The 72,089-nt window shown below is 38.9% G+C and overlaps 2 protein-coding genes across 2 annotated transcripts; both read left to right on the plus strand.

The window, feature by feature from the left end:
* Positions 1 to 2,883: 2,883 nt before the first annotated feature.
* Positions 2,884 to 32,058, plus strand: LOC135582841 (iron-sulfur protein required for NADH dehydrogenase, mitochondrial-like). Its single transcript, XM_065134808.1, has 8 exons — positions 2,884 to 3,039; positions 3,141 to 3,261; positions 4,202 to 4,324; positions 10,592 to 10,689; positions 13,317 to 13,443; positions 22,366 to 22,451; positions 30,125 to 30,250; positions 31,514 to 32,058. The coding sequence occupies exons 1-8, from the start codon at positions 2,992 to 2,994 to the stop codon at positions 31,682 to 31,684; spliced, it is 900 nt and encodes a 299-aa protein (XP_064990880.1). The 5' UTR covers positions 2,884 to 2,991; the 3' UTR covers positions 31,685 to 32,058.
* Positions 32,059 to 47,524: 15,466 nt separating this feature from the next.
* Positions 47,525 to 52,885, plus strand: LOC135629222 (uncharacterized). The gene is made up of 3 exons (XM_065136416.1): positions 47,525 to 47,673; positions 51,505 to 52,261; positions 52,385 to 52,885. Exons 1-3 carry the CDS (start codon positions 47,525 to 47,527, stop codon positions 52,883 to 52,885), a joined length of 1,407 nt encoding a protein of 468 aa, XP_064992488.1.
* Positions 52,886 to 72,089: the final 19,204 nt, after the last annotated feature.

Below are 72,089 nucleotides of genomic sequence, written 5' to 3' on the forward strand. Positions count from 1 at the left end.
ATTAAACTCGTTTTTATCTAATGCACAAAATAAGGCATTCATAGCCTTTGCGTTTAAAGCGAAAGTCTTCTTCTCCAATTCATTCTAATCGTTCATTGGAAGAGAAGACTTTTGAAAGTCATTTTCTATAATATTCCATATTTCGAAATCCATTGAAATTAGGAAGATCCTCATTCTAGGCTTCCAATATGTGTAATTCGTCTCATTGAACATGGACGGACATGTAATTGAATGACCCTCTAGGTTGCCGGCAAATGCTATCTCTCTTGGGTATAAAATCAAATGAGAGTGAACCTTACTCTGATACTAATTGTTAGGATCAAGAGCGGCACTAGGGGGGATGAATTAGTATAGTGGAAAACTTTCATGATTTCAAAAGACTTATTTCGATTAAAACTGATTCTAACGAAAATGGTTTCGATTTAATCCGTTTCGGAGAGAATTTGAACTTGAAAGCTTTCGTAAAATTAAAGTCGATCTCGAAAGGTGTTTACTTGAAAGCGTATGTAGGCGTAGTAAAAGCATGGTAAGGAGAAGAGGCAGTTTGCTATAAAAGTAAATTGCTCAAAATAAATACAAACCAAGTTTTAGAGTGGTTCGGTCAATGTGACCAACATCCACTTTCGGATTCCTCCTCCGACAAGGTCACCAACATCCACTAAAGGTCTTCCTTCAATAGGTGAAGACCGAACACCTCTTTACAGCACTTTCTCCTTTTCTCGAGTTTAGGAGATGAACCCTTACAAGCTTCACTCCTCTTTCTTGGATGGTTACAAGACTAAGAGATGAAGGAGGGCAACTCTAACTTTTACAACACTTTAAGACTCAAGAACTCAAGATTATGCCAATATGTTTCGTGCCCTTTCATCTAGAAAAGGGTAAAGTTTTTATAGGCCCCAATGGCTTCAAAAATGAAGCCAAAAAGTGTATAATCTCGAATTTCCGGGGTCTTGGCAGTACCACCGCCTGACACTTGACACTAGGCGGTACTACCGCTCAGTCTGGGCGGTACTACCGCTCAGTCTGGGCGGTACCACTACCTGACAGAGCTCCAAGACCGAGCTTTGGCGGTACCACCGCCTAACAAGGGCGGTACCACCGCTGGCAATAATAACTGCCGGTGGTACCACTGCCTAGACCACCTGGGAGACTAGGTCTTCTAGGCGGTGCCACCGCCGACCCTATTTTTAGGGGCTGATTGGGCTATTCAATTCGGCCCAAATCAGCCCTGTTAGGGGCCCAATTGGCCCTTAATTAGGTTAGTGGGATTACCTCCCAATTCTAACTTAATTTATGCTCTAACTACGATAATTAAGATATGATCACAACTCTTCTTATTCTGGTGCATCAATTGCTCTTCTAGCGAGCTTCCAGCGTACTTCCGGTGAACATCCGACGAACTCTCGGCAATGCTCTGACGGACTCTCGACAAGCTCTTGGACTTTACGATGATCTTCTTGGCAAGTTTCGACGAGCTTCTTTGGCAAGCTCCTGGGCTTCTCGGTTGGTTCCAACAAAACTTTTGACGAACGTCCAGACTTTCAACGAACTCTCGAACTCCCAATATGAACTCGATCTTGACTCTGGCACAACACCTGCTTTATGTTTTACTGCTATCGTAGTTAATCTTGCACATTTTTCTCAACATATAGATTAGATCAAACAAATTATAATTGGCTTCATCATCAAAATCTGAGGTTCGATGCCACTCGTGGTGGGAGCAGGGGGTGGAGGCGATGAGTGGGCGCCACTCGTGGTGGGTAGCTAGTAGAAGACCAAGCGGCATTTTCATCACTTTAGAGAAAAAACAGAATACCGTTATGTAAAACCTAATTAGGGAGAGCCATTAAGTAAAAAAACCTAATAATAAAAGTTTTATTAGGTAAAATATTAATTTTATAAAAATACTTTGAACTAATGGTCAACTTATAGTTATATGAGAGAGAGAGAGAGAGAGTTTCTTTTATAAGAATATGAACTAATATTTATAGAAAATAAGTATAAAAAGATGCTTATTTTGAGGAATATATATAGCATGATTTTTTGAAAGAAATCTCAATTTTTGAGATTTTTTTTTATATATGACGTCCCTCATTTCGAACTATCTAAAGAGAGTCTCTATTTCTTAAAATGATAAAAATACACTGACAGGTTTAATTTTTAAGTTTTCTATCGAAATCTAGCCAGACCGAATTAGTCAAACCAGTTTGATATGGTGTCAAACCAAATCAATTATAAATATTTTGGAATAGAATTATAATATTTTTGATTTAATTGAATAAGTTAAACTATTTCTATATTAATTAATTTAAATTCTCATAAATTTTAATAAATTTTATTATATTTATTAAAATTTTATAAATTATTTTAGGGTTTGAGATATATATTTGTTATTACTTTAAAAATAAAAAAAATTCAACTCGATCGGTTCATCTTATGGATTAATCCAATACAAATTGAACTGGCTGTCCTATCAAGGGTATTTTCGACACTATGGTATCAAAGGAATTTTCGACACCAAGGGAAAAGAGGAGACATTTAAAAAAAAATCTAAAATAAAAAGTATATATATATATATATATATATAATTTTACTTAAATATATAATAGCAACAAAACCGGGCCTTTTATCTTTTTGTTAGATAACGCAAAGTAAACTAGTAGAGAGTGAAATAACCTTGTATAAAAAAATAAAAAAAATGAAAAAAAAAGCCTAGAAAATTCTCTAACAATCTGAAATAGTCAAATTGGTTATCTGTACCCATTTATAACTCACCGACTCCTGCCGATCTTGTAATTGGACGACAAGGGGCCCGCATTACTTACTTTTGTAGGCTCTATATTTCTGGGGTTCGGAGCCAAGCCAAGCCGAGAGTGAGCTGTGCGTTTCCGGCTTCGTTAAATTGCCGGTCCCACGCGTGTCCATAGATGTCGAACAGCTGTTACTTGAGGCGATCAAATTAGGGTTTGAGAAACAAGAAAGCGGCTCTCGATGGGGCTGAACAGATTAGTATCCGCGAATCGCCTGCTTAAACGCACGGTATCCCAACCCGATTTTGAAATTTTGATCTGAGAAAACAATGTAGATGTCATTTCTTATGCCAATTTTTCGTCTTTTTGTCGGTTTTGTTGCTGGATTAGCGATGGCATTGCACCAGAGGGTATAGTGCACATGCTCCGAAAGGCCCATCGCTCGATGGAGTTAAAGATATTATCGCCGTTGCTTCAGGCAAGGGCGGCGTCGGGAAGTCCACGACTGCAGGTCTAGTTCGTTGCTTCTGGTTTGGTTCTTTTTGTGGATTTCACAGGTTGTTCTTTTGTCTCCTACACATTGTCTAGTGTTGGTTTATGATTTCAGGAGCAGGAGTCATATAGGTTCTCGTTGCGCTAAGCATTTTGTATTACAAAACATTTTGTTCAATTTTGCTCTCATATGGCTTTGCTTGCCATGGAAGAGCAAAGATACTTCCATATGCAATTTTGTTGTGGTTGGAAATATTAGCAAAAGGTCTTTTTGGTTCTTTTGACAGTTATTTGCTTCTTCGCTATGATGCGAGTCATTTGGTATGAGAGGTCTGAATTGATTTGTCGGTTTATATATACATACACATTAAAAACCAGGATATTACGATAGAATTTAGAATTATTGATGACCATTTTGATTCCATTTCTGTCCTTTCCAGGTTGTTGTTCCTTTGACTTAGATGAACCATTCAATGATCTTGGCCTTTAAAAGAAAATCACATTACAAAGAACAATACTCAAACGGTGAATTTTTGTCCTTGGATGTTCCGAAAATTTATTTTTATGCTTTGCAACAATTGATATATGATCTGCATATTTCTTGAATGGACTTTCTACAGCTGAAGAACTGAGTTGTTTATCTGATATGGGTTGATGCTTTTTCACCCTTGTTTGATCGAATTGTTATTGAAATGCAAGTTTTTATGTGAGCTGTATACACTGACCGACATATAAATTAAAACAAATCTTTGATAGTATTACTTATAAGGTAGTCATGTTTCTAATTATGTGTATGCACAATTTGTTTATATGCCTTTTTATTTTTTGCTTAGTTTTATGCCTTTATGTTTTGCACTCGCATATATGACTGTGTTATGAAATTGTTATTGTTGATTCTTCTGAAGAAAAGGGCTGTCATGAAAATCACTTACGTTTCTGCTTTTTGTTCATTTTTCCAGTTAATTTGGCAGTTGCACTTGCTAATGCATGTCAACTCAAAGTAGGTCTACTAGATGCTGACATATATGGGCCATCTGTTCCTACAATGATGAATCTCCAGGGAAAGCCAGAAGTGAGTAAAGGTGTTATTCTCTTTTTTCTTGTGGTATTTTACACTTCTACAGCAGTGCCTTATAATTATTAAATTACCATTGTGTCTTTTAGGTGGGAAAATTTGTCCTATCATAGATAGATTAAATAATATTTTGTTGGTTATTAACTGGCTAACATCTTACCATTGTCTCCATTGCAATGCTTGATATTGTAAAAGAGTGTTAGCCATGGTAGGGTGCGCTGCACCATCACATTTGTCTGGTTGCAGTATTAGCCATCATTTTTATTAATTTAATCCCAAGGCAAATTCAGCTCAGAAGTTTTGTTTGTTGTCACAATACTCTGTGCTTTGAAGTTATAGTTCATCTCCTTTTAGAGAGTAATAGATGCTTATATATACATATCCATGAGGTCACTTGTTGTTATGCAAGGTAACCATATAATCACATCCAAGGTTCGCAATATCGTACCGTACCGGAGTTTCGACCTGGGCTCGGTACCGGTACGGTACGGTATACCGCTCGGTACACCCAGGTGTACCGAGCGGTATATTCAGGCGTGCCGAGCATTGTAGCAATGCTACAGTGCTACAGTACTGTTACAGTAACGGACCGGTAACTGTCGGACCGCGTACCGGAAGCCTGTCGGACCGGCACGTACCGCCCGTATCGGGCGGTACGGACCGGTACTGCAAACCATGATCACATCCACATATGCACATAGCATGTTCTTTGTAAAACTGGTTGTCGCCTATATTGTGTCTTTGTGTTTTCTTTATTTTCCTGAGAGAGTTTATTGGGCCACATCTTTTCCCCAAGTTGTACTAGACCATTTCATTAGAACTAATGTTACATCTTTGGAATCAGAATTAACTGACATATAACTGGGATGCATTATTGTTGAACTATCTGCATCACTAATATCAAATTCATAAGGCATAGTGTAATCACCGATAATTTCTCCCTTAACATAAATTAATTACTATAAATGATATATTGCTTTATTATTAACTTCTATATTTCTGTATTATAGTTAAGGAAATAATTAAATTTGGTTTCCTTAATCACTTGGATAAGTTAGGAATTCTACTAATCAATTAAATTATTAATTGATTTATTTCCTAATGAGTGATTTAATATTTAGGAAGTAAATAGTTTACATTCCATTTTTATGTGTGAATTATAAGAAATAAATATTATATTACTTTTTTGTATGTGCAAGCAAATGTAAAATAAATTAAAAATAAAAATTAAATTATTATTTACCTTTCGGGGAGATCTCATCTTCTTCTATATAAAGGGACTACTCATCCCTCATTCTCTACTAAGCCTAATACTAGGAGGATTGAGGAGATGCTACGGGCCCATCATAGTGTGGAGCCACCAATGAACATAGTCTAGTAGATTCACATCAAGTATGGTCTCTCATAATATTTAATCATATTGATTTCTTGATGTATGCGTGAGTGATTGAATGAGTGTAAATAAATGATCATGAATGTTTATGTATCCCTGCCGAGGGTAGGTATGGCGATTCCCTTCGGGGATTAGTTGGCCGTCAGACGTGATGGTTAGACGGTTCCTCCATCCGCTGTTGGGAGGAACGTGTCCCCACTTGGGCGGGTGAGGGATACCACTCCATCCACTGTTGGGAGTGCGATATGGATTATCTCCATTCGCTGTTGGGAGGAATCCATCCCGTGGAATATGCCTCTCTATTCGCTGTTGGGAGAGTTTACCATTGGGTGATGTACACCTTTGTTATTATGTATGTGTTGCATGTGGTTGATGCATGATTTTGTTTGTTATGTAAGAAATTATCATCATTTTTCTGATGCATAAGTTTTATGATGAATAGATATATTTTCATATTAAATTATTGATATTTGTTTATATTTCATGAATATTGAAGATTATTTTTATGATTTTTCTGAGGTTCCTACCAGCATGTGTGGTTGTTGATGTGTTTTTATTTTATATTTATTTTCAGAGTAAATAGATTTGAAGCTTGGGTTGAAGAGACTTGTGACCCTGTGAAGAAGATGTCATTTTTCTAGCTAATAGCTTATTTACTATTGTAAAGGCAATGATTTGAATTCAAAGACGAATGAAAAGAAAAGGAGGAAGTTTATTATGTAAATTATGGATAATAAATTACTGATTTATTATTCTTTTTATAAATTCGGGATGTGACAAATTTAATGGTATCAGAGCAATGATTTTGTGGACCTATTGGAATATGGGATCCTAGGACTGGAATATTAGATGACCCAATTAGTGTTTGGGATTTAGATTTTGAGAATTAGATTAAATACAATATATATTTAAGATATTATGACCATTTTTAGTCAAATATAATTTTCTTTATAAAAATAGTTGATTAAAGATTTTACTTGAATTTCGTTAAATGACTTGAAATAGGATTATAGAAGGTCAAAATTTTAATTTTTCTCTAAATTAAAATAAGTGTCATATTAGTTTATCTTATAAACTCTCATAAGATTTTATATTTTGAATATGATTTTTCCATGATCTTCTTGTCCCCTTTTTGAAAAGTAGATTAGGGATATTAATTTAATTATAGAATATTTATTTTATTTTTGAGATATATATGACTTAGTTATTCATTAAGATTATAGTAAGTTTTAGTTATCCTCTTAATGTAAAAGTTTTGATAATTTTAAGTGCAAAAATTTTATAGGAACTTTATAAATATAAATATAAAGTATTTACCTTTATAATTTTTGTTACTATATATTATTCTTAAAATTGAGATTAAATTTGACATATGCTAGGATGGTTTGTAGAAGTTATTGTTGACATTAATAAAATATGTGACTTTGAAGTTAGAATACATTTGATCGTGCATTGATATTTAAACTTAATTGTATGAGTAATTAATTTAAATATAATTTTGATTTAATGTAAAATTAATTATCAGATATTATTTGTTTAATGAAATGATGAGTTTAATGAGAATTAGATATAATGTTATTTCTTTGACATATATAAAATATAAATCATTCGAAATTATAAAAGAATATACGTTGAATAGTTGGATAAATTTTCATCATTTCAATTGCTTTTGTTGAGTTGTACCTTAACTTATATTTTATGTCAACAATCAATTAATTTTTAAAACTTAAAAATTTTATTGATTTATTAGATATAGAATTTGATATACTTGGGTAATCTAAAACCAAATTTATTCAATAAGTTTCATTAATCTGTCATATATTTTATGTTAAAAATATATAAATATATATTTCTGACTGAAAAGTTTTCGAGTGTTACATTTAATTAAAATATTTTTCAAGCTAATTTAGTTTTGTCCTACTTAGTATTTCAAAAGCTAACTATATTGATTAATGTTATTTTTAATCAAATTTAGAGACCAAATTTCTATTAAGTGGGGGAGAAATGTAATCATCGATAATTTCTCCCTTAACATAAATTAATTACTATAAATGATATATTGCTTTATTATTAACTTCTATATTTGTGTATTATAGTTAAAGAAATAATTAAATTTGATTTCCTTAATCACATGGATAAGTTAGGAATTCTACTAATCAATTAAATTATTAATTGATTTATTTCCTAACGAGTGATTTGATATTTAGGAAGTAAATAGTTTACATTTTATTTTTGTGTGTGAACTATAAGAAATAAATATTATATTACTTTTTTGTGTGTAAAAACAAATGTAAAATAAATTAAATATAAAAATTAAATTATTACTTACATTTCGGGGAGATCTCATCTTCTCCTATATAAAGGGACTACTCATCCCTCATTCTCTACTAAGCCTAACAATAGGAGGATTGAGGAGATGACCTTCCGAGGAGATGATATCAAGGAAGGGATAATCGAAGAGAGGTAGGATCCTTTCTTTTTAATTAGCTTTGATTTGTGTTTTGAAATCTTAACGTTGAGATTGTTATAATTTTATAATGAATGATGATGTTTTAATTTCGAAATTTCATGATTTATAAATAATAATAATTGATTTGTGATGTTAGACTGATTATTTGATTTGTATTGATCTTTTAAGCTTAAGTGAATTTTTAATATTGATTTAATTATTAAAATTCTTATTTAGTATAATAGTTCTAATTTATTTAATTAGTTATATCTATGTTTCAAGAATTATGTGTGAATTTCTGTAATGTAATTAGTTTTAAATTTTAGATCATGAATGTAAAGTTTTAATTAATATATTTGAGTAATTCTTTAATAATTCTAAATATTGAAATCTAATTTGATAAGAGGAGTCTAATTGGCGTCTGACTTGAGTCAAGTTGATCGATCAGATCGAATCGACTCAGACTATGTGGTCATGTATAACCTAGCTTATGTGACTAAGTACAACCTAGCCCATGTAGTCAGGCATGACCCAACCCATGTGGCTAGGTACGATCTAGTCCATATGGCCATGTATGACCCAGCCCATGCGGTAAGATACGACGACCCAATCATGTGGTTAGGTATGGGCCAACTCATGTGACTAGGTACAATCCAGTCTATGTGGCCATGTATAACCCAACTCATATAGTAAGGTACGACCTAACCATGTGGCTAAGCATGTGCCAGCTTATGCGGCTAGGTACAACTCAGTCTAGGTGGTCAGATACGACCCCAACTCATGTGTCTAGGATCAACTCGTGAGCCAAGCATGGCCTAGTTCAATGGTAAGGCCCAGCCCAACTTATAAGTGAGGCTTAGTCTAGTCCATGAAGTTAAGCCTGCCCAGCTACGCGATTGACATTAGACATTTCGTCGCTCCTTTTATATAGCCGGTCGTACCTCAACTCAACCTAGTATTTGGAACAAGTATATGCAATGTATATGACCCGCTCAAGACTTAGGTGGGTTGGTTCGGTTTGGGTTAGCACTATACGACATAGTCCAATCTTCCTCTCTATTGGTTTGAGCTCATTAATTGATGAAATCAAACAGGTTTGATAAGTTAAAGTCGATTTCAAGTGATTCCAAACTAACTTGACTAGTTCAAACCGATTTGACCTAATCGAGATCAATTAAATCTAAATTAGATCGGTTTAGGGTGATTCCAGACCGGTTCTATAAGGATTTGATATTGGTTCCGTTAGATCATAATCAAATTGAATTTGGTTTAAGTCAATTGAGCTATTCCAATTAGGGTTTTGATTGATTGAGGATTATTGAGATATTGATGTTTAATGCTTTTATGATTTGATGAATTTAAAGGTTTTATTTGAAGGTGTCGTTTGAAAATGATTATTGATTTTCTATGTTTATGATATTGATATGATAAGTATCATATAGTAGATGTGACTAGACTAGTAGTTCACATTGGGAGTGCAACCTGTGAAAGGAGCTACGGGCCTATCATAGTGTGGAGCCACCAATGAACATAGTCTAGTAGATTTACATCAAGTATGGTCTCTCATAATATTTAATCATATTGATTTCTTGATGTATGCGTGAGTGATTGAATGAGTATAAATAAATGATCATGAATGTTTATGTATCCTTGCCGAGGTCAGGTATGGCGATTCCCTTCGGGGATTAGCTGGCCGTCAGACGTGATGGTTAGACTGTTCCACCATCCGTTGTTGGGAGGAACGTGTCCCCACTTGGGCGGGTGAGGGATATCACTCCATCCGCTGTTGGGAGTGCGATATGGATTATCTCCATTCGCCATTGGAAGGAATCCATCCCGTGGAATATGCCTCTCCATCCGCTATTGGGAGAGTTTACCATTGGGTGATGTACGTCTTTGTTATTATGTATGTGTTGCTTGTGGCTGATGCATGATTTTGTTTATTATGTAAGAAATTATCATCATTTTTCTGATGCATAAGTTTTATGATGAATAGATATATTTTCATATTAAATTATTGATATTTGTTTATATTTCATGAATATTGAAGATTATTTTTATGATTTTTCCGAGGTTTCTACCAACATGTGTGGTTGCTGATGTGTTTTTATTTTATTTTTATTTTCAGAATAATATACTATTATTTAATAGATTTGAAGCTTGGGTGGAAGAGACTTGTGACCTTGTGAAGAAGATGTCATTTTTCTAGCTAATAGCTTATTTACTATTGTAAAGACAATGATTTGAATTCAAAGACGAATGAAAAGAAAAGGAGGGAGTTTATTATGTAAATTATGGATAATAAATTACTGATTTATTATTCTTTTTATAAATTCGGGATGTGACACATAGTCATTGATGTAGCCTGGTCTTTTTATTGCTTGATCCAGTGTTCCTCTCAATTATATCAATTATCAAATTTGTCTTTGCAGATATGAAGATGATCCCTGTTGAAAACCATGGAGTTCGATGTATGTCCATTGGGTTTCTTGTCGACAAGGATGCACCAATTGTATGGAGAGGTCCTATGGTTTGTTTATGCATCTGTCCTTGTTTTTCCTTATTGTGTTCTTTGAGATTCATCACTTATATTTATTTTATGCTTCTACTAGACATTATTGGAGTTGCTTCATTAGTTTTTGTTTCTGTTTTTTTCATTAAATTTCATAGTAATTGGCCAAGTGCTTCTCATTCTTAAATCAATTATTTTGCGTAGTTACATGATGTCTTGATCGTCAGCTAGTAGTTTGTCTATCTTACTTTAGTTTGTGGTTTTGATACCAAACCAGAAGATAAGCAACATTAAGTATTGTTCGAAGCTAGTAAGAGAGACAGATGTCCAATGGAGCATAGGCAAAATACCTGCATAATAGTTGGTTGGTGGAGACTGTACAAGTGTTTAGGACTGTTTGGCGCACAAGGTAATGGTGCTGCTGCATCTGCTGGCTTAGTTATGTTGAAACAATGTGTCCAGAGCTTACTGGGACCAGAGACCTGGTCCCACCGCATCTCTTACCTACACCAATCCAGCCAAGAGCTGTACCTAGTTGGTCATTGTACGGCTTCATTTGACCTTTTCAAGGCTTGAGAGCTGTTTTGTGAATCTGCTCCTTTCCAACTAGGGCAGCTCATGGTGATGAGTCACATGAGACACTGCATCTTGGCTTGGAAGGTCAACAAGGATTCTGGCACGAACTTGGAGACGAACATCTCCTATTTTCTGCAGGGGATAACCTGTATCAAAAACTTGGAAAGACTAAATTGTGTGTTGATTAAAGGAGCCAACAGACTCTAAGACAATAGTCTTTAGACAGCTAGGGACTTGACTGGAAACTCAAGGAAGCAGCAGGACAGAATTACAAAAGGAGGTAAATGTAGCAGTTACTATATTGTCGTGGTTACTGTCGCAGGTCACAATAGAGCATAGATCCTGTAGCATTTTACCATAGAAGTTGCTATATATGAACATTAATCACTATATAATTTGGAAGATGAATTATTATAGTGAAGAATGAGTTATAATAGGATTGATGTAGTAATCAAGGTCTGCCATACCGAAGTATGCCGCCCGTATCGGTCCGATAGGTTATCGGTACGCGGACCTCCCAGTATCGCTACAGTGTTACAGTGCTACAGGCTAATACTGTAGCACTGCTACAGTATGAAAATAAAAAATTATTCGGTACACCAGGGTGTACCGCTCGATATGCCCTGATGTACCGCTCGGTACACTGGTACCGTACCATACCATACCGAGCCCGGGTCGAAACGCCGGTATGGTATGGTACAGTACAGCGAACCTTGGTAGTAATAGCCATATACATGAGACGCTATAAACTTTAAGGCCATACATAATAAACATAGTTTAGTGTGTTGTTATCTTGGGCACTTTTTAGAATTGGAGAAAAAATTGTTAGAGGTGTGAATTATAATAAATTTTCTATCGGAGAGAAATGATTACTGTGGCTTCTTCAATTATCCTTATCTTCTATGGACAGCATCCTTTACCATCCAAATCTTAAATGGTAGTATGCAGAGGACACTATCTAATGATGCTTCTAGAACATCCTTCCCGTGTCAATTACTAGTTTATGATCATCAGAATATGTTTCTCTGTTTGGATGTGCAGGAAAGTAGCGTATTACAAAGTCTATACTGACATGCATCTATTGATGGCTTCAGAAAGTTTTATCATACATACGTTGCCATAGATAACTGCAACATACCCAGATTATTTATTTTCCCTCAGTCCATACAGGTGTATAAGCATTACAGAAGAAATTTGAGTAGACCACTATAATGACAACACCTTCAGACAATTTTAACATTGAGAGAGCATACCATGTATCCGTATTTCGGAATGAATCATATTCTTAATAGTCTAGACATGGACCGATGTGGTTCCAATACACAAAATTGATTTCCTTGATTAACATTGTGATTTTTGGTATTGTTGGCCTGGTCTCTTCTCACATTATATTGGATATCTTGGTTTACTAAATATGGTACTACAATGACACAAGCTGCTTGTTTAAACCACCATTAAGGATATGTATTTATTGGATAACTAAACTAGATATATGGATTAGTACCTCTCAGTATATTATTTTCTGGTATTATGATGACACAAGCTACTTGTTTAAATCACCATCAAGGATATGTATTTATTTGGAAAAGTTCTTAATTTTTCATTTTAGCATTTGTTGGAACAGCTATTTATATGATATTTTCGTTTTGACTTTTTCAAAACTCCTAATATGTTTATTTATATTGGTTTTGTGACTTTAAGCTATTATTACTCTCATGTCAGTAAGAATCACTATTTACTGAATTCATCACACCTATAGGCTATTTTTAACTTCTAACATCATGTGGTTGACTCAACTTCAAAAATCATTATTATTACTCTTATGTCAGTAAGAATCACTATTTACTGAATTCATCACATCTATAGGCTATTTTTAACTTCTAACATCGTGTGGTTGACTCAACTTCAAAAATCATTGTTATGTTTAAGGGTTGGTTAGTGCAGAAATGGTTCACTGGTATGAATAGACAATATTCGATGTAGACAATGTTCCCATCTTTAAGGAGACTTTATTGTTTCTTGTGTAATGAATTTTATTGTAACTAACATTCAACCAAATACAATTGCAGGTAATGAGTGCTCTTGAGAAAATGACAAGAGGAGTTGCTTGGGGAGACCTTGATATCCTTGTTGTTGACATGCCTCCTGGCACTGGAGATGCTCAGCTGTCAATATCCCAAAGACTGCAGTTATCTGGTACTTAGAATAGATTAAGTGATCTATAGGTTAGATGTTTCTTCATTTAGCATCTGCAAAATTTGTTCACATTCGTTAAAATTCAATAATAATTTTTATATTTTATTTTGCTATTCTTTTATAGATACAGGGCATTCTTTCATTGTGGAAACTAGATCTTCTTTGTGAACTACATGAAACTTTGGTTTATGCTGATTGATCTATACCATTAATATTCATGACGCAAGTTCAAAGATGATCCAAAGGAATTTTATGATTTAGTCAAATTACTTATTAAGTGTTTATCGAACATGTTAAATGCTTCTTGATGGTGTTATATTGAAATGCATAATGGTTTTGTTCAAGGAAGTAACCTAACCTATACAGTACATGGATAAAGATTCATATTCCATAACTCATACAGAAACCAAATAAAGAATTTGAACCAACCAGTCACCAGTAAACAAGCACCAGTTACACATCTTCTTAAGTGTCATTGTCTGATATGGGCAATACTACTTGTTTAATAGCTCAAGTGTGTAAGGATTTTACATTGTGTTAGTGTCTGAATTGGTCATCAATCCACATCACAATGTCGAGCCGACATGATCAGGTGCTGGAAACTATTATTGTGTAAGTCGACTGATCAGCCGACTTGATCAGTTATCGTGCAAGGAAGTTAACTAACCCATACAGTACATGGATAAAGATCCATATTTTGTAACTCATACAGAAACCAATTAAAGAACTTGAACCAACCAGTAGCCACTAAACAAACACCTACAACACGTCTTCTCTAATGTAATTTTCTGATATATGTAAGGTTACTTGTTTAATAACTCAAGTATTTAAGGATGTTAGCTTGGGTGAACTACATGACTCTTTGGTTTAGCTTAGTGTCTGAATTGGTCGTCAATTGGCGTCACAGTGTCAAGCTGACTTGATCAAGTTATTATGTTGAGGGAACTGAATCTTTAGTCCTTTAAAGGTGAATTCCTCCAAGTGGATCCCTCGTGTTGCGAGTGTCACTTGCAAACTAGTGCCAGGAATAGGCCCAACAAGAAAACAAAGAAAACTCAAATTTTTTTTTATTCCTCACGTCCAGGATTACGTCCCGGATCATTAGATAAAAATCCGAAGATGAAGAGAGAAACAAAGAATATCACTACTGTGTAAACAAAGAGTTTGAGAGTACGCATTACACAATCTCCAAGATAAGATCATTTTCGAAAAAGGGAATAGATTACCTATTTTTTCTTTTTACCACATATACTATAACTCCTACGCTCAAGTTAGCAAGAAGTCTGAAGTTCGGGTATTAGATTGGATCAAATTGAATCATATTGATTTGCTCAAGATATCTTTTCACAATCATGCTTGGGGATCGACATGTGTCCCACACATTGAGAAGCAGATTCGAGGGTGGTGTGAGCTCTATAAATGGATCCTCTCCCCATTCAATTTTCATATTTCAATGTTGATGTCGTTGGCTTTCTCTCAAGTTTCATGATTGTGATCGAGTTAGGTTGCTCCATTATGAAGTCGGTCAGTCTCCTTTAGGTCATTCCTCGATGGATTCGTCTTTTGAAAGTTGGTTTGATTCGTCATCACATCCCTCTGATGTCTCTAGCTTGAGGAGCTAGAGCAACATTCGATGGAAGCATACTTGAATGAGGTCTCTTTGTCATTAGAAGAGGCCACAAAAGCTGATAGTGGGGATTTAAGAAGACTTCAAGTCATAAAGTGGGGATTTGAGAAGACTTTAGGTCAAAGTGCTTCTTTTATTTATCATCACATATAAGGTTCTGAATATCGTATCTGATCGATGTACTGATCAGTTGTTGGTATGGTACGTATCGAGCTATACCGAGCATACCAACACATGGTACACTAAGGTGTACCAATGTACTGCCCATACCGGTCCTCTATCGGATCGGTATGTATCGCCTGTATTGAGCAGTACGGTACGGTATTGCAAACCACTTCACATCTCACTTCTAAGATACCTAAGTCATACAAGACTGTCGTTGTTACGTTGACATCTTTTCTGCACACTTGTGATCCTAGACACTTATGTTTTTATATTCTGATGCTTCGGAGGTGAGGTTGCACTTTGGTTTTCACTTCAAACTTTCATTGTGGAGTGTTTCCGTTCATGGTTGATCTCTCCCGCTTAGATGACATCTAAGTTGTGGCATTATCTTATAACATTCATTGGTTTTTTTCTGATGCTAAATCTTTTGCACACTTGCCTTAAGGTGTGCTTGAGGACCAGTTCATGTCACTTATAGCTTGTGAGGGCTTTAAGGCTAGGGGACCGCCATCTTCTAATCAGTGATTGAAAAAGGCGCTTTGGCGCTCGCCTAGGCGCTCGGGCGAGGCGAGGCGAGGCCCGAGCGCCTCGCTAATCTCCCAGGCGGCGCGCTTCAAACAGGCGTCGCTTGGGCGCTCGCCCGAGCCCAGGCGTTGGGCGCTTCGGGCGAGCGCCTGGGTAAACCAAGGCGACCGAACCAGGATTCTAGGTTTGGTTCGGTCCTGGTTCGGTTGGTTATTTGGTTCAATCGAACCAACTAAACCGATATAACCCTTACCCAACCCTAACCTGCTACCGCTGCCACTCCCGATCCCGATCCCGATCTCGCTGCTAGCCGCTGTCGCTGCTCGCAAACGCTGCCTCTGTCGTCGCTCGCCGCTGTTCGTAAACGGTGCCTATGTCGCCGCTCGCGCCTCTCGCTGCTCGCCGCTCCTGCTCCTGCTGCCGTCGCTCGCAAACGCTGCCTCTGTCGTCGCTCGCGCCTCCCGCTGCTCGCCGCTCCTGCTCCCGCTGCCGTTGCACGCCGTTGTTGCTGCTCGCAAACGCTGTCGTTGTCGCCGCTCGCGCCTCCCGCTGCTCGTCGCTCCTGCTCCCTTTCCCGCTGCCGCTACCGTTGCTCGTCGCTGCTTCCTCGTTTCTCAGTCAGCAGGCTCAGTATACAGTATACTGTTAATATTAAGTTTATTTGAAATGATTAATTTTCAATACTATTAATAGATTAATAATATATTATTTTGATTTTAATGTTGTTAATTTTTATTTATTTGAAATTATTGCTAGGTTTTAACATAAATGGCAAAGTGTAGAGAGCAACTCAATAGAGTCTCCAATGATATCAAAAAAAGATCTTGCATGAAAGTATAATTATTTGAAGGATCCGAAAGATCCTAATGCAGTGACTTGCATATTCTGCGATAAGACTACCAGAGGTAGTATTTTTCATGCAAAACAACATCTAGTAGGAAATTTCAAGAATGCAGCAAATGTCCACCTGAGGTAAAAGAAGAGTTGTTGAGTTATATGAATGAAAAGAAAACAAAAGAATGAATCTTACGGGAATTTACCAGAAGACAATGTTGAACATCTCAGGGATGAAGAAGATTATTCTATGAGTATTAACCCAAGTGAAAAAAGAGTATACGACAAAAAAGGAAAAGAAGTTATGAGTACTAAGAAAGGTAAAAAAGGACCGATGGATCTATATATGTTTTAAGGATCCCAGAAACAACAAGGGCAAGCAGGAGGCTCAAAATTTAGACAAACAAATATAAGTGATGCTTGTGATAAAGAAATAAGAGGAAGAACAATTCAGCACATTGCTCGCTTCTTCTATCAGGTTGGTCTTCCCCTTAGTACAACTCGTTTAGACAGTTTTAAGGATATGATTGAAGCTATTGGAAGATATGGTGCAGGATTAAAACCTCCAAGTTATTATGAGATGCGAGTTCTATTGCTGCAAAAAGAGTTGAATTATACAAATGACTTACTAAAGGGCCATAAAGAATCATGGGCTACACATGGTTGCTCTATTATGTCAGATGTTTGGACTGACAGGAGGCGCAGGAGTATAATTAATTTTATGGTTAATTATTCTTTAGGGACTATGTTTGTGAAGTCAATAGATGCTTCATCTTTTGTAAAATCTGGAGACAAGATATATGATTTACTTGACAACTTCGTGAAAGAAATTGGAGAACAAAATATCGTTCAAATCATAACCGACAATGGAAGCAACTATGTTTTAGCTGGTAATATTCATCTTTTGATTTTGTTAATTATTTTATCTTCAATTAAGTGTGTTAAACTCTTAAGTCTTATCATTTTTGTTATCTTTTGTCTCAAGTAAATTGCTTGAATAAAAAAAACAACACTTGTATTGGACTCCATGTGCAGCACATTGTATTGATTTAATGTTGGAGGATGTTGGAAAGATCTTAGAAATCAAGAAAATTTTAGAAAGGGCAATTTTTGTTGTTGGATTTCTTTATAATTACATTAGGGCTTTGAATATGATGAGAGAATTTACAGGGAATAAAGAATTAGTGAGACATGGTGTCACCCGATTTGCTACTTCATTCTTGACATTATAGAGCGTGCATCGTCAAAAACATACTCTGAGAAATATATTTACCTCTGAGAAATGGGTGACAAGCAAATGGGCAAAAGAAGCAAAAGGCAAGAGGGCTGCTGATATCATCTTAATGCCATCCTTTTGAAATTATGTAGTTTATATATTAAAGGTAATGGACCCTCTTGTTCGAGTCCTTCGGTTGGTGGATAATGAAAATAAGCTTGTAATGGGATATATTTATGAGGCTATAGATAGAGCAAAGGAGACGATTAAAAGATTTTTTATTGAAAATGAAGAAAAATATGAGAAAATTTTTACAATCATTTACGAAAGATGGAATTGTCAACTTCATCGTCCCTTACATGCACCAGGATATTATTTGAACCCTGAATTCTTTTATAAGATTATATCTGTTGGATTTGATGCAGAAGTTTTGGGTGGATTATATCAGTGCGTTGCAAGATTAGTTCCCAGCCTTGAGGTTTAAGATAAGATTATTCATGAATTAATTTTATATAAAAATGCCGAAGGTCTTTTTGGAATTCCAATTGTCGTTCGATCCAGGACAACTACGTCTCCAGGTATTAATAATTTGATATAATTAATTTCATATATATTATGTTACTATGTTATTGCTAATAATAACATAAATTTTGCAGCTGAATGGTGGAGTCTATTTGGAAATTCCACCCCGAACATACAGCAATTTGCTATCAAAGTACTTAGTTTGACATGTAGTGCTTCGGGTTGTGAGCGAAACTGGAGTGTCTTTGAGCATGTAAGGATTACTAAATATTTTTGTTTTAATTAATTTATTTATTTAGATATATGTATTAATATATTTTTAAATTATATGACATGATAGATTCACTCGAAGAGAAGAAATCGGTTAGAACATCAACGATTGCACGATCTTGTTTACATAAAGTATAATCAAGCTTTGAAGACTCGTCATGATTTGCAAAATAGATTTGATTCAATCTCATTGCAAGATATTGATGATTCAAATGAGTGGTTAGTAGAAGAAATGGGTGCTAACTTGCAAGATGCTGAAGACGAGCTTGTATTTGAAGATGATAGATTGACATAGAAAGATGTGGCAAGAGCTTCAGGTGCTGGAGAATTACAAACATATACAAGACAGATGTCAAAGAGAAAAATGAGTGCAAAAGCATTAAGCTCGGCTCCTGTTATTGTTGAAGACATAGAGAATAAAACATATCTTGATGAAGAGGAAGGAATCGAAGGACAAGAGGAAGAAGACGAATTCAATGAAGATGATTTGTGTGAAAATGACGATAATATTGATTATGATGAATGACTTTGATGTAAAATTTTATTGTTTTGAATTTTGAAACTTTTTGTTAATGTGACATTATGATTTTGTATCTTAGATTTTCTTAATTTAATAGCATATTTTTATTTAAAATTTTAAATAATTATATTTATTAATTATATTATATATTTTTATATTTTAGCGTCTTGCTTCGCTCGGGCGAGCGCCTGGGCGAGCCCCTAGTGCCTCGGGCGTGTTTGGACCTTGGCGCCTTTTGGCGCCTAGCGCTTTTTAAATCACTGCTTCTAATAAAGGATGGAAGAAGAGGGTTTCTTCGTAGGAGATGGTTAGGTTTGGATTTAGTCTCTTGCGATCAACATATCGTATTGGCAATCTGGTGGCTTCTCTCACTGAAATTGAGAGGAAACAAATGGATTGAATCACATGAGTTTTGGCCATGTCTTCACTCTTCAGCTATCTAGGATGAATGAGAGAGGCTTGTCGAAGGTGAGTTTAGTCTTGCTTCTTTTGTCTTTTATAATGTTTCCATTCTCGTTGACATGAATGCCAGTGATCTCCACGAGAATAATGATCTTGGGAATGGCTCAACCCTTGAGTCAAATCAATCGACCCCTTCCGGGATTCAACTTAGGTCCCTTGGCTCCATCGGTGAGACTAGACGGTAGAAATTCATGTTTGCAAGGAGAAAAAAATTATAGGACAAAAGAAGTATAAGAAATAAAGTCCTACAAAACAACAATCACAAAAAAAATAAAAGATTAAACCCAGATCGACAAGCCATCTCTCATTCATCCTAGGGATAGTTAAAGACATGGGCAAGTCTCTCGTGAGTCAATCCACTTGTTCCATCTCAACTTCGATAAGCTATGTGCGAACCACTCGAGGCTAAAACCCGAACCTCGACCATCTCCCATGAGGAAAAAACTCTCATTCCATCCTTTCTACCTTAAAGCCCTCATGAGCTGTGCAAAGTAATATGAGTTGATTGTCAAGCACACCTTAAAGCAAGCGTGTGAAAGATTTAGTGTATGGGGAAAGCCAAGCTGATGACACCCCCCAATAAACTATAAGATAGGGCCACGAGTTGGATGCTACACAGACGGGGGAAATATGCCACAAACGGAAACATTTTGTGACAAAAGGTTGAAATGGAAATCAAAATCTAGCCTCTAAGGCATTAGAACATTCACACAAAAGTGTCTCTGACAATAAAAGATGTTGATGTACCTATGACGGTCTGGTGTGACTCGGGTATAAAAAAACATTGACCATAAATGGTTATGTATCTCAGAAGTGAAATACAATAATAAACAAAAGAAGCCCTTCATAACTTGAAGTCTTCTCTCAGCCTCAAGATCGACTTTTGTGGCCTCGAAATCTGCTTCCATCGAAGGTTGCTTGAGCTTAAGAGGATCAGAGGGATATGACAACAACTAGAACAAGCTTATGTGAGATGAATCCATAAAGGTTGACTTCATGAGGGAGGAACCTAACTCGATCACAAGTATGAAACCCAAGAGAAAGCCTATGATACCAACATTGAAGTATGTTATTAAAGAAGGAGGGGGATCCATTTACGGAGCTCACACCACCCTTGGATCCTCTTCCCAAGGTATGGGACACATGTCGCTCCCAAAGCGTGATTTCAGAAAGTATTTCGGGTAAATTTGATATTATTCGATATGATATGATATGATCCTTCTTTTTCCTTAACTTGCACTTAGGATTTCTCGCTGACTTGAGGTTGGAGTTACTGGGTTGGGCCTATTCTCAATGCTAGTTCTGTATGTATCATTCACGATGCAGGGAATCTGCTTGAAGGGATTCACCTTTAAGCGACTAATCAATTGTTTGGGAACTAGACCAAGTGGCTTCAGTTTTCTGACATGGATCTACAACCAATTCTGACACTATTATATTGATTTATCTATTACATGAATATTTATGGTGCATGGTTAAATGTGATCAAAACAAATTTTGTGATCTGCCAAGATATATGTTATAAAAAATTCAACAGCTCAACAATACTGAGAAAGCTCTTGTTATCATTGGATTAAAATACATTATGATTTCATATAGAGGAGTCTGACTTGTCATTCATTGATACCGATCCATCCATATTGTATAACTTGCTGAAGAAAATGATGGCGAAGGAACTGCACTAGTTAGTTACTACTAGATAAGTACCTTTAGTACATTTTCTCAAGTGTATACTTAGCTAACTAAATTTGTTGTAAGACAACTTTGTAGATAGCTTTGACATATAAAACCAGTTTAGCAGTAGGTCCAGGATGCTTATACATAATAAACAAAGATATAATTCAATGATGGAAGTTCTGAAATTGGTAATGTTCTATACTGTCTAGATAAATAATTATAAAGTTTTTGTGTGACAAATACTAAATAGGAACACATTTTTTATCCTAATTCCAATCATTTTCAGAGCTTATAGTCCTGGAAAAAGATTTAATTTATTGTTTTCATTGTAAGACACCAGAGAATCTTTTTGACGTTATTTATTTATTTATTTTTGAAATATATATTGGAGTTATAACATTTATGATGCAGTTCATTTTGTTCCATCTAATGCATTGGTAGGTTACTACAGAATGTAGGGATCATTTATTTAGATTCTTGTTTGCTGGGTCTTGGATGTAAGTTTTCAGATACCGACGTGTTATTTATGTAGAGTGGAAGCCTCACTCATATCAACTCATCATCAGTCATCTGAGGTCCAAACTGAAGATTAGCTTTGTCAAATATCATTTGCAACTTCTGAAAGATGATACATCTGAAACATTCTAACATATGCATTAAGTGAAGAAAAAATAAGCAGCTTTAACATCATAGAACTTATTGTTATTTGATTAAAAATAAAGAAGCATCAGAGCAATTTGAGATTTGTATTGTATTCATATAGAACTATTTTTATTAATTAAAGTAGCCTGGTTGATAGTTTTAATGCTTTAATTTTGTTTTCTAAATGTTTTGAACATTAAAGAGCACATTTAACGAAGTTGTTTTTTGTTTGGAGCCACCAAAATTGAAATCTGTGATAGAATTGAGTTTTAATCCTCTCCCCATATATATATATATATATATATATATATATGTATATAATTGAAATTCTTGTAGTCGTGATTCACTACCATTTTATAATGTCTCAGGTTTTTGTTTCCACAGATCATACAGAATGTTTGATAATAATATTTAGTTTTGATAGTAGCTATATTTTATATTTTAATATTGTCTTTCTAGCAGGTGCCTTGATTGTTTCAACTCCACAAGATATTGCATTAATTGATGCACGTAGAGGGGCTAATATGTTCCGCAAAGTTGAAGTCCCTGTATGATAGCTCTTTGAACTATTTCATTTTGCATTTGGCTTCCCAACTTCCCAACATTTTAACACAAAGCATGACAAGTTCATAATTGTTTTGCAGAATATCCTTGGTGTCCTAAGAGCATATGGCATATAACATGCTTGAGACATTTTTTGCATACTAATAATCTTGCTTTTTTGAGTGTCTCTTGATTCTTGTCTTGTTAAATAATATATTACATTAATAGAAGTTTTTGCTTTTGGTACTCAATGATTTCCTATTAAATTTTCCATCTCTTTGGTTCAGGTAAAGTTTAGAGAATAATGAATCTTGAAGCATAATATTTGGGAGGCCATTCCATATAATAAAATAGTTCAGAAACCATGAATATGATAAAAATGTTTTATTTAGAACTAAAACTTGTTTCTGCATCTAATTTAGTAAATCTAAGGGACCAAAAACACTTAAAGATACTTGATTAAAAATAATTTAATCGACAAAGAAAACAAAATATTTTTGCAAAGTATACTGGTTTGCATCATCCAGTGTACTTCAAGGTCATAAGTTTGTTGTCATATTCACTTATTCAACCATCACCACATCTACAAAGTAAAAAAGAATGTTGGACAACCAAAGAATTTCACTAGTATTACTATAGTAAATCACTTGCCTGCACATGATAAAATCATCAATTTTTTACTTTTTTACTTTCAATCTGAGATTTATTTTTGAAAGAGCACCTCTTGATTGCCAACATTGGTATTCATGCACATGCATTTGTCACAATTCCTGGAAAATAAAGCAATTTGGCATGCGACCTTTCACCTCACTTGGTTTGATCAAATTGCCAGAACTATAACTTCATCCCTCCCTTTGAACAACTTACCTTTGCAGTGGTGACAATGTGAGCTTTATCCTACGCTTGCCTATTATAATAGTATATTTGATGGTTGATCAAATACTTTTTTTCCTTTAAGCTGAATTAATAATTTGCAGAACCTTCTTTGATCTAACCCTAACACTTTTGCCACAAATAACAAAAAAAAGATATGTAGCTAATAATAATTTATTATATAATGCCTAAAATAGCTTGTTATCCTAATTACAGTTATTGTCTGATAGTTTGAGAAGTCCATGTTGACCATCTTCGGTCCATTTTACTATATGTTCATAAAGTTGCTTTCATACTTGTTTTTGATTATCTGGGATTAATTACTTGTTTTATTTTCTTTCCAAATATATCCCTTTAGATCAACCATGAGCCTTTGCCTGTATATTATAAGAGTCTGAAGGTGGTGACTGACAAAATATGCTAATCAGATTTTCTTTATTTACACCTACCATCGTGAATTTAATTAATGTTTAGTAAATATCTTTTTAAAGGAACTTGCTCTTATAATGAAGATGATAAAATTCAGTTGTAATAAGGACACCCCAATTTTTACTGTCATTTTCTTCCTAGTTTCTTGGGTTTCAAGCAAAATTTCATAAGATGATATGGACTGTTCTAAAAAAAATAAAGGTGAGGAAGACATAATTATATGAATGTAAATCATTGAACCCTTCACCTGATGTTACAGTTTCAATTAGATGTAAAAACAAGGATGGAGAGAATAATGATGGTGGAGAAAAAGGAGCTCATTTTATTTGAATCTGGATTTCTTTATGGCAAAGGTTGGCTGCTAGTGAATGGTGCAGGAGATAGTAATAAGTATGGCTGCATCGGGAATAAAATAGAAACAAAGAGGGGATGTAGGAGATGAATTGGAAAAGAGGAGATTTTATTTGGCCATTACAATAATGTATGGTAGGCCTAGAGGTGGTATTGTGGCAAAGTAGATGCAAGTTCTGGTTTTTTAATTTTATTCTTAGACCTAAAATTACCAACTTTTTTTGGAATACATAAAATTCAGAAATATTAAATGGAAGTGGCATTGGACATGGGTAGTGGCCATTCTTAGTTCATTATTTTCTCATCTTTTTCTGCAAGTACATGTTCCTTCATATAATTCTTATATCATTACATAGTCTTATTCTATTACCAACAAAGGTACTTTGAATGTAGTTATAAACATATTTATCCAAATTTCAGATAGTCAAATAAATTGATCTAAATATTTTTATGAAGCTTGACTAAACATTATATATTTTATCAAGTTCATAGTTTTTTATTTTTTAAATTGAGTTTAGTTTAATTGTCATATATGTTGGTATGGCTAGGAAATATATGAAAAGAATAAGGAAAGCAATATTAATTATAACATTAAAAAAATAAAAAATTCAAGTTTAAAGGGAAATTTTCATAAATTTAGATTTAAACAAGTTACTAGATCTAATATTGGAATCTCAAATCTCGAAATAAGGAATGAATATCATGAATTGAGATCATGTACCCATATTGGTTTTGAGGAATGGATGAAAAACCATTGTCAAGATGGACTTTTCAAATTTCTAATAATAAGGCAACATTTTCAAAAACAGTTTTTTTATACTTATGGTTATTATTAACTAGGTCTATGAATTCTTTGTTGTTCTGTGATAAAATGAAGGACTTTAATTTATAGGCTTAGAGAAATTTCACAATTTAACCATTCATTTTAAGCAAAGGTAGTATTTATCATTAATAATAATAATATTATTACTCTTTTGTTTTTCATTATCTTTTAGATATGATGATGCCTCAAAAAAGGAATATGACGAAGAACATAATGTAGACAACATTTTTAGCAGTTTTTTGAGATATGATGATGGCTCGAGAAGTGCATACGAAGATGAACTTAATGAAGACAACACCAAGTCTTTGGGTTTAGCCAAACTAGATGTTGGACCATATGTTAGCTTTGTAATGAATTTTATTCTTAAATTAATTACTGTATTGTCACGGACTTAGCTGGTTTTGCCTAAGTCGTGCGACACCCTTGCGTGTCCGTCCGCAAAGGTCATCCTCCCCGAAGCCTCCCATTGTCCCTTAGGACCAACAAAAGAGAGAACGGGTTGGAGAGAACGCCTCAATTGGGATCCACAAGCAAACATCTCCGAAAAACACGTTATAGACAATGCAAATTACAAACAGACTTTACAAGCTCTGAACAGTTGCACAACAAAGGGTAAAATGGTTCATTACAGACCGAAAATCTCTCGCACGTGTCCACATGACACAACCTTTATTTACAAGCCTAAAGAGGCCACCAACCCAGCTAAAATGAGACTATTAAGCCTTCGGCCGTACCTCTACATGCTGTACAAGGCATGAACATGCCAAAAGACACGGACATACATAAGCATTACATCAAACATCTTGTTTAGAAGTTTGTTCGTGACATTCTCCCCCACTTATTCCTTCGACGTCCTCGTTGAAGCCTTTGTCGAAACTGCAACTCCTCGCATTTGCTGAGTCTTCAATCTTCTGCTCCAGCTACAATGCGCCTCTTGGCTTCTAGCTGTTCTCCGCTACTGTTTTTGAGTAGTCGAACCTTTGATCCGCCATGTTGCTTCAACTCACCAATGACTCTAACTATGGTGTGGAGTTGGCTGAGTTGTGTTGATCATTGTTGATTCCTGCGGATCCCCCAGATGAAGAAAAAGACCATCCTTACTGCGCCAGTCTCTCAAATTCCACATGCTGCTTGAACTGGGTGGATGTTTGTTGGAGCTTTAACGAGCATTGTCTCATAAACTTCTGAAGTTTTGGGTCCTTCCTCCACAGAATTTGCTCATTGACTCTTCTTTCACTTGTCACATTCAAGTAGGTTCGCATCACTTCCGCTTTCGATTGGCATTTCGTTGGGAAATGAAGCGGACAATCTACTCTCAGTAGCACTGATCACCGTTGGTGAGGATTTGACGACTATTGTCTTCCATTATCTTCGAAGGGTCTTTGAACTTGTGCAGAGCTCCTCTGCTGGATAGATAAGAGAATTAGGGTCTCGGTTTCGTCCATTCTCTTAAGGGTTGAGAAGGCAAAGGTTACTTGACTTCGCTCGCCTCCTCGAGGTTGTACTCTATGCATCGAGCTGGTTACTAGCCTTCGCCTGCTCTTTGCTCACACTTCTGAAGCACTTGAAGTGTTTGCACTCCTTGCGTTGAGTTAGTTACTGTGATTCACCTTCTCAATGCCATCGAACATCTGGAATGCAGGAAGTTTTCACCCCAACTTGGAGTAATTCTCTCATAGGTTTGGTCGCCTCTGGGATTGTACCGTCTTCTCCATCAACCCTGTCGCCTACTCCACTGAGTAGCAAAGGTACAACACCGCGTACTGCCTGCTTCGTTCCTTGGTTATGCACTCTTACATGACCCGAAGTCCTTCACTTTCGGCTATCTTGATGAGAAGCTCATTGACATCGGTCTTACGAAGTTCCTCGGCCTCTGTCCTTCAGCCTTGTCTCGGTACTTGGAGATTGCCTCTGTATGCTCCACCTCCTCGGCCCCTTTCACGACCAAGCGCTCTCCCTCCATGAGAGCAAGGGATCAATGACTTTCACGGAAGTCCCGCCTCTGCGGTACCATGGCGCTGCCATGCCCATGGCACTACTATCCGTCGCCTCACATCTACATCCCTTTTCTTCACAATCAGTAGATATGCCTCTGTGACACTCCTCCGAGTCCACATCCATTCTAACTGATGCTTGATTTTGGGTAGCAACGTTCGCTTACTCGGCCTTGTCCTCTGACTTGTCGGGCTCCCTTAAGCGAATATGAGCTCTGGAGCAGTCCAACTCTCCAGCTGCTTCGATCATACCTCTGCATGATCAAGTCCCTCCCATGGGACTCACTGGTACTTGCATTCGAACTTTTCCCTTGGTGGAACACAACCCCCATATGCTGATGACCGAGGCTTTCATTCGATGCAAAATTCGATGCACGCACGGAAGACCCGCCTCTACGGTACCATGGCCTTCACTCCTTGAATCCATAGCTTTTCTTGCCGTCGTGTTGTTCACCGAAGTGGAGCTTCCAGTAGCTTCCGATCATACCTCCGTATGATCTAGTCTCTCACAGGACTATGTCGTGTGTATCGCATTGTCACGAACTGTTCCACCACGATCCGCTGCACCATGTCGCCTCCTGGTGACATCTCCATTGCATTCTGATCCTTGTGGAATAAACTCGAATTGTGAACCCTCCATGTGGGGCCTCTGCCAATACATCGCAGGGTCTCTTCCATCTTCGATTTTGTTCGCTCCTTTGACAATTGACCTTCATCCACCCACTCTTGGGTCACACCTAGATGAAGCATCGCTCTAGGACAGTTCGTCGCCTAGTAGCTCCCGAAGTCCACCGACTTCACTGTAATTTGTGCACCATTGTCTGGATCCTGGGCCTCTGCCCCTACCTGCACAATCTCCGCGCACCGCTTCCTTCATGACAACTTGAATGGCAACACTGTGGCATATTCTTCAAGAGTACCCATCTCTGCGTCGTCTTGCCCCGTGCTAAGGCCTTCTAAACCCAACTTCGCTTTCGCAAATTGAGTCGCCTTAGTTCCTCCATCAAATGCTCCTCCGAGATAAGGTGCATGTGCCTAGAAGCTCCCTTCATCTTTGGCACCATGCAAGATGAGTCCTCTCTGATAGAATGAATGACCTATGGAACAACATGATCCTGCTCTTGCCTCTGCAAGAGTTCATGTCCTTGACCTCTGTCCAAGGAAAGCACTATGCCTCCGCTTCATGTTCTATCTTCTATGCTGGCTCCCTTCATGCGGCTTGGGTACTTTGCCAAGTTACACCCAAGGTGTTCCGCTCCTCGTTTTTGCATTGAGTTGATGGTGGCCCTTGTGCCCACCATTCCACGGGTCAGCCCTCCCTTGAGTCCGATCTCCACATCGACTCCAAGTGTGTCTTCATTTAAGTTGCTTTGGGTCGCTCCCCCACTTGATCTCGCAATGCATCCACCAATGCATTCTCTCAAGCGAGATCATGCGACGACTCCTCGCCGCTTGCTCAGTCTATTGAGCTTCGTGGAGTTGTTTGTTGAGGTACTCCTCAACTTGTGAGATCCGTCCCACATGATTCTCCCTCTGGAGAGCCGGGACTTATCCCTCCTGGATAACTGTCCCATTGGAGTAATATCTCTCTTCGTTTCGGAGACCACCATCCCCTTGGACTACTTTGATCTACTGAACAAACTGTGCATTGTTCTGCCTCCTGCAAACGCACTTGCTAGATTGCGACTCCACGTCAATACAGGCCTCGTTGCACCACTCAAGGCCTAGCAACATGCTGAACTCGTTGCACACTTCAGCCTCCTATGGACGTATCCTTCACATGCCAAAGAGAAAGTTTCAATGTTCCATGGCGTCGAGTTTCGGTCGCCTTGGGATGGTCACGAACATTCTATCGTCCGCATACAAGCCCATGCATGAATACCAAATTCTTCGAGTTAGCAATTCCCCTCACCTCTGTGAGCTTTGCATAACTCTTTTGGTCGTTGAGCAACTCATTCCACCTTGCATGATCTCATCCTTTACCAAGCGCCTCGCTTGTCTTGAGCACCATCAAGTATAGTTGTCAACGTTGAGCCGTAGCTCAAACTCAACCATCCTAACCTTTGTGCGCTCCGCATTCTTCCAAGCTTGCCTGTTCTCGTGGTGCCTCTTGCGCGAAGGGTTGGCCATTTCTCTGAATGCCAATGTCAGATGCCCGCTCCTCCGAGTGACTCCTTTTCCCTACATCTCCATGCCCGTTTTCCCCCAAACGGTCGCGCGTGTGCTGACTGCCCTCAACGCAGCCCTGCTAGGTCCCCCACGTTTGCATGCTAAGTGTTTCTATAAGTGCTTGTCCCGCTCTGATACCATCTGTCACGGACTTAGCTGGTTTTGCCTAAGTCGTGCGGCACCCTTGCGTGTCCGTCTGCAAAGGTCAGCCTCCCCGAAGCCTCCCATTGTCCCTTAGGACCAACAAAAGAGAGAACGGGTTAGAGAGAACGCCTCAATCGGGATCTACAAGCAAACATCTCCGAAAAACATGTCATAGACAATGCAAATTACAAACAGACTTTACAAGCTCTTAACAGTTGCACAACAAAGGGTAAAATGGTCCATTACAGACCGAAAATCTCTCGCATGTGTCCACATGACACAACCTTTATTTACAAGCCTAAAGAGGCCACCAACCCAACTAAAATGAGACTATTAAGCCTTCGGCCGTCTCTCTACATGCTGTACAAGGCATGAACATGCCAAAAGACACGGACATACATAAGCATTATATCAAACATCTTGTTTAGAAGTTTGTCCGTGACAGTATGGTCCATGCCTTTGGAGGGAAAATATACAATTGGACGATGTTAGAAGGGTATATATGCAAAAAGCTTAGTACTTTTTGTGGATAAGATTATACCATAGTGGGCATCTGTTTCTTAAATATTTTCACTAGTTAATTCATTGCAGTCTATATTAAAATAAATTTTTAGATTTTTTGGGACATCTTTAACTTTCTACTAAGATTTTTACAAATTGCAATGTTGTAATATGTCTGCATTATGTAGCTCCAGAAGTTGGTTATTTGTGTGGGCTCATTTTAATATTATTAGATTTCATTTGGGAAAAGAGAGAAGGTCGGTTATTATACATATTTAAACCACTCTTTTGTCCTTAAATCTTAATTTAACTGTTTCATATCATTTTTTCTAAATTTCACTTGATTGTTATATCTTATCAAATTTCGGTTTTCATGTATGACATCTTTCTGTAGATTCTAGGACTAATTGAGAACATGAGCTGGTTCAAGTGTCCTCATTGTGGTGAAAAATCTTACATATTTGGAGATGGTGGTGTACAAAGGACAGCCAAGGAATTGGATATGAAGTTTCTTGGAGAGGTAGATTGATTTTGGCTTTGGATGTTTCTATCTTGAGATCCTTGCTTATTAAAGCCTAAGCACCACTCCATGGACTCTTTTTTAGCTGAATATTGTTCTTATGCTTAATTTAAATGTTGACATGTTCACTTTACACAGTGCATCCATTTCCAAGTCATTATCCTACATAACTTACATATGATTCATGCTTGGAACACTAACTGATTTGATAAATGGTGCATGCATATTATGTTTTACCATTCAAGATGAGCCTCATCTGATTTTATTTGCTTCACTTCATTTTATAACATGCAGTATACTATACTTCAAATTTGGTTCATGGCAACTGTCAAACTAATACAAACATTACAGCCAAAAATTTGATAATCTTAAAGATTTCATACAGTTACATAAGTTATATTCTTCTAGGATTATCTTCAGATTAATTGACCTTATCAGGACACTTCTATGTTCCAGTGGTTCGAGTGAAGTCCTGGTTAAGATTTGGTCGGCCTCTACTTCATTTTCGGTTGTTGGCTTAAATATTGTGATGCTTACCTGCTGTATTGTGGCAATTGACTGCATGTCATTGGCAGGGCACTGGTATGAAAGTTTGGCATCCTTTTGTTTACAAACAGGACATGCATGGGGCCATGGGCATGATATGCAGCTTGACAAGCTGCGTATACCATGTTGACTCATGGCCATCTTGTACATGCTAATCCAAAGCTATATCCAAAAGTCAAATTGTCCTTTAGGACTGCATACATACTGAGGAAGAAAAGAAGACTAAATATGGATATATGATTTTAAATAATGAATAGATATTATCATCCTGCCTAGTTTCTCAGTTCCATCAGCTTCTCCTTTGTTCATAAGGCTTTGCCTAAATAGGGACTTGTGGGGAATGTAGTCAGCCAAGCTGGTAAGAAGTGATATGTGATAGCTCTTACAAGCTTGAGCATTGAGGGGCTGTGTTAGCATTATGGTACTAATGTACCTATTCTGCCATAAATATATAACAAAGCGTGAAGTTTTGTGCTGGTCCACTTGTCTAGCTGGTTTGACATGCTTTTTGCGAGGCACTTTATGAAAATGGTTATCCCATATCATTCTGCTCAACTTTGCTGCTTGCTACTATTCCAGACATACTTTCATGGTTTGTGCAAGTTGTATATTAGTTTCCAAGAACCGAAAAAGGCAATTATTCTGATGCCGTTCTTTTGCAACTGCTATTTATCACTGTTTGGCTTTGTAATGTCTTATCTCTTATTCTTCTTTTAGATACCTTTGGAGCTAGATATAAGGAGTAGTTCTGATGAGGGCAACCCCATAGTTCTCGCAGCCCCGAATTCTGGAGTTGCAAAAGCATACACCGATGTGGCGGAAAAGTTAACCAAACAACTCAAGGAGTTGGCAGAGGAACGGCAACTAGGCCCACAGATTATGTTGTGAGACGTCACAATCTGGAGCTTCATTATAAGATAACAATGTGCCTAAATTGCCTTCCAAAATGGACAATAGGTTTTCATCATATGCAGTTGAGGTACTTCTAAGAAGTTTGCTAAATGGGAAAAGAAACATAGCAATAATAGACGAGCAACAAGTGATCAAGGACCCTGAAGGGTACATGGACAAAGATATCTGTGCTTGTAATATAATTTTTGGTATTTAGATTAAGAGGTTCAGGCTGGCGAATTTGTTATATAAAAACCTATGCATGTAAAGCAACTGATGAGGATCAGATTAGTTGTTGTTTCCTTGTAACTGTTTTTGTAACTGAGTTATTAAGAACAGTTGAGGTAGAATTCCAAGAAATTTATTTTGAAGTTTGTGCTTTTATTAGGGCATCTGAATTTCTTTTACCGACTTTACTCTTTATATGTATGCCACGGACCAAAAATATTTTTATTTGAGGCTTACTTTATTCAGGAAATCTTGGTTGGGTTAGGTGGGATTACTAAGGAAAATTTAAGGTATTGTTTCCTTGATTACTTGGTCTGTTTATAGGTAGTAAGCTGAACGTGCTGATCCTAAAAATGCGATTTTGCTTATCTGTTTTGAAGACACTTTTTGGTATCAGGTGCTTTATGTGTTTCTTGTTTATTTATCTTATATGATGTCTCTTATAAGATTGTCAATGTCGGTGTCAAGTTTGGATGAATATGGTAGAAGGTTGCATTAGGTTAGGTTACTGACAACTAATGCAATACTATTTGATCTCATGAATATGGATCTTAATCAATTTCAGTAGAGTTAGATTATTTGAAAGTGATATAGGGTATTTTTACCAGAATTATAAACAGTGGGTTTAACTTAAGAGTCTAGGATGATTGATAGTATTTGAGTTAAGATTTGGTATACTGAAGAGTAGAATTTTAAAGATGATAATGTAAATACCTTTAAGAATAATATCAAAAGGAGATGACTTAAAATTTAGATGAGGATATTATTATTATTATTATTATTTGGATTAAGATGACTAATAGAACTAAAAACTTAATAAAGGATATTCATAGTTAAATTAAAGGTAGTGGTGTTATCTTGAGAGAGAGTTGATAGTGGTACAAAAAAGTTTAAAATATATTTTTTATTAAAAGATCATGTTTTAAAGATTGATAAAATTATTAAAATGAGAAAAAAATTTAAAAGATATAAAAAATTAAAAAAGGCTGAAAAAGTGGTTAGTATTGTAAGATATAAAGCTTATAATAATTTTTATAATAAATTAAGAACTAAATATTAATTCTATTTGACAAGATAAAAGTTATTTTTATAAATTATTTAATGAATATTGTACATAGGTCTTAGATTTAACAATAAATAGTAGTGGTAGATTTAATAATTATAGGTTTATTAATAAAATTAGAGCTATTGAAATAAACGATGTATTAAAAAAGATGAAAATAACTAAGAGTGCTAGGTCTGAAAAAATTTAGGGGATAAGGGAATAACTTGGTTAACTAGCTTATTTAACAAAATTATAGGATTTAAAAAGATGTCTGAAAGGGAAAAGAGTTTTTTAGTATCAATTTATAAAAATAAGGATGATATATAAAATTTTTTAAATTATAAAAAAATTAAAATCATGAGCAAACTTTGGGAAAGAGTTATTGAAAGTAGGAGAAAGCCTATAATAGGGTTCTTAGAGATTTATTATAATATATTTTTAAAAAATAATATATATATTTTTAATTATATTGATATTATTAAATATATGTATGATGATGTAGTTACTAATGTCAAAACAATATGATTGGGAGTGTCTAGGGAAGTTTCAATTAGCATAGGATCATATAAAAGATTCACGTTAAGTCACTACCTTTTCATATTAATAATGAATAATTTTACTAGTATAATGAATAATTTTACTAGTCACGTATCTGATAAACTATATGTTACTTATTGATGATATTATTATTATTATTATTATTTGGATTACGATAACTAATAGAACTAAGAATTTAATAAAGGAGATTCATGTTTACATTAAAGGTAGTGGTGTTATCTCGAGAGAGAGTTCATAGTGGTGCAAAGAAATTTAAAATGTATTTTTTATTAAAAGATCATGTTTTAAAGATTGATAAAATTATTAAAATGAGAAAAAAATTTAAAAGATATAAAGAATTAAAAAAGTTTAAAAAAGTGGTTAGTATTATAAGATATAAAGCCTATAATAATTTTTATAATAAATTAAGAACTAAATATTAATTCTATTTGACGAGATAAAAATTATTTTTATAAATTATTTAATGAATATTTTACATAGGTCTTAGATTTAACAATAAATAGTAGTGATAGATTTAATAATTATAGGTTTCTTAATAAAATTAGAGCTACTAAAATAAATGATGCATTAAAAAAGATGAAAATAACTAAGAGTGTGAGGTCTGAAAAATTTTAGGGGATAAGGGAATAACTTGGTTAACTAGCTTATTTAACAAAATTATAGGATTAAGAAATATATCTTATGAATGGGAAAAGAGTTTTTTAGTATCAATTTATAAAAGTAAGGATGATATATAAAATTATTTAAATTATAAAAAAATAAAAATCATGAGCAAACTTTGGGAAAGAGTTATTATTTGAAAGTAGGAGAAAGCCTCTAATAGGGTTCCTAGAGATTTATTATGATATATTTTTAAAAAATAATATATATTTTTTTAATTATATTGATATTATTAAATATATGTATGATGATGTAGTTACTAGTGTAAGACAATACGATTGAGTGTCTAGTGAATTTCCAATTAGCATAGGATCATATATAAAAGATTCAAGTTCAATCTCTACTTTTCATATTAATAATGAATAATTTTATTAGTCACTTATATGATAAACCTTCATAGTGTATGTTACTTATTGATTATATTATTTTAGTTAAAAAGAGCTTAGGTGAAATTAATTATAAACTTGAGTTACAGAGGCAAGTCTTAGAAATTAAGAATTATAGATTAAATGGGACTGAAATATATGAAATATAATCTTAATGATTCCAACAATAGACAAAATAATATAATTAAGTTGGATAGACAAGAAGTCTATTTAAGTAAAAGCTTTAATTATCTTGGATCAATTATTTAATAAGATAGAGAGATCAATAAAGATATTATTCATAGAGTTAGAACATGATGGTTAAAATGACAAGGGTCGTTAGGAGTCATATGTGATCATCGGATATTTTTGAATTAAAATAAAAATTTTATAAGACAATAGTGAGACCAACAATATTTCATAGATCTAAGTATTGGACAGTTCAGAAATAACATATACAAAAAAAGTTAGTATTATCAAGATGAAAATATTGAAATGGATGTGTGTAGTTACTATAAAAGATAGGAAAAGAAATACTTTTATTCATGAATAACTATGTATTACTTCGATAGAGGATAAGATAAAAAAAAATAATTTAATATGAAAATATTGAAATGGATGTGTGTAATTACTAGAAAAGTTAGGAAAAGAAATACTTTTATTCATGAATAACTATGTATCATTTCGATAGAGGATAAGATAAAAGAAAATCATTTAATATGGTATAAGAATATGCTTAAGAGACCTTCGCATATGATGCTTAAAAAAAAATATAAAATGATTAATGTTACTGATATTAATAGAGGTAGATGAAGACATACAAATATCTTAATAGGAACTATAAATAATGATTTAAGCATTCTGAACTTAACTACATATATGATGTCGTATATATCTCAATGATAGTAAAGGATATATGTAACCGACCTTAAATAATTGAGACTTAAGATTTTGTAATTGTTGTATATGATGACTCTCATGATTGCATTTATATGTAGGACAAGCAATTTGAGGAATGTTTTTGATGCATTTGTTAATATGTATTTGAAACAAATATATTCATCAAAAATCTAACTTTTTCTACATTTTAACTTGAGTTAAGGAAGCAACTCTTAGAAATTAAAGATTTTATATTAAATAAAACTAAAATTGAATATATAAAATATAATATCAATAATTCTAGAAATAGACAAAGAATATAATTAAGTTAGATGGACAAGAAATTCTTTAAGTAAAAGTTTTACATATCTTGGATCAATTATTCAATAAGATAGAGAGATCGATAAATATATTATTCATAAAGTTAAAACTAGATGATTAAAATAGTGAGGGCCATATGGAGTCTTGTGTGATCATAAAATATTTTTGAAATTTAAATAAAAATTTTATAAGACAATTGTGAGACCAATAATACTTTATAGATCTAAGTGTTCGACAATTAATAAACAACATATACAAAAAGTTTGTATTATTGAGATGAGAATGTTAAGATGGATACGTGTAGTTAATAGAAAAGATAGGAAAAGAAATACTTTTATTCATTAATAACTATGTATCATTTCGATAGAGGATAACATGAGAGAATCATTTAAGATGATATGAGTATATACTTAGGAGACATTCGGATATAGTAGTAAAATAATTAATGTCAATGATATGAGAAAAGATAGAGAAAGACATAAAAATCTTTAATAGGAACTATAAATAAAGATTTAAGTACTTTGAACTTAACTAAACATATGACTTCTTATAGATCTCAATAATGAAAAAAGATTCATGTAGCGGATCTCAAATAATTAAGACTTAAGATTTTGTTGTTGTTGTATATGATGGCTCTTATCCTTGCATTTCTAAGTAGGACGAGAAATTTGAGGAATGTTTTCGATGTATTTGTTAATATGTTTTTGAAACAAATATAAACTGTTATAAACAAATATATTCGCTAAAATCTAATTTTTTCTACAAATATATTAGCTAAAAATCTAACTTTTTCTACATACAGAAGGATCCTAAATCAAGTGGTTTTGGGTAAGATTCGATGGTGTTCTTTCTTAGCCTCGAGGATTATAGGATTAGAAAAATAAGCCCTTGGGGCTTGCTTCAATCCATAGAGAACTTTAGTCAATTTAAACACATGATTAGAAAGATTATCATTCTCAAATCTAGGAGGTTGTTTATGTTAGGATTGAGAGCACTAAGAGGGGGGGGGGGTGAATTAGTGCAGCGGAAAACTTTCTGCGATTAAAACAAAAAGCTGCGTTCGAACGATAAAAATAATTTCTGTCTGAAAGTCGATTCTAAGCAAGATTAAAGTCAATCTATGCAGGCAGTTTGCAGCTATGATGAAAACCAGAATATAGGCGCAAACTGAAATCCGACGTTCGTACGAAGAAACTGATTTACGTCTAAATGCTGATTCGTAAATCACTTGATTAGGCAAGATGCAGTTTAAGCAAGAGTATGAAGGCAGTTTGTAGTTATGGTAAAGCTCAAAACATAAACGCAATCTGAAATATGATGATCGTACGAAAAAGGCAGATTTACGTCTAAACGCTGATTCGGAAAGTAAAAGGCTTGAAACCTAATCGTAAAAGTGCAGAAGGCAATAAGCTTCAGAGGAGGTTTGCAGTAAAGATAATATGCTCAAAGTAAATGCAAACCGAGATTTAGAGTGGTTCGGTCAATCTTGACCTACTCCACTTTTGGCTTCCTCCACCGACGAGGTCACCGACGTCAACTAGAGGCCTTCCTTCAATAGGCGAAGGCCAACCACCCTTTTACAGTTTCACTCCTTTTGACGGGCTTAGGAGACAACCCTTACAGAAATTTTCTCTCCTCTCTTTACAACTCAAAACTTGAAGAACAGAGGGAGGAGAACTTTTGGCCTTCATAACAATTTTGAGCTCTAAGAATCACAGAAAGATGTCAAGATTTCGAGTGTTAGTTGCTTCCTTGCAGTGCTGAATGGGTGGGGTATTTATAGGCCCTAACCTAGTTCAAATTTGGAGCTCAAAACTATCAATTCCCGAAATTCCGGGATCAGGCGGTTGCACCTCCTGACTGGGGCGGTTGCACCGCCTGGCAGAGCTCGAAGACTGAGCCTCTGGACGGTGTCACCTCTGTTAGGGGCGATTGCACCTCTCTGCCAAAGCTCGAAGACCGAGCTCAGGCGGTTGCACCTCCTGATTGGGGCGGTTGCACCGCCTGCCAGAGCTTGAAGACCGAGCTCAGGCGGTGCTACCTCCTGTCAGGAGAGGTTGCACCGCCCAGTCTCGCTTGGAGACTGAGCCCAGGCGGTTGCACCTCTTGGCTGGGGCGGTTGCACCGCCCAGTCTCCCTGGGAGACGTAGCCCAGGCGGTTGCACCTCCTGGCTTGGGCGGTTGCACCTCCTACAGTAATCAGGGTCCGAATGGGTAGATCCATTTGGCCTAAATTGGGTCTTTCAGGGGCCCAATTGACCCAAGATTAAGCCAATAGGATCACCTCCCATTACCAACTTAATCATTATGCTAACTACGATAATTCCTAAGACAATTTCTGCAGCTTGCTCCGGTGCGTCAATCGCATCTTCCGGCGAGTTTCCGGCGAACTTCCGTCGATCATCCGATGAACCCTTGGTGATTCTCCTACGGACTTCTGGCAAACTCCTGGACTTGCGATGATACACTTGGCGAGTTCCGACGAGCTTCTTTGGCAAGCTTATGGACTTCTCGGATTTGTTCCTGCAGAACCTTCGACGACAGTCCGAACTTCCGTCGAGCTCTCGAACTCCCAACGTGATCATTGTCTTGACTCCGGCGCAACTCCTGCTGCATGTCTTACTTTCATCGTAGTTAATCCTGCATATGTAAACAAAACTTCGATCGAGACAATTAATCCTAAGCAATTAACCAAGTTGTCCGGCATGTCATTGGTCCCTCGACGCTTCGTCCGATTCTTCGGCGCATCGTCCTTTCCTGCGACCTATTGCCCAATCGGCCAGTTGGCTCCGCAACTCCGATATCCTTGGCACAATACCCGCTCTTCTTGGCCTGATGCCCGAGTCCACGGCCCGAAGCCTTCTATCGATACGTCGACCGATCCACCGGCCCGACGTCCAATCTTCTGACATGTTCCTCCGGCACAACATGATTTTCCTGCTTTAATTGTCTCATCCTGATTGAGGCATCCTATGTCACTCAAAACGCAGATTAAATCATAAACATATATCAAGTAGTTTCATCATCGAAATACGAGATTCAATAATCTCCCCCTTTTTGATGATGACAACCACTTGATGACGGAGTTAAACTTAACTCCCGGAGTTTAAACAAACTCCCCCTATCAATATGCCATATTGATAGAATTTTGAATTCATACTGAATTCAAGTCATTGCAATATTCATCATGAATACTTGCAACACGTCATTATGAACTTATGCATAAACTTATGCATAGCAAGTCATGTCATCAACATACTTCTCCCCCTTTATCATCAACAAAAAGGAGAAGTACCACAATCAAGTGTTTATGATATTGGTTCAACTCATTGCATGAAAAACATAATATCAAGTTTTATCATCATGCAGTTTTGAAGCCAGAAAATTTAACAAATGTTACATCATGCTTAGAACATTCAAGCTATCAAGTTTTAGATATGCAAGTTTTACAGCATACAAAATAGCACTTTTATAACATGCAAGCTAGCAATGTTGCAACATTTTAGAACTTGCAAGCTAGCAATTTAGAGATGTTCAAGAAGGCAACTCTTGCTTCTTGAAATATGCAAGTTGCAAGCTAGCAAATTTTTACGATATGCAAGTTTTGCTTCTTGAGATAGGCAAGATAGCACTTTTGCAATTTTTATTTGGCAAGCTTGTGATGTTTAAGATAACAAGCTCTTTCTTCTCTTTTGAGAAGTGTCATTTTTGCTTTCTTTGCAAAGTGCAAGCTAGCAAAATGCCAAACTAGCAAGAGATAATGTTTTACATGAGGCAAGCAAACAATTTGGCAAGTGTTACATTTGCATCTTCTCTTTAGATGTGCAAGAAAATAAACAAGTTTTTGCATTTTCTTGACATTTCAAGCTAGCAATTATTGGTGATGTTCAAGATAGCAATTTCTTCTCTTTTGTAATTTTTACCTTTTTCTTGAATTGTGCTAGCAATCTATCTCCCCCTTTGTCATTGTCAAAAAGAAGGGAAAAACCCTTTACATCAATTTCTAAATCATGACAAAGATAAGTAATCATTCTTATTTGTGCATCATTATAGTTTCAATGCACAAATTCATTAACATTACATTTCTTTTTTTTTTTTATGCATGATACCGAAAAATCAATCATCATCATGAGCATATCAAATATGATATTCAAGCATTCATGATATATCATTTTGGCAACATGATCATAGATATTCAAACGATGGTATCTAAATGTCAGAATTCATTACATCCTATTATGCATGATCATTAACTCCTCATTTGTATTTCATGCATTATTTCATTTCATCTCATAAGGAATATCAAGAAGAGTTATTGGATGATGAGATAAATATTTTATGAATACACGGAATATCATAAGTGTTTCATGTATTCATATTATCACATGAAGCATATTATCATTTTTAAGATTCATAACATGAATAACGTTATTACTATTTCATCAAAATCAATTTCGAGATTCACACAATATCATGAAATCATTAATCTCGATAAGATGGGAAAAGCATTTTCTTTTTAAGTGATTCTTTTAACACATCATAAAAAACTCATTCATAATTCAAGTGATTTACAAGATATCATAAATGAATTTATCACTTGTATTTCATCAAAATCGAGAACTCTAGAGATAGAAAATGATTGAAGCATTTAATCTGATTGAAGCATGATTCATATTTAAAGTGTATCTTATGTCGTAAATACGAATCAAGCATTTGTCAAATCTGAAATCATCCTCAAAATTACATTCAATAAATTCATATATGACAAGCATAGATTTATTGAAAAATCAATAAGATAGAGGATTATATTTCAAGTGTTCATCAATTGTAGCATTTCATCACATGGTAAGATATCAATGCGTAAAATTACGATACAAGTTCTTGATATCTTAACGCATGATGCAAACATGGCATAATGCAAATTTGGCAATCATAGCATCAATTCATATAAGCATTGCAAATATGGCAATCATATCAATTCATATATCTCTTGATGATACAAGCATAGGATAATCATAGCATAGTGTTTATAGCATCTATTCATATATTTCTCCCATTTTTGAAGTGTTTCATCTTAAGTGATCGATTTCATGTTAGCATGCCTTTTCATTTATGTCAAATAAAAACATGCATCAACGTTTAGGATCGTAAAATGAATTTCATCATAAAACCATCAATCATAAAAATCATCATGTATAACTTTAAAATCTCATGCATAAAATCGTCAAATCATAGTATCAAAACTTTAATATTTTTATTGCAACATTAAGCAAGGTTTCATTGAATATAATTTTGAATGATTCTTATAAATGCCTAAAACTTCTTTAGTTTTAATTTATATGATTGACTTTATAATAGCATGCTCAAATCTTTATTCTTATATCAAAACCATACATCATATTTAACAAACAAAGACAATGAAAAATATCAAGCTTTCCAGACAAAAGCCATGTATCGTCATTGAAAAGCAATATGAAAATCATCAGAATATACATTCTTGCTTCTCAAGCACATAAATAAGATTAATCTCACTAGGTGTACAATCATTAGATTTCTATCTTGCATTAACATAAGACATGCAATTTTCATTATCATTTTCAAAATTACAAGCATGATCATATTTTTGCATTTTCATTATTAAATTATTAAAAATGTAATTTTCAAGAAAATTTAAAGAAAAAGAAAAATGCATCATGAAAAGCATCATGTAATTTCGAAGTAAATTAAAGGCATTTTGATTACCTCAGCGTCGAAAGGCATAAAGGCGTAGTTTGCCACCTCGTCTTTGTTGATTTTCTCCTCGTCTTTAGAGGAGCTCGATTCATCCCAATTTTTATTCTTATTCTTGCGTTCAAAGCAAGTAGTTCCGTTCTTTTTACTTTTTAATTTTTGTTTCATTTGTAGTTTAAGTTCACCATCACTTGAGCTTATGCTCGAGTGGTCTTCAAATGTTTTATGTCCCAAATCCTTCTTGTTTTTTGGAAGGTGGTTCTCAAGTTCTTCACGTGCATTGCACGTCATTTCATATGTGATCAAGGAACCAATTAGTTCTTCAAGTGGAAATTGGTTCAAGTTTTTCGATTCTTGAATAGCAGTTACTTTTGAATCCCAAGGTTTAGAAAGTGAGCGCAAAATCTTGTTTACGAGTTCAAAATCCGAAAAACATTTTCCAAGAGCTCTTAAACTATTGACGACATCCGTGAAACGGGTGTACATGTCGCCTATAGTCTCGCTTGGTTGCATTCGAAAAAGCTCAAAATCATGCAATAAAATGTTAACTTTCGAGTCTTTGACTCTACTAGTTCCCTTGTGCGTGATTTCAAGTGTTCGCCAAATGTCAAAAGCCGTTTCGCACGTAGAAATCCGATTGAACTCATTTTTGTTTAAAGCGCAAAATAAGGCATTCATAGCCTTTGCATTTAAAGAAAAATACTTCTTCTCCAAATCCGACCATTCGTTCATCGGTTTAGAGGGAAGTTGAAAATCGTTTTTAACGATATTCCATAAATCCAAATTCATAGAAGTCAAGAAAACTCTCATTCGAGTTTTCCAATAAGTGTAGTCCAATCCGTTAAACAATGGTGGACGAAAAACCGATAAACCCTCTTGAAAGCCATGAAGAGCCATTTCTCTCGAGTGTAAATCCTAAATGAGAAATACCGGGCTCTGATACCAATTGTTAGGATCGAGAGCACTAAGAGGGGGGGGTGAATTAGTGCAGCGGAAAACTTTCTGCGATTAAAACCGAAAGCTGCGTTTGAACGAAAAAAATAATTTCTGTCTGAAAGTCGATTCTAAGCAAGATTAAAGTCAATCTATGCAGGCAGTTTGCAGCTATGATGAAAATCAGAATATAGGTGCAAACTGAAATCCGACGTTCGTACGAAGAAACTGATTTACGTCTAAATGCTGATTCATAAATCACTTGATTAGGCAAGATGTAGTTTAAGCAAGAGTATGAAGGCAGTTTGTAGTTATGGTAAAGCTCAAAACATAAACGCAATCTGAAATATGATGATCGTACGAAAAAGGCAGATTTACGTCTAAACGCTGATTCGGAAAGTAAAAGGCTTGAAACCCGATCGTAAAAGTGCAGAAGGTAGTAAGCTTCAGAGGAGGTTTGCAGTAAAGATAATATGCTCAAAGTAAATGCAAATCGAGATTTAGAGTGGTTCGGTCAATCTTGACCTACTCCACTTTTGGCTTCCTCCACCGACGAGGTCACCGACGTCAACTAGAGGCCTTCCTTCAATAGGCGAAGGCCAACCACCCTTTTACAGTTTCACTCCTTTTGACGGGCTTAGGAGACAACTCTTACAGAAATTTTCTCTCATCTCTTTACAACTCAAAACTTGAAGAACAGAGGGAGGAGAACTTTTGGCCTTTACAACAATTTTGAGCTCTAAGAATCACAGAAAGATGCCAAGATTTTGAGTGTTAGTTGCTTCCTTTCAGTGCTGAATGGGTGGGGTATTTATAGGCCCCAACCCAGTTCAAATTTGGAGCTCAAAACTGTCAATTCCCGGAATTCCGGGATCAGGCAGTTGCACCTCCTGATTGGGGTGGTTGCACCACCTGGCAGAGCTCGAAGATTGAGCCTCTGGGCGATGCCACCTCTGTCAGGGGCGGTTGCACCTCTCTTCCAGAGCTCGAAGACCGAGCTCAGGCGGTTGCACCTCCTGACTGGGGCGGTTGCACCGCCTGCCAGAGCTCGAAGACCGAGCTCAGGTGGTGCTACCTCCTGTCAGGAGAGGTTGCACCGCCCAGTCTCGCTTGGAGACTGAGCCCAGGCGGTTGCACCTCCTGGCTGGGGCGGTTGCACCGCCCAGTCTCCCTGGGAGACTTAGCCCAAGCGGTTGCACCTCTTGGCTTGGGCGGTTGCACCTCCTACAGTAATCAGGGTCCGAATGGGTAGATCCATTCGGCTCAAATTGGGTCTTTAAGGGGCCCAATTGCCCCAAGATTAAGCCAATGGGATCACCTCCCATTACCAACTTAATCATTGTGCTAGCTACGATAAATCCTAAGACAATTTCTGCAGCTTGCTCCGGTGCGTCAATCGCATCTTCTAGCGAGTTTCCGGCGAACTTTTGTCGATCATCCGATGAACCCTCGGTGATTCTCCTGCGGACTTCCAGCAAACTCCTGGACTTGCGATGATACACTTGGCGAGTTCCAACGAGCTTCTTTGGCAAGCTTATGGACTTCTCGGATTTGTTCCTGTAGAACCTCCGACGACAGTCCGAACTTCCGTCGAGCTCTCGAACTCCCAACGTGATCATTGTCTTGACTCCGGCGCAACTCCTACTGCATTTCTTACTTTCATCGTAGTTAATCCTGCACATGTAAACAAAACTTCGATCGAGACAATTAATCCTAAGCAATTAACCAAGTTGTCCGGCATGTCATTGGTCCCTCGACGCTTCGTCCGATTCTTCGGCGCATCGTCCTTTCCTGTGGCCTATTGCCCAATCGGCCAGTTGGCTTCGCAACTCCGATATCCTTGGCACAATACCCGCTCTTCTTGGCCCGATGCCCGAGTCCACGACCCGAAGCCTTCTGTCGATACGTCGACCGATCCACCGGCCCGACGTCCAATCTTCTGACATGTTCCTCCGGCACAACATGATTTTCCTGCTTTAATTGTCTCATCCTGATCGAGGCATCCTGCGTCACTCAAAACATAGATTAAATCATAAACATATATCAAGTAGTTTCATCATCGAAATACGAGATTCAACAGTTTAACATAAACTTCTTCGGAAATAAAGCCATTAAGAAAAACACTTTTGACATCCATTTGAAATAACATGAAATTATTACTACTAGCATAGGCAAGAAGCATCCTTATGGCTTCTAATCGTACCAAGGGAGTGAATGTTTCTTCATAATCGATACCTTCTTCTTAGTTGAAACCCTTGGCCACTAATCTAGCATTGTTTCTAACAATGATACCAAATTCATCTTGCTTGTTTCTAAAAATCCATTTAGTACCAATAACTAAATTATCATTTGGCCTTGGAACAAGCTTCCACACCTCATTTCTCTCAAATTGGTTCAACTCTTCTTGCATTATGATAACCCATGAATCATCTTTCAAGGCCTCGTCAATGCATTTAGGTTCAATTTGAGAAAAAAAAGTGGCATTGGCACAAACATTCTTAAGAGAAGAATGAGTTTGAACCCCTTTTGATGTGTCTCCTATGATTAGTTCCTTAGGATAAGCATCTACGTACTTCCATTCCTTGGGTAAGGATGTTTTGGAAGAAGATGCATCCAAGTTGCTAGTTGAGGGAGAAGGTTCATTTAAATTCAAAGCATCAAAATTAAGATCATCATCAAACTCATTTTTCTTAAATTGAAAACTTCATTAAAGACAACATGAATAGACTCTTCTATAACTAAAGTTCTTTTATTAAAGATATGAAAGACTTTGGAAATAGAAGAATAGCCAAGAAAAATCCCTTCAACAGATTTTGCATCAAACTTTCCTAAGGTATCTTTTTCATTCAAGATAGAAAATTTACAACCAAAAACTTTAAAATATGAAACATTGGGTTTTTTGTTATTCCATAATTCATAAGGAGTTTTGGAAAGTAATGACCTTACTAGAACCCTATTCATATCATAGCATACCATATAAACGGCTTCGACCCAAAAATATTTGGGTAGATTATGTTTGTTTAACATGGTTCTTACCATTTCTTGTAAATTTCTATTTTTTCTTTCTACTACTCCATTTTGTTGAGGATTTCTCGAAGTAGAGAAATTATGGTTGTATCCATTTGATTCACAAAAATTTTGGAAATCACAGTTTTGAAATTCGCAATCGCGATCACTCTGAATTGATGAAATCACAAGGCCTTTTTCATTTTGAACAAGTTTGCAAAACTTAGAAAAATACCTAAAGTAATCACTTTTGTGTGCCAAGAAGTATGTCCAAGTATATCTACTATAATCGTCTATAATGACAAAGGCGTATTTGCTACCTCCTATGCTTGATGTATCAATTGGTCCAAATAAATCCATATGAATCAATTGCAATGGTCTAGAGGTGCTTATTTGATTATTTGTTTTGAAACTACCTTTTATTTGTTTTCTAGTTGATATGCATCACATACATTGTCTTTAACAAACTTAATGTTAGGAATACCTCTTACAAGTTCTTTAGATGAGATTTGAGAGATTAGTTTCATGCTAGCTGATAAGGTATATTTTGGGCCCTGACCACGTCACGACCAATGCCGCACCACACTATCGCCAGGTCAGTAGGAGGAGTACTCCCACGCACTGAGTTGGGATTCGTACTAAGGAACTCCTTGGTACATCCCATCCCGGAAAGCTCAGGATGACATCGTCTGGCGCCGTTCCGCGCATTCCGGGATAGTGGCCACACAAAGGTACCTCCTCGCCCGTCGAGGATCAACCGCCACGCTAAACCCGCGTACGGTCAACCTTCATACAATAGTATAAAAACCCCTAGTTGATATCTGGCCAAAGGGGGCAAAAAAACAAAGATAACCAAGCAGTAACTTACTTGTTGAGGGGCCAAAGTCGGTAACTACCCGACGAGGGCCTTTTGTGCAGGAGAGCAGCCACCCTCGAGGCGCATCCATCCCGACCAAGAGACACCAACCAACATCTCGACGCTAGCATCCCGACCTCACGGTTGTGGTCGATCCCAACAACCCGTTTGACTGAGCAAAGTCTCCCGACATCGGCTTGTGAACTAGGTCGTGCTGACTCACTAACCACGGCACATTAGTTCATCAACATTTTTGGCGCTAGAAGGAGGGCCATGTCGTAGGAGCATCCCGCAGGAGTTCTCCCCGAGGGAGAACCACCGGCCGGCCACCCCCCTTCCGGACTCGGGGATCAGCTCCTCCTCGTCATCAGATATGGGGGGATCCCGGCCTCGACGCTGGATCGCTACTGGCGCCTGTTTAATGATCTGGGGTTTTCTCCCCTTGGAAATACCATAGGATCCTCGGTCGTTTCACCCGAGGCGTTCCTCGGCTTGGCCAAGCAAGTACAAGCCTTGGCGAGAATGATGCAGACGATCGTCTTGCTCATGCCACAGATTGTGCAACTAGCAGCTCCCCCGACCGACCCGACGTAGCAAAGGCCGAGCAGGGAGAAACTCGGGATGGGAGAAGCTCAAGAGCAGATAATAAATCCGAGCAAAGCATGCCCGCACCTGGCCGGATCGCTCTGCCTCGCCCTAAGCCTGATACCATATCATTGGACTCGACGGATGACTCATTCAGGATCCAAATGTCCATGGTCAACCGACGCCTAGATGAGTTCCAGCATGAATTCCAGAAGTCATGGGGCGAGACGGACGAAGGAAGCTCGGGTGGATCCCCCTTTGCTTAGGAAATACAGGACAAGCCTGTACCACTCAACTTTAGGCTATCGACATTGTAAATGTACGACGGCGGGTCTGATCCTGCAGAGCATATCGTCGCGTTTTGAGCTCAGATGGCCTTTTACGGCACCTCTGATGCCCTGATGTGTTGAGCATTCCCGACTACTTTCAGAGGACCGACACGAGCATAGTTCAGCCGACTGCGCCCGTTCTCGGTCTCATCCTTTGATCAGCTCGCAAGGGAGTTCGAGCAAAACTTCCTGGCCAGCGTGCGACCTAAGCCTTCCATCGCCACCCTGCTCGCGTTATCCCATCACGAAGACGAATCACTCTCCCAATTCGTTGCATGCTTTGCTGCTAAAATCTAGGGATTCCCGGACGCTCACCATTCTTTGATCATGTAAGCATTTTTGATGGGCTTGAGACCATCGAGGTTCTTCTGGTCGCTGATTGAGAAGTCGCCCACGACCATCCCCGAGATACTACAGCACGCCAACCAGTACATCGCCGCCGAAGCCCTAATGGCAGGGAGGCACGAGGATAACAAGAGGCCGAGGATGGAGTAGGCCCGAGGAGCAGCTTCGGCGCCACCAATGCAACCTTGCAGGAGGCCCGATCGACCTGAGCTATTACTCCCGAGGCCCTCGCCTCTACCTCTAAACACATCTCGTACCGAGATCTTTCTCCAGATCAGGGAGAAAGGTCTCTTACGGCAATCCAATCCCTTGAAGGCCACTCACAAGGACCAATCTAAGTATTGCAGGTTCTATTGGGACTACAGCCATCATACGGAAGACTGTTGTCACGCCCCCTCAAATAATATATCGATAATATTAAAATTTGCATCACAAATCCATCCAGGATCCAAACTAACATTTGAGGACACTGAAAAAAAAACATTCTATCTAATTCACATCTATAAAACCTGTGCAGTTTATAATCATATATCACATCACTCGATAATTCATATTTATGGCAACCCAAGCCAAACTTGACAAACATGAACAACATTTATAAATCCACAAGCTAAATAAATTATACAATCAGAACTTCAATTATTCACCACAAGTTCATATCATCATAAACTAGACTTAACATTCTGAAAGTCCAAATAAGAGAGATCTTCTAATACTTTTACACAGTATATCCATTTTGATTCATCGACAACATTTCATTACATACAAAATATGCTTATACAACAATAACATAATAACCAACAAGACTTGCCCATAATTTTGAATAACTCTTCACTGCCTCAGCCCAATTCAAAACATCTCAAAGAGTGACAAGCTGACCTGAAAGATTTATATAACAACGGAGTGAGCTAAAAACAGCTCAGCAAGTGACAAAGCATATTCAGAATAGAAGGAATGGTTTCAAACGAGTAAGATATCATAATGCAAGGCAGAATATAAGAATTCTCAAGGATACCATCTCATTAGATACAAAATCATATGTGTCATGTCATTCAAAACATATTTGGTTCATAACAAATGGAGCATAGAGTAATTGGAGCATATCAATAGCGTACGAGATGTTCCGGAGCATATCAATGGCAAATAGGACATTTCAGAACATATCAGTTTATAGCAAATGGAGCACAGAGTAATTGAAGCATACCAATAGCGTATGAAATGTTCCGGAGCATATCAATGACAAATGGAACATTAGGAGCATAACAATAGCAAATGAAACATTTCGGAGCATAACAAAGGCATAGGAAATGTTTCGGAGCATATCAATAACAAATGAAATATTTCGGAGCTTGTCAATGGCGTATGAAATGTTCTGGAGCATATCAACGACATATGGAACATTTCGGAGCATATCAATAACAAATACCAAACAGAAGCTCAAACGTCGTCTTTGACGCTGCATTCATATCATTCTTATCCAAAGCATGTACAAAAACACATAACCAAAGCTCTGGATATCATATTAAACATACAGAAGGTGTAGTGGGACCGCAGACAGAATGTGAATCATTCATTTCTGAATGACCACCAGACAGAAGTCTCCCACGTCTGGGAGCTCCATCCACCCACGTCTAGGTGAAGTCAGAGGGGGTCCGGCAGAGCATCTCAGGCTCTATGCACATACCCTTTACCATTTCTGGCAAAGGTCCAGATAATCCTATAAACACCAGAGTACAAAAGGATAGTATCAACAACGAATAGCATATATCGAAAGCACACGTGGAACAACAAAACGTACATGTGCCTTTACGAGTCAATACGATGCAAGCAATAATCTTTCACAATTGTATTCAGATTTGAAAGGAATTGAAAGCAATGACACATATGGAATCCAAGCAATCACATACAACTCAATTTCAATAAGAAGGTTAGATGAATTCGATATCCAAAGGAATGAAACTAGAATAGGCACACATCGAAAGCAAATGTGGAACAATGGGTTATACATGTGCCTATATAAGTCAATACGATATAGCATAAACGTTACACAACAGTTTTCAAGAATGCAAATAATTTTAAGGACAAGAGCATACAAGAATTCAAAGTAGTAATATAAAGCTCAATCGAATAAGAAAGCTAAAGAATGTCAATTTCCAAAGAAATGAAACCAGAATATGCGAAATCGACCAAAGCTCGATTTCTGGCAGAATTCAAGAGGCACATTGAACAAATGATTCAAACTATCAATCGTGCTCCAAGTTACTCAGAAATATATCATTGGAAAGATATTTCAATTTATTTTCAGATAAAACAAGTCTCATATGAATCGAAGTTTCCAACAAAGAGTTACAATAGATTTAGTAACCCAAGATCAAAGAACAAATCTCAATTTTTACAGAATTCACAAGGTCGGTTTCAACAGAAAACTGGGCAGGCATTTGGACTCTAAATCATTCAATCCATATATCAAAGAAAGATCTATGAGTTTAGTTTCCAATGAAATAATCTTTGAACAAATCGGAGTTTCCAACATCGACTTATAGGCAAATCAGTAACAAAAGGTCAGAAATTACGATCCCTGTTTTGCAGAATCTGTAGGCTCAGTTGAAACAGAAGTTTGGGCAGGCAAACTTACTCCGAATTCTTAAAATAAGCTATCAAAAGAAAGGTTTATGAGTCTATATTCTGATCAAATAAGTTTTGTCCAAATCAGAGGTCAATACATGAAGTTATAGCCATAACAAAGTAGAAGGGTCAGAATATCAGAAGTTGCATAGATTCGAATCGTTACGTCTAAACAGGAGATATATCAAATGAAAGGCTAGAACAATTCAAAGTTCCTCATATTCAAAACAAATGTAGCGGTAAAATTGCAGTAAGGAAAGATCAGGACACTTGCAATAGGAAAGATTAGAAAGCTTGCAATAGGAAGGATAGGAACACTTGCAAGAGAAAAGATTAGAAAGCTTGCAATAGAAAGGATCAGAACACTTGCCTTTCAAAGATTTTGATCGGAAGATCCAAAGAAGGTGTCAGCCCAAATCCTTCTACTTTTCCTTCACAACTGTAGCTCATGCAGAACATAGAGGCATAGTCACCTACTCTCTCTTACTCTCATTCCTTCGTTTTCTTTCCCAAACGCAGCTGCCACAGCCACCACCGCTGTCGCTGCCACAATCGCTGCCCCCTTCCACTGCACTACTTCCTTCCTCCTCTTCTTTCGCAAACACAGCTGCTGCATACGCAGTCGCTGTCGCTGTGGCCGCAATCCCTTCCGCAGCCCCTTTTTCCCCATTTCCTTTCTTTTCTTTCCCAGCTGCACTGCTGCAGTCGCAGCCTCAGCCACGGCCGCAGCCTCTTCTTCCTCCCCTGCTCATCTTCCTCTCCTTCTTCTCTTCCAGCTGCAGCTGCCATCGCCACAGCTGCAGCCCCTTCTTCCCCGGCATCACACACACCCTCTCCTCTGTTTCCTCTGCAGGAAACAGAGGTATCACAACCTCTTCTCCTGCTTCCTCTTCTTCTTCTCTTCCTCTTCTTCTTCTTCTCCTCTTCGAACGCCCCACACCTCTCCTCTGTTTCCACCTGCAGGAAATAGAGGTGCTGCAGCCCTAGCTACTGCTGCTGCCTCTCTCTCTCCTCTCCATCTTCCCTCTCTTCTTCTTCTTCTTCTTCTTCTTCTTTTCTTCTCTTCTCCCTCTTCCTCCTCTCTTCTTTTCCCTCTTCTTCTTCTTTCTTCTCTCCTCACGCCCCACCGCTCCTCTCTGTTTCTCGAAGAAACAGAGAGTGCATGGGAGGCGGTGGGATAAAACCGAAATTTTCGGTTTTCTTTATTTTCTTTTCATTTTGCAACTTAGCAGTTTAGTCCTTAAAATTTTTATATTTACATATAGGTCCTCAAATTTACATATAATTTCTTATTAATAATTTTCAAAAGTGAGGGATATTACAACTGTCGCGACCTCAAAATCAAATTGAAGAACTAATCTAAGGAGGTCACCTTGGGCGCTACCTCAAGGAACCAGGAGAAGCAACTCCGTGCCGTGGGGTCTTGTCAAGAGGCAGATCGACATCATTTCCGGTGGACCAACTGCCGGCGGCAACAACTCGACGGCAAGGAAGGCCTACGCCCGCAGTAGGGTGGATAAATGCCCCAAACTCGAGTTTGAGCCCGAAATCACTTTCGGAACTGAGGAGGTCGAGCGCTCCCACTACGATGACGCTTTGGTGATCTCCATCCGAATCGCCAATGCTCGGGTCAAAAGAATAATGGTAGACACTTGGAGCTCTACCGACGTGCTGTACCTCGACGCCTTCAAGAAGCTCGGCTTAACCAATGAGGACCTCACTCCCATGAATTCGGCGCTCACCGGATTCACCGAAGATTCCATCTCCCCGCTCGGGACCACCACCCTCCCTGTCACCATCGGGAAAGAACCGAGAGCCAAGATGACAATGACTACCTTCATGGTAGTCGATCTACCCTCGGCCTACAACATCATCCTTAGCCGCCTGACACTCAACAAACTGAAAGCAATAGTTTCCACTTACCACCGGGCCATCAAATTTCCAACTTCGGTAGGGGTCAGGGAATCCCGAAGTGATCCAAGAGAATCAAGGCGGTGCTACCTTACGGCGGTTACCCTCTTGGAGAAGTCACGCCCCCGTCAAGACCTGGATCCCCGTGAAGAAGGCGTGACACCGATGCACCTGGAGCCCCCTGAGCAACTCACCGAGGTACCCTTCGAGGAATCGACCTGATTTGACCATGAAAATCGAGTCGACGCTCATGAAGCAAACCAGCTCTAGCTCATCGATTTCTTAAGGGAAAATGCTGATGTGTTTGTGTGGTCCTCGAAGGAGATGCCCGGGATCGACCAAGGGGTGACCCAGCACCACCTCAACATCCACCCTGAGGCCAAGCCGGTGAAGCAAAAGTCGAGGAAGTTCTCTCCCGATCGACAAAAGGCAATCAGTGATGAGGTCGACCGCCTAAAAGAGGCAGGATTTATAACCGAGGTGAAATACCCTCGGTGGTTGTCAAATATAGTCCTCTTTAAGAAACACAATGGAAGTTGGAGGATGTGTGTTGACTATACCGATCTCAACCGAGCATGCCCCAAAGACTGCTATCCACTCCCGAGAATAGATCAGCTAGTCGATGCCACCATTGGCTATGAACTCCTCACATTTATGGACACCTTCTTGGGCTATAACCAGATCCGGATGGCACCACAGGACCAAGAGAACACTGCCTTCATCACCGACAGAGGAGTGTATTGCTACAAAGTGATGCCTTTCGGCCTGAAAAACACCAGGGCAACTTACCAAAGAATGGTCGACAAGCTGTTCAAGCAATAACTCGGGAGAAACATGGAAGTGTACGTAGATGACATGATCATGAAGAGCAAGGCAGCAAGCACTCATTTGGCTAACCTGGTGGAGACATTCCGAACGCTCAAGCGGTTCAACATGTGCCTGAATCCCTCGAAGTGCATCTTCGAGGTCAGCTTGGGAAAATTCCTCGGGTTCGTCATCCACCAGAGAGGGATAGACGCCAACTCAGAAAAGGTTTAGGCCATAATAGAGATGCAGCCCCCCCACTCGATTAAGGAGGTGCAGCGCCTCGCAGGGAAGTTGGCGGCGCTCAACAGGTTCATGTCGCGATTAGGCGATAGTGCCTCCCCTTCTTTCAGGCTCTGTGACAAACCGAAAGCTTTGTGTGGACCCCGAAATGTGAGGAAGCCTTTGAAAAGCTAAAGGCGTGCCTCGCTCGCTTGCCCCGACTCGCCTCACCCGAGCCGGGCGAGATCCTCAGTCTTTACCTTACAGCTTCGGCACAGGCGGTCAGCTCGGTGCTAACTTGAGAAACGCCACCGACATAGCAACCTATCTATTATGTCATCCACATCCTCATCGGACATGAGGTGTGGTACTCCCCAATCGAGTGGCTGACCCTCGCACTAATGAAAATGGCCCGAAAGCTACGATTGTACTTTCAAGCCTACACGATCAAAGTTATAACCGACCAACCATTGTTGCAAATCTTCTCCAAGTTCGACATTCAATATGCCCCCAGGATGGCAATCAAAGCCCAGGTATTGGCCGACTTCATCTCCGAACAAACTCCTGAAGATCATGCTGTTGGACAGGAGCACAACAAGAGCACGTGGACCCTACATGTGGATGGCTTGGCCACTGCCGAGGCGGCCGGGGTCGGATTTATCCTCAAAAGCCCATCCAGAGAAATCTATGAAAGATCGCTCCGATTACAATTCTGGGCCACCAACAATGAGGCCGAGTACGAGACACTATTCCACGGACTGCGCTTGGTCCTAGAGATGCATGTGGGCGACCTCAAGGTTTTCAACGACTCCCAGCTAGTGATGGGACATGTCAACGGGAGCTACGAAGCCCGAGATCCGACAATGGTGCTATACCTGACAGAAGCAAGATGGCTCACTTGTCTATTCAACCGCCTCTTGATTTCAAAGATACCTTGAGCACAGAATGCACAGGCCGATGCTTTGGCCATGTCGGCCTCCGCTTGCAGCACGGAAGGAATCCCGACCACTGAATCAATCATGGCACCAACAATGCCGACCCACGACGTTGCCAAAACCGAGGTCTTGTTGAACTAGATGGAAGAAATCCTTCACCTCAAGAGGGATGGGACGTAGCTCGACGATTCGATGGTTGCACGATGCTTGAGGCGAACCCAAGCCTGGTACTGTGAGGTCAGTGGAAAGTTGTACTAGAGAGCCTTCTCTCAACCCCTCCTGTGCTACCTCACGCCACTTGAGGCTGAGACGGTTCTCGTCGAGCTCCACGAGGGAATCTGCGGGTAGCACATCTATTGAATCTCAGATTTTGATGATGAAGTCAATTGTCATTTGTTTATCAAATCTATGTTAGGATCAGAGCGACACTAAGAGGGGGGGGTGAATTAGTGCAGCAGATTAAAACGTCGGTTTTGACAAATCTTTCGTACGATAAAAATCGAACTCGAAAGTGCTTAACTTGAAAACGTATTCGCAAAGTTGTGCAGCAAAGGTAATGAGGAAATAAAGCAAGTAAGAAGGTTTGTAGTAATGTAAATAGCAGTAATGAAATACAAACCAGAGATTACATCGATTTTAAAGTGGTTCGGTCAAATGACCTACATCCACTTGCGAGGCCCCTCTTCGATGAGGCTCCCACCTTCCACTAGCAAATCTCTTGAAGGGGAAGGGTAAATACCCCTCTTACAACTTTTTACAAGTGGTTCACTCTCTTACATATTTTCAGCAAAAAAGAAGGAGGTGAATACTAGCAAATTGAAAACAAGACTTGCTAAGACTTTTCTAAGACCTTTCTCTCAATAAATTGCTTCTAAAAAAGTTGTAATCTCAGCTGAGATTTGAGGGTTATTTATAGGCCTCAAGAGGATTCAAATTTGGGCTCCAAAATTTGAATTCTCTTTGGTTCCCGATGCTGGCGGTGCCACCGCCTGTCAGTGTCAGACACTGATAGTGGACTGGCGGTGCCACCGCCTAGCTCTCCGGTTCACTGGTTGGGCTTTAAATTTAGCCCAAACCAAATCTAATTTTGGGCCCAGTTGGCCCCTAACCAGGATATAGGATTATCTCTTAATCCTAATCCTAATTCTCTTAATCCTAATCCTAATTACAAGTGAACTACATAACTAAAAATATCATAAGCAAGTTTTCAACCGCGAACGTCGAGTCTTGTTCTGGCGAGCTTTCCGACGAACTTCTTCCGACGGACTCCTAGCAAGCTCCCGATCTTGTGATGACTTTAACGAGTAGCCGAGCCTTCTCGGTGATCTCCGTGAACCTTCGATGATCTCTTCAGCGAACTTTCGAAAATTTCGACAGGTTCCCGATTTCTTCTCGGTTGGTTCTGACAGCATCTCCGACGATTCTTCGGACTCTTAAACGTCTATCGAACTTGACTCCGGTATTCTTGCTTTGTGTTTTCTGGTTATCGTAGTTAATCCTGCACACTTAACTCAATAATATGGATTAGATCAATTAACCCATCAATTTATTTTATCATCAAAATCCGAGATTCAACAATTTATATGTTGAGAAAAGTGTGCAGGATTAACTACGATGGTAGTAAGACATGCAGTAGGTGTCATGCTGGAGTCAAGATCAAAATCACGTTGGGAGTCCGAGAGTTCGTCAGAAGTCCGGACGTTCGTTGGAAGTTCTACGGGAACCAACCGAGAAGTCCAGGAGCTTACCATAGAAGCTCGTCGGAACTCGCCAAGAAGATCATCGCGAAGTCTAGGAGCTTGCCGGGAGTCCGCCGGAGCATCGTCGAGGGTTCGTCGGATGTTCATCGGAAGTTCACTGGAAGCTCGTTGGAAGAAGTGATTGACGCACCGGAACACAGAATTACAGTAATCATGTCGTAATTGTCATAGTTAGAGTATAGATTAAATTAGGGTTGGGAGGTAATCCCACTAACTTAATTAGGGGCCAACTGGGCCCTTAATAGACCCAAATTGGGTCGAATGGAACAGCCAATTCGGACCCAGAATTCTTGGCCAGCGGTGGCATCGCCCAGGAGACTCAGTCTCCCAGGGATTCTGGGCGGTAGTACCGCCCCTGTCAGGCGATGGTACCGTCGGCAGTTATTGCTGCCAGCGGTGGTACTGCCCCTATTAAGCAGTGGTACCGCTTGAGCTCGGTCTTCGAGCACTGTTAGGCGATAGTACCAACCAGACTGAGCAGTAGTATCGCTTAGTGTCTGATGATAGGCGGTAGTACCACCCAGTTATGGCGGTGGTACCGCTAGGACCCCGAAAATATGGGAATGGACACTTTTAGGCTCTATTATCAAACTCATTGGGGTCTATATAAACTTCACCCTTTCCTGCATGAAAGGGTAATGAAAAACTTGCTTTAATCTTGAGTCTTTGAGGCCTTAAAGTGTTGAAAAAGCTAGAGTTCTCCTCCTTCTTTCTTCTAAGTGTTGAGATCATCCAAGAGAGGAGTGAAAACTTGTAAGGATTGTCTCCTAAGCTCATCAAAAGGAGAAAAGCTGTAAAAGGGTGGTTGGCCTTCACGAATTGAAGGAAGGCCTCTAGTGGACGCTGGTGACCTCGTCGTAGGAGGAAGCCGATAGTGGATATAGGTCACGTTGACCGAACCACTCTAAAATCTTAGTTTGCATTTACTTTGAGTATCTTTCCTTTATAGCAAACTGCCTCTCCTCCGTACTGTGCTTTAATACGTCTACATTAGCTTTGACGTAAAACATCTTCCGATATCGGCTTTCTATGAAGACTTTACAAAATCTACGTTTTTTCATTTATGTGATTTACATTGCTATAAATCACCTTAGTCTTCTCTTGCATTTTCACTTAAGACTTCAAGCTCAAATTTTCTTTTGAAATGAATTGAGTTGAAATCATTCTCGTTGAATCGGCTTTAATCGAAATAAGGTTTTTGAACTAGCAAAAGTTTTCCGCTGCACTAATTCACCCCCCCCTCTTAGTGCACTCTTGATCCTAACAATTCACTCTCAGTTGGATTAAAACCCAAGAGAGATTGCATTTGCTGGAAACCAAGAGGGTCACTCTATTACACGTCCGCCTATGTTCAATGGGATGGATTACACCTATTGGAAGACTCGAATGAGGATCTTCCTTATTTCTATTGATTTTAAGCTATGGAATATTGTAGAAAATGGATTTCAAAAGTCTTCTCTTCCAATGATCGATTGGAATGAATTGGAGAAGAAGACTTTCGCTCTAAATGCAAAGGCTATGAATGCCTTATTTTGTGCACTAGATTAGAACGAGTTCAATCATATTTTGATTTGTGAAGCTGCTTTTGATATTTGGCACACACTCGAAGTGACTCACGAAGGCACGAGTAGAGTGAAAGAGTAAAAAATAAACTTTTTGGTACATTCTTATGAACTATTTTGAATGAAATCGAGTGAGACCATAGGAGATATGTATACCCGTTTTACGGATGTCGTCAATGGTCTGAAAGGACTCGGTAAAAGTTTTTTGGATTTCGAGCTTGTTAATAAAATTTTAAGATCCCTTCCAAAGAGTTAGGACCCTAAAGTCACGATCATCTAAGAGGCCAAAGATTTAAACAACTTTCCTCTTGAAGAATTAATTGGGTCACTAATGATCTACGAAATGACATGCAAAGCTCATGAAGAGTATGAGGACACCCTTTCAAAGAACAGGAAGGATATGACACTTAGAACTCAAGAAGACCACTTAAGAGAAAACACAAGTGATGAGGACTTCGACGATGACTTGGCACTTTTAACAAGGAAATTCAAAAAATTCATTAAAGAAATAAATTTAAAAATGACACTAAAAATAAAATTGAACTCAAGAAAGACCAAGTAATTTGCTATGAATACAAGAAGCCGGGACACTATAAAAGTGAATGTCCCCAAGCCAAGAAGAGAACACCAAAGAGGAAGGCGCTCAAAGCAACATGGGATGACTCAAGCGCATCCGAAGAAGCGGAGCCCAACACCGAGCAAGTTGCTTATTATGCACTAATGGCCATTGGAGAGGAGGTAACAAATTTAATTGATGCAGATTTATCATTTGATGAATTATTAAATGCTTTCCATGATTTATTTGATGAATGCAAAATAATTAGTAGAAAATATAAATTGTTAAAAAAGGAGCATGATACTCTTGTTAGTAATTTTGATAAATAAAAAATTAAGCATAATGATAGTTTAGCTCCATGTACGAAATGCCATGATTTAGAAATACTCCAAAAGGAGAACTTGCTACTCAAGGATAACTTGAAGAAATTTGAGGTTGGTAGCAAGTCAATGAACATGATCCTTACCAATAAGGGTCACATTCATAAAAGAAGTGGAATCGGATTTGTGAGAAGCTCTCACCAAAATCTAACCACCTTCATTAAAGGCCCTATCTTGCATATTATGCACAAAAACAAATGCAACTTTTGTTGCAAACATGGATATAGAGCGTATCATTGTCCATTCAAGAAAGTTAGTCCAAACAAATTGATTTGGATTCCTAAAGGAACCGTAAAGAACTCCATGCAACATGATAAGTAATTTAGATCAGTTTTTGAGGCACCCAAGATCAAATGGGTACCTAAAAATCATCCTCTTTTGTAGAAACGTATACCATCACAAGCTAGGAGCAAGAGATGGTACCTTGATAGTGGATGCTCAAGGCATATAACCAGAGATCCATCTCAATTCTCTAAGTTCACTAGCATAGACGAAGGATATGTCACCTTCGGAGACAACAACAAGGGTAAAATCATTGGCAAAGGAACCATAGGTAACAAATCTAACTTCTTTATTGAAGATGTTTTGTTAGTTGATAGTTTAAAACATAACCTCTTGAGCATTAGTCAATTATGTGATAAAGAATATATTGTTAAATTTGAATCTAATGCTTACATTATTGAAAAACCATACAAAAATACATCTATGATTGCGTTAAAACAAAATAACATATACACCATTGACATTAATGACATTTGAAATGAAATATGTTTTTCGATTTTGAATGATGATGCTTGGCTTTGGCATAGGAGATTAGGTCATGCTAGCATGAAACTAATCACCCAAATTTCATCCAAAGAACTTGTAAGAGGAATTCCTCATATCAAGTTCATAAAAGATAATGTGTGTGATGCTTGTCAATTAGGAAAACAAATAAAAGGTAGCTTCAAACCTAAGAATCAAATAAGCACCTCTAGACCTTTGCAATTTATCCATATGGACTTATTCAGACCAATCTCTACATTAAGCCTAGGATATAGCAAATACGCTTTTGTCATTGTAGATGATTATAGTAGATACACATGGACTTATTTCTTGAAACATAAAAGTGAATGCTTTAGATATTTTACCAAGTTTTGTAAATTTGTTCAAAATGAAAAGGGTTTTATGATTTCATCAATTCAAAGTGATCACGGTGGTGAATTTCAAAACTGTGATTTCCAAGAATTTTATGAATCTAATGGATACAACCATAACTTCTCTACTCTAAGAAATCCTCAACAAAATGGAGTAGTAGAAAGAAACAATAGAAATTTACAAGAAATGACAATAACCATGTTGAATGAACATAACCTACCCAAATATTTTTGGGCCAAAGCCGTAAACACAATATGCTATGTCATAAATAGAGTTCTAGTAAGACACTTACTCACCAAAACTCCTTATGAGTTGTGGAACAACAAAAAACCTAATGTTTCATATTTTAAAGTTTTTGGGTGTAAGTGTTTTATCTTGAATGAAAAAGATGCCTTAGGAAAATTTAATGCAAAGTTCGATGAAGGAATTTTTCTTGGCTATTCTTCGATTTCTAAAGCATTTCATATCTTTAATAAAAGAACCTTGATTATAGAAGAATCCATTCATGTTATTTTTAATGAGATTTCCAAAATTAAGAAAAATGATTTTGATGATGATGTTAACTTTGATACTTTGAATTTAAATGAAACCCCTTCTCCAACTAGCAACTTGGATGCATCTACTTCCGAAACATCCTTACCCAAGGATTGGAAGTATGTAGATGCTCATCCTGAGGAGCTAATCATAAGAGACACATCTAAAGGGGTTCAAACACATTCTTCACTTAAAAATTTTTATGCCAACGCAACTTTTCTCTCCCAAATTGAACCTAAATGTATTAATGAAGCCATGAAAGATGATTCATAGATTATCGTAATGCAAGATGAGTTAAATCAATTTGAGAGAAATGAGGTGTGGAAGCTTATTCCTAGGCCAAATGACCATTTAGTTATTGATACTAAATGGGTCTTTAGAAACAAGCAAGATGAATATGGTATCGTGGTTAGAAACAAGGCTAGATTAGTGGCCAAAGGTTTCAACCAAGAAGAAGGTATTGATTATGAAGAAACCTTCGCTCCTATGGCTCGATTAAAAGCCATAAGGATGCTCCTTGCCTATGCTAGTAGTAATAATTTTAAGTTGTTTCAAATGGATGTTAAAAGTACTTTTCTTAATAGCTTTATTTCCAAAGAAGTTTATGTTGAACAACCTCCCGGATTTGAGAACAATAGTCTCCCTAATCATGTATTTAAATTGACTAAAGCTTTCTATGGTTTAAAACAAGCCCCAAGGGCTTAGTATGAGAGACTTAGTTCATTTCTTATTGAAAATAATTTCTCTAAAGGTAACGTTGATACTACATTATTTATCAAAAAATTTAAAAATAATTTTCGTATTGTTCAAATTTATGTTGATGATATTATCTTCGGTTCCACGAATGAATCTCTTTGTGAATCATTTGCTAAGAGTATAAGTCTTGAATTTGAAATGAGTTTGATGGGAGAATTAACCTTCTTTTTGGGCTTACAAATTAAACAATTAAGTAATGACATCTTTATTAGTCAAACAAAATACGTTTTAGATTTACTAAATGTTGAATCTCGTATTTTGATGATGAAACTACTTGATATATGTTTATAATTTAATCTGCATTTTAAGTGACGTAGGATGCTTCGATCAGGATGAGACAATTAAAGCAGAAAAATCATGTTGTGCCGGAGGAACATGTCAGAAGATTGGACGTCGGGCCGGTGGATCGGTTGACGTATCGACAGAAGGCTTCGGGCCATGGACTCGGGCATTGGGCCAAGAAGAGCAGGTATTGTGCCAAGGATATCGGAGTTGCGGAGTCAACTGGTCGATTGGGCAATAGGCTACAGGAGAGGACGATGCGCCGAAAGATCGGAAGAAGCGTCAAGGGACCAATGACATGCCGGACAACTTGGTTAATTGCTTAGGATTAATTGTCTCGATCAAAGTTTTGTTTTAAGTGTGCAGGATTAACTACGATAGAAGAAAGACATGCAGCAAGAGTTGCGCCGGAGTCAAGACAATGATCACGTTGGGAGTTCGAGAGTTCGACGGAAGTTCGGACAGTCGTTGGAGGTTCTACAGGAACAAATCCGAGAAGTCCATGAGCTTGCCAAAGAAGCTCGTTGAAACTCGCCAAATGGATCATCGGAAGTCTAGGAGTTTGCCGGAAGTCCACAGGAGCATCACTAAGGGTTCATCGGATGATCGACGGAAGTTCGCTGGAAGCTCGTCGGAAGAAGCGATTGATGCACCGGAGCAAGTTGCAGTAAATGTCTTAGGAAAAATTGTAGTTAGCACAATGATTAAGTTGGAAATGGGAGGTGATCCCATTAACTTAATCTTGGGGCAATTGGGCCCCTGAAAAACCCAAATCGGGCTGAATGGATCAACTCATTCGGACCCTGATTTCTGGCGGGAGGTGCAACCGCCCAAGCCAGGAGGTAGCACTGCCTGGGCTAAGTCTCCGAGTGAGACTGGGCGGTACAACCACCCCAGCCAGGAGGTGGCACCGCCTGGGCTCAGTCTCTGAGCGAGACTGGGCGGTGCAACCTCCTCTGACAGGAGGTGGCACCGCCTGGGCTCGGTCTCCGAGCACTGGCTGAGCGGTGCAACCGCCTCAGTCAGGAGGTTGCACCGCCTGAGCTCAGTCTTTGAGCTCTGGCAGGAGGTGCAACCGCCCCTGACAGGAGGTGGCACCGCCCAGAGGCTCAATCTTCGAGCTCTGCTAGGCGGTGCAACCGCTCCAGTCAGGAGGTGCAACCACCTGATCCCGGAATTCCGGGAATTGACAGTTTTGAGCTCCAAATTTGAACTGGGTTGGGGCCTTTAAATACCCCACCCATTTAGCACCGAAAGGGTATGAACTTACACCGAAATCTTGATCTTTTTATATGATTCTTAGAGCTCAAAATTGTTGTAAAGGCCAAAAGTTCTTCTCCCTCTTTTCTTCCAAGTTCTGAGTTGTAAAGAGAGGAGAGAAAATTTTGTAAGGGTTGTCTCCTAAGCCTGTCAAAAGGAGTGAAACTGTAAAAGGGTGGTTGGCCTTCGCCTATTGAAGGAAGGCCTCTAGTTGACGTCGGTGACCTCATCGGTGGAGGAAGCCAAAAGTGGAGTAGGTCAAGATTGACCGAACCACTCTAAATCTCGGTTTGCATTTACTTTGAGCATCTTATCTTTACTGCAAACCTCCTCAATAGCTTACTGCCTTCTGTGTTTTTACGAACGTGTTTCAAAGTTCAGTGCTTTCCGAATCGGGGTTTAAGACGCAAATCAGTTTTATCGTACGAACATCGTATTTCAGTTTGCGCTTACATTCTGATTTCCATTATAACTGCAAACTGCCTTTATATCTTTGCTTTAACTGCATCTCGCCTTATCTCAAGTTAAAGTGGTTTACGAATTAGCTTTTATACCGAAATCGCTTTTATCGTACGAACGTGGTATTTCAGTTTGCGCTTATATTCTGATTTCCATCATAACTGCAAACTGCGTTCATATCTTTGCTGCATCACTCCTAGTCAAAAGTTGAAGTGATTTATGAATCGGCTTTCTTACCAAAATCACTTCTATCGAACGAAAGTAGTTTTCGATTTTAATCGCAGAAGGTTTTCCGCTGCACTAATTCACCCCCCCCCCCCCCCCCCTCTTAGTGCTCTTGATCCTAACACTAAAAAGGTTTATTATGGATAGCTCAAAAGCTATCAACACTCCTATGAGCACTTCCACTAAGGTAGAAATTAATGAAAGTGAAGAAAGCTTTGATAAAAAACCTTATAAGGGTGTGATAGGAAGTCTATTATACCTCACCGCAACAAGACCGGATATCATGTTTAGTGTAGGTCTTTGTGCTAGGTTTCAATCTAATCTTAAGATATCTCATCTTAAATCAGTTAAGAGGATACTTAGATATCTTAAAGGTACCACAAATCTGTTGGGAAATCATAGGGGGGGGGCATCATATGCGCAGCGGAAGAACAAGAAAAACAAAATCCCCGATTCCCAAAAAGATGTTCGTCGTCGTGCGAAGATTGGTGCGCAAAATCCGCAAAACACAAAACTGCGTATAGAGATTGTGTTACCTAGGGAGATCGTATATCCCTGTTTCCTTGCAGATCCTTAGGAGAGGGTGAAGGAGGTCAAGCGTCCTCCTCTCTAGCGGTGATCCACACAGCAGGGTTGCGACGACGCTCCTCAAAACTCCAGGCCTACTCTGAGGTGGAGAGGGAGAGGAGAATAGGAAGGGCAAGCAAAGACTCTAGCCTATGAGGCTGTGAATCCCTCCTATTTATAGAGATCCCGTGTCAAAACCCTAATGGGTCCTTTCCCTAGTGGGTATTGGATCTGCATCCAATAAGACAAGGGCTCCGTCGGATATCTCATATCCGAACCTCTACTCATCGCAATGCCTACCATATGTGTGTGACCCTCTAGGCCCAATATCGAGCTGGCCGTGAGTCATACCTGTCAGAACTCCTTCTAACTCAGTGAATTATTATCTCTGTAATAATTCACTCGACTCATCGACTACGGAAGTACTAGGCCACTACGCCGTAGTCCCCAGACGATACAGGGGAATCCAATCCATTGGACCTGTCTGTCCTCAGTTACCATGTACCTATAGTCCCTCATCCATCTAATATCCCAGAGACCGTATATCGAGCATGGTGCTGTCAGACCCATACGGTTTCTACTCGAGTCTCGCTCTAATCGGATTCTCCCGGAGAACTCTTTCTCTCTCAACCCGAATGACCCTGGCCAGGGATTTGTCTGAGCAAGAACACATGGGATATTCCTCTCATGATACCGAGAGTGGATGATCCTCTATCGACACTCAATAGCCCTCGTAAGGTCGACTACCACTCCCAATGACCAGCTGTACTAGATCTGGGAACAGCCAAACCTATAAGTCTGGTATCAAAGAGTGGAGCACTCATACAGGACATCCTTGGTGTCTCAAGTCTAAGAACCAGATACACCACTAGGACTACGGAATCGTTGTCTGACAATAAGGCATCATCAACCATCCAGCATTCCGTAAGCGGATCAATCAGTGAACTCATTCTCCAATGAGCACCTGTACTGTATCCCTAGTGTCCCTACACGAGCAGCTATGAGACCAGCTGCATCCATCATATGGACGGGTATACAGCACACCAGTCTATCCGGTTATCACGATGTCCCTCTCGAGTAACCTATGACCGGGATTATTTAGGATATGTGTTTAAAGGTGAATCGATCTCATTATCGTGATCTCATCACGATCCGATTCCCATTGCACAAATCCAAGGACATCACAATATATATGCATTTATGCAATAGTTATAAAGTGATATACGCCAAAATATAATAAGCAAAAAGATTCTGTATCAAGTCACACGTGCCATCACTCACGTGATTGGCTTGCTGGGCACTTATGACTAGCAATCTCCCACTTGACCTAAAGCCAATCACCTATGTGTCTGATCCCCATCAGACCCCTGTGACGCTCAAAGACAATCTGAGACAATGGCTTTGTTAGTGGATCTGCAATGTTATCTTCGGATGGAACTCTTTCCATTGCTACATCTCCTCGGGTCACGATCTCTCTGATAAGGTGGAACCTCCTCAGAACATGCTTAGATTTCTGATGAGACCTAGGTTCCTTCGCTTGAGCAATTGCCCCGTTGTTGTCGCAATATAGGGAAATCGGCTCCTCACTATCCGGCACGACTCCCAAATCTGTGATGAACTTCTTCAACCAGACTCCCTCCTTTGCTGCATCTGATGCAGCAATGTACTCCGCCTCTGTGGTCGAGTCAGCAGTGGTATCTTGCTTGGAACTCTTCCAGCACATTACTCCTCCATTCAAGGTGTACACATACCCTGAATTCGACTTGCTATCATCGACATCAGACTGAAAACTTGAGTCAGTGTAGCCTTCAACCTTAAGGCTATTACCTCCATATACTAGTAAAAGATCCTTAGTCCTTCTCAAGTACTTAAGGATACACTTTACTGCTTTCCAGTGCTCCAAGCCTGGATCCGCCTGATACCTGCTCGTGACACTCAGAGCATGCGTTATATCAGGCCTAGTACATAGCATGGCATACATGATAGACCCTATTGCTGAGGCATAAGGTATCATATCCATGTTCGCCCTTTCTTCTGGAGTCTTTGGGGACATACTCGTAGAAAGCGATATCCCATGTCTCATCGGTATGAGACCTCTTTTGGAATTTTCCATGCCAAACCTTTTGACAATAGTTTCTATGTACCTGGACTGGGACAAGCCAAGCATCCTTTTGGATCTATCTCTATAGATTCTAATCCCCAAGATATAAGATGCTTCTCCTAAGTCCTTCATGGAGAAGTGTCTAGATAACCAAGCCTTTATTGTGGATAGCATTCCTATGTCATTCCCAATGATGAGGATGTCATCCACATATAACACCAAAAAGCTAATAGCGCTCCCACTTACCTTTCTGTATACACAAGGCTCATCTTCGTTCTTAACGAAGTCATAAGATCTGATTGCCTCATCAAATCTTATGTTCCAACTTCGGGAAGCTTGCTTTAGTCCATAAATGGATCTAAGCAACCTACACACCTTATCTGGGCAGTTCTTGGACACGAATCCCTCAGGTTGCATCATATACACCTCCTCCTCCAGGTTCCCGTTGAGGAATGCGGTTTTCACATCCATCTGCCAGATCTCATAATCATAGTGTGCTGCAATAGCCAATAGAATTCTGATGGATTTTAGCATTGCTACGGGTGAGAAAGTTTCGTCGTAGTCAACACCTTGCCTTTGACGATACCCCTTAGCCACTAGCCTTGCTTTATAGGTCTCTATCTTTCCATCTACTCCGATCTTTTTCTTAAAGATCCACTTGCAACCGATGGGTACAATACCTTCGGGTGCATCAACTAGGTTCCAAACCTTATTGGAGTACATAGAATCCATCTCAGAATTCATGGCTTCTTTCCACTTCCCGGAGTCTATACTCATAATAGCCTCCTCGTAGGTCTGAGGATCAATATCCTCTACATCCTCTGCTCTAATATGTCCCACATATCTCTCAGGAGGATGGGATACTCTATCAGACCTGCGTAAAGTTGAAACTTGTGTATTAGATACCTGAACAGACTCGGGCTGTAGAGTGGTGCTTGAGCTTGGTTCTCCAACCTCGCTCAATTCTATCATTCTCCCACTGTCTCCGTCAAGAATGTGTTCCTTCTCAAGGAACACTGCTCTCTTAGCTACAAAGACCTTTTGGTCCTCGAGATGATAGAAGTAATACCCACAAGTTTCCTTGGGGTATCCCACAAATTTACATCGCCCTGTCCTTGATTCTAACTTATCGGGGTTGTGTCTTTTAACATGGGCAGAGCAGCCCCAAATCTTAACTACTTTAAGATCAGGCTTCTTCCCTTTCCATATCTCATATGGTGTAGACACCACCGACTTAGTTGGAACTCTGTTCAGAAGGTAAGCTGCGGTTTCTAGGTCATATCCCTAGAATAAGATGGGTAGGTCAGTGAAACTCATCATGAACCGTACCATATCTAATAATGTACGATTTCTCCTTTCAGAGACACCATTGAGCTGAGGTGTATAAGGAGGTGTCCATTGGGATAATATCCCATGGTCCTTGAGGAAGTGAGTAAACTCTGTACTTAAGTACTCACCTCCTCGATCTGATCGAAGAGTTTTGATACTCTTTCCAGTCTGGTTCTCCACCTCATTCTTATACTCTCTGAATTTCTCAAAGGCCTCGGACTTGTACTTCATTAAGTACACATATCCATACCTTGAGAAATCATCAGTAAATGTAATGAAGTAGGAGTAACCTCCAATGGCATGAGTTGACATGGGTCCACATACATCACTATGTATGAGTTCCAACAACTCAGTGGCTCTCTCTCCAGTTCCACTAAATGGAGAGTTGGTCAGTTTTCCACGAATGCAAGGCTCACAAGTTGCATATGACACATAGTCGAATGGATCTAGATATCCATCATTTAGCAACTTTTGAATCCTTCTTTCATGGATGTGACCTAGCCTACAATGCCACAGGTATGCATTGTTCAACTCATCTCGTTTCCTTTTGGACACATTTATATTCATGATATGTGGAGTGGTGTCTAACATAAATAAACCATTATACAATGTTCCTTTCGTGATGATCTTATCATCTAATAATATCGAACAACCATTGTTCTCAAAAACAAATTTATATCCACTAACTGTTAAACATGAAATGGAGATAATGTTTTTGATAATAGAAGGAACAAAATAACATGCATCTAATGCAATAAAAGCTCCACTAGGCAGATGTAAGGCGACCTCGCCAACAGCTAATACAGCAACTTTTGCTCCATTACCCATCTTGAGGTCCATCTCGCCTCTCTCTAGTCTCCTAGGCCTTGCCAGAACCTGCAACGAATTACATATATGATAAGCACTACCGGTATCTAATACCCATGTGTTATCATAAGAGTCTGACAAATGGAGACTGATCATGAATGTACCTGAAGCTTCATCAAGCTTTTGTTTCGCCCTTTCTGCAAGGTACTCTTTGCAGTTTCTCTTCCAGTGCCCATCTTTACCACAGTGGAAGCACTGGCCTTTGTCCTTTGTTGGGTCTTTCTTAGCAACCTTTGCTTTACCTTGTTTGCCCTTGCCCTTTCCCTTCTTAAGGGACCTTTCTGCTTTCCTTTTCTTTCTGGTCTCACCAGTGTAGAGAACTGGCTTCTCTTTCTTAATAGTACTCTCTGCCTCCCTCAACATATTGAGGAGCTCTGGGAGAGTCACCTCAAGCTTGTTCATATTAAAGTTCATTATGAACTGTGAAAAGGAATCTGGTAGGGACTGAAACACAATGTTCACACACAAGTTATCCTCTAGGACCATTCCTAGACCTGTGAGTTTCTCTATCCACTCAATCATCTTTAGGACATGGTTCTGAACCGGTGTCCCCTCAGTCATCCTAGCGCGGAAAAGGCTCTTGGATATCTCATATCGTTGAGTCCTTCCCTGTTCCTCAAACAATTTACGGACATGTAGGAGAATGGATCTGGCATCCATCTTTTCATGTTGTCTCTGTAACTCTGGAGTCATAGAGCCCAACATATAGCACTGAGCAAGAGTGGAGTCATCAATGTACTTCACGTAGCGAGCGATCTCATCCTCGCTTGCCCCTTCTTCGGGCGTAGGCATCACTGTATCAAGGACGTACACGATTTTCTCCGCTGTGAGAACAATTCTCAAGTTATGGAGCCAATCCGTATAATTTGGACCAGTGAGGCGGTTGACATCAAGTATGCCACGTAAGGGATTTGAAAGCGACATTTTCTGAAAATAAAGATGTAGCAAAAATGAATAACATGCAGATTTTACAAGAAATAAACTATCAAGATATGGACTTCTATCTTAATATGCTCCCACTATTTTACTAACGAGTCACGCGACACCCTCAGCACGTGAAACGGAAGTCTCCGGCAGACTTCTAGTGGGGATCAGGATCCAATCAGCGTCTTAGTGTAACCTCGAGGGACTCGACCAATCACACTAAGCCTAAAAGGTAGACAACTCTTGCCGATCACAACTCCTTGTGATTCCCGTCCTGTTCGGCCTCCGAATCACCATGGCCTCGAGGGACTCGACCAACCATGATGCTCGGTTAAGTCAACACCTTCGTTACAAGATGAGTCTGATTTGATGATATACCCTCGAGGGACTCGACCAAGCATATCATGCCCTCAGGTCACCGGTGACATCTCTATGTCGTAAGCAAGATAGCGAATCGCGATATAGGTGAGTCTCGAGGGACTCGACCAACTCAACCTACACCGGGATTCGGTTCCTACTCATAACGATGGAAGGCCACGTGGGTCAATCTAATTGCCTCACGTTTACCGACTTAATATTATCGAGAGATGTTTCTATGATTTGGTCTCCTAATATGACATGTCACACATATACATATTTAATATATATCTACATCGCATGCAAATATATATACATATCTAGTATGTGTATAAGCAATCACACCAGATGATCATGGACCACAACCTAATATGATTAGGCCCGAGCCAGTAGGCCTAATCACTCACATCAAGATCTATGTGTGCAACGGTGCATCTCCATGCCTTGTGATCGTCCATCTCGTCCTCGTCGGTTCCGTCAACATCTTGATGCATCTCCATGCATCACGATCGTCCGTCTCGTGGGTCCCGCTATGGCTTCCACGCTCCCGCTGCGCCTCCTCATGTGATTACAACTTAATCATAGGCACGCAGGCCCGACAATAAACGAGAAATATAATGGAGGTTCGCAGACCTCAATAATAATAATCACAAGTACACACATCACACGGTCCATGATCATCCGTCCACTCATCATACATCACATGTATAAATAATCATCATCATGTAGGACTACTAGATAATAATAAAAATAATAATCAACTAAACCTTTTAATTAATTAATATTTTCTGAAATCAGGGATATATAGGGAATTTCTCAATTCCTAAGGGTATTTTCGTAATTTGGACAAAAGACAGAAACTGGAATTTCTCAAATTCCGAGGGGCAAAATTGTCTTTTTCCCAGAAAACCCTAATTCCCTCTTTCTGCTGCCGCTGCCGCCGCCGCCACCCTGCTGGCGGCGGCCTGTGCGGCGGGGCGAGGGCGCTGCCCTCGCCTGCAGGCGGCACGCTCGCTGGCGGCGCTGCCGCTGCAGGTGGGCTCTCCCTTCGGGTGTCGCTGCCTCCGCAAGCGGTGCTGCCCCGCCGGGCGGCCGCCCCTGTGGGGGGGGTTTCGCCCGCGGGAGCAGCGGCGGCAGGCGTCGCGCGTCGCTGCCCTGCGGCGGCAGGCGTCGCGCGTCGCTGCCCTGCGGCGGCAGGCGCCGCTTCCTTTCGGCGGTAGGCGTCGCTGCCCTGCGGCGCCTCTGCCCGTGGGTTGCCAGCCCCGCCGGCAGCAAACCTGCTGCAAGCAGACCGCTGGCCGGCTGCTGCAGGCACTGCGCCGGCGTTGTGCTGCCTGGCTGCGGCTGCGGCTGCAGGTGGCTGCAGGCATGCAGATCGAGGGCAGCAACTGTTGCTGCCCTTCCTTGCTTTTGCGTCAACGATTTTGACGTCAATATTCTTCCTAAACACAACACACGCAGTTCAAAAACCAATCATTCGCACGAACAACCTGGCTCTGATACCACTGTTGGGAAATCATAGGGGGGGGGGCATCATATGCGCAGCGGAAGAACAAGAAAAACAAAATCCCCGATTCCCAAAAAGATGTTCGTCGTCGTGCGAAGATTGGTGCGCAAAATCCGCAAAACACAAAACTGCGTATAGAGATTGTGTTACCTAGGGAGATCGTATATCCCTGTTTCCTTGCAGATCCTTAGGAGAGGGTGAAGGAGGTCAAGCGTCCTCCTCTCTAGCAGTGATCCACACAGCAGGGTTGCGACGACGCTCCTCAAAACTCCAGGCCTACTCTGAGGTGGAGAGGGAGAGGAGAATAGGAAGGGCAAGCAAAGACTCTAGCCTATGAGGCTGTGAATCCCTCCTATTTATAGAGATCCCGTGTCAAAACCCTAATGGGTCCTTTCCCTAGTGGGTATTGGATCTGCATCCAATAAGACAAGGGCTCCGTCGGATATCTCATATCCGAACCTCTACTCATCGCAATGCCTACCATATGTGTGTGACCCTCTAGGCCCAATATCGAGCTGGCCGTGAGTCATACCTGTCAGAACTCCTTCTAACTCAGTGAATTATTATCTCTGTAATAATTCACTCGACTCATCGACTACGGAAGTACTAGGCCACTACGCCGTAGTCCCCAGACGATACAGGGGAATCCAATCCATTGGACCTGTCTGTCCTCAGTTACCATGTACCTATAGTCCCTCATCCATCTAATATCCCAGAGACCGTATATCGAGCATGGTGCTGTCAGACCCATACGGTTTCTACTCGAGTCTCGCTCTAATCGGATTCTCCCGGAGAACTCTTTCTCTCTCAACCCGAATGACCCTGGCCAGGGATTTGTCTGAGCAAGAACACATGGGATATTCCTCTCATGATACCGAGAGTGGATGATCCTCTATCGACACTCAATAGCCCTCGTAAGGTCGACTACCACTCCCAATGACCAGCTGTACTAGATCTGGGAACAGCCAAACCTATAAGTCTGGTATCAAAGAGTGGAGCACTCATACAGGACATCCTTGGTGTCTCAAGTCTAAGAACCAGATACACCACTAGGACTACGGAATCGTTGTCTGACAATAAGGCATCATCAACCATCCAGCATTCCGTAAGCGGATCAATCAGTGAACTCATTCTCCAATGAGCACCTGTACTGTATCCCTAGTGTCCCTACACGAGCAGCTATGAGACCAGCTGCATCCATCATATGGACGGGTATACAGCACACCAGTCTATCCGGTTATCACGATGTCCCTCTCGAGTAACCTATGACCGGGATTATTTAGGATATGTGTTTAAAGGTGAATCGATCTCATTATCGTGATCTCATCACGATCCGATTCCCATTGCACAAATCCAAGGACATCACAATATATATGCATTTATGCAATAGTTATAAAGTGATATACGCCAAAATATAATAAGCAAAAAGATTCTGTATCAAGTCACACGTGCCATCACTCACGTGATTGGCTTGCTGGGCACTTATGACTAGCAAAATCTAC

Source organism: Musa acuminata, chromosome BXJ3-1 (assembly GCF_036884655.1).
Source record: "Musa acuminata AAA Group cultivar baxijiao chromosome BXJ3-1, Cavendish_Baxijiao_AAA, whole genome shotgun sequence".
In the NCBI taxonomy this organism is placed as follows: Eukaryota; Viridiplantae; Streptophyta; class Magnoliopsida; order Zingiberales; family Musaceae; genus Musa; species Musa acuminata.

Coding starts and splice junctions, on each gene's coding strand:
- LOC135582841 (XM_065134808.1), top strand. CDS start 2,992: ATGGGGCTGAACAGATTAGTATCCGCGAATCGCCTGCTTAAACGCACG. Junction 3,262..4,201: donor CGGGAAGTCCACGACTGCAG/GTCTAGTTCGTT, acceptor TCATTTTTCCAG/TTAATTTGGCAGTTGCACTT. Junction 22,452..30,124: donor TCCGCAAAGTTGAAGTCCCT/GTATGATAGCTC, acceptor ATCTTTCTGTAG/ATTCTAGGACTAATTGAGAA.
- LOC135629222 (XM_065136416.1), top strand. CDS start 47,525: ATGGGCTTGAGACCATCGAGGTTCTTCTGGTCGCTGATTGAGAAGTCG. Junction 47,674..51,504: donor AACAAGAGGCCGAGGATGGA/GTAGGCCCGAGG, acceptor ATCAAATTGAAG/AACTAATCTAAGGAGGTCAC. Junction 52,262..52,384: donor CCCCTGAGCAACTCACCGAG/GTACCCTTCGAG, acceptor TGGTCCTCGAAG/GAGATGCCCGGGATCGACCA.